Below are 72,089 nucleotides of genomic sequence, written 5' to 3' on the forward strand. Positions count from 1 at the left end.
CCAGTAATGCCACTTGGCAGCATGACCACCCATGCAGAGCACACAGCACTGCAGGCTGACAATGGCCTCTCCACCCTCTCTTCCCTTTTGCAGTGCTGGCCATGGTTACCTTCCTGTCGTGGCACTGAGGCCTCGCCGCAGTACTGCCAGCTTTCAATGGCCTGGAATCCGAAGGCACGTAAGGGCTGCCTGTCGTCCACTTAATTCCAAGCCCCCCCATTGAATCACTTTCAATTACAAGCAAATGTAATATAAGTATCTGTTCAAGAATTTAAATTACACCTTGTTGCATCAGGGCCTTGGAGCTTTCCCACCGTTGGCTAAATCCAGAACTGACATCACGATGCCGGATTTCCGGGTGGATGTGTTCGGCCTCCCATGCCTCCATTTGCATTCCAAACGGGATCATTAAATTCCACCCTATATGTGCAATTTATATTAATATATATTTTATTCCTTATGGTTATCTTTTTAAAACCTTGTAATAGTGGGGCAAAAGTAAAGTCTGATGTCTGTGTATCTGGGATTTTTTGTGTATCTGCAGGTTCCTTTAAACGTTCAGCTTCACATCATCCCAAAACAATCGACCCAAGTTAAAACTGAGAATCACACCTTGATATTCATGAGTTAATTTATTTTGTATTGTGTTCCTTCAGCCACTGCTCCATTGTTCCAAGCTCATTCTGATGATTGGGGCGAGGAGCTGTTTTTTTTTAATTTCCAAAATATACTTTATTCATAAAAATCTGTAAAAATTACATTGCCAAACAGTTTCCAAACAGCACCAAAAAATACAAACATTGCAAGGGAGATCAGTTTCCTTCAATACTGTCATGAGTTTCTTCACAACCCTTCCGTTTCACAATTATCATGTTAATTACAGTTTTACATTTACAGCAACTGAGAATATTAACGATACAGTTCAAGGGTTTTCCCATGGATCCAGCCCCTCAGTCCAGCTTGGTGGGGGAACCTTACACTGTGGTCTTTCCCCATTGAGCCTTTGCTGCGGCTGCCCCGAGCTTTAGTGCGTCCCTCAGCACGTAGTCCTGGACCTTGGAATGTGCCAGTCTGCAACATTCGGTGGTGGACAACTCTTTGCGCTGGAAGACCAGCAAGTTTCGGGCAGACCAAAGGGCGTCTTTCACCGAATTGATAGTCCTCCAGCAGCAGTTGATGTTTGTCTCGGTGTGCGTCCCTGGGAACAGCCCGTACAGCACAGACTCCTGTGTTACAGAGCTGCTTGGGATGAACCTTGACAAAAACCACTGCATCTCTTTCCACACCTGCTTTGCAAAGGCACATTCCAGGAGGAGGTGGGCGACCGTCTCTTCCCCACCACAGCCAACGCGGGGGCACTGTGCGGAGGGGGCGAGGCTTCGGGTGTGCATGAAGGATCTGACGGGGAGGGCCCTTCTCACCACCAGCCAAGCTACGTCTTGGTGCTTGTTTGAAAGTTCTGGTGATGAGGCATTCCGCCAAATGACTTTGACGGTCTGCTCGGGGAACCATCCGACAGGATCCACCGTTTCCTTTTCCCGTAGGGCCTTGAGGACATTCCGTGCAGACGACTGCCTGATGGACCGGTGGTCAAAGGTGTTTCCCCGCAGAAACTGCTCCACGAAGGATAGGTGGTACGGCACCGCCCAACTGCATGGAGCGTTCCGCGGCAATGTGACCAGGCCCATCCTTCGCAACACCGGGGACAGATAGAACCTCAGCACGTAGTGACACTTGGAGTTTGCGTACTGGGGATCTACACACGGCTTGATGCAGCCGCACACGAAGGTGGTCATCAGGATGAGGGCCACGTTGGGTACATTTTTCCTGCCCTTGTCCAGAGATTTGAACATCGTGTCCCTCCGGACCCGGTCCATTTTAGATCCCCAGACGAAGCGGAAAATGGCTCGGGTGACTGCCACGGCGCAGGAGTGGGGTATGGGCCAGACCTGCGCCACGTAGAGCAACAACGTGAGCGCCTCGCACCTGATGACCAGGTTCTTACCCACAATGGAGAGAGATCGCTGCCCCCACATGCCCAACTTTTGTCGTACCTTGGCTACTCGCTCCTCCCATGTTTTGGTGCACGCCCCGGCCCTTCCGAACCATATCCCCAGCACCTTCAGGTAATCTGACCTGACGGTGAAGGGGACAAAGGATCGGTCAGCCCAGTTGCCAAAGAACATGGCCTCGCTCTTGCCGTGGTTAACTTTGGCTCCCGAGGCCAGTTCGAACTGGTCGCAGATGCTCATCAGTCTGCGCACGGACAGCGGATCCGAGCAGAAAACGGCGACGTCATCCATGTACAGGGAGGTTTTAACCTGAGTGCCTCCGCTGCCTGGGATTGTCACCCCTCTTATGCTCGCATCCTTCCTAATAGACTCAGCAAAGGGTTCAATACAGCAAACAAACAAGACCGGGGACAGAGGACAGCCCTGTCTGACTCCAGATTTGATCGGGAAACTTTCCGATTCCCACCCGTTGATTGAGACTTCGCTACTGATGTTTGTGTAGAGCAGTTGGATCCAATTGCAGATTCCCTCCCCAAACCCCATTTTGGAAAGCACGTCCATCATGTAGGTGTGCGATATCCTGTCAAAAGCCTTCTCCTGGTCCAGGCTGATGAGGCAGGTGTCCACCCTCCTGTCCCGTACGTAGGCGATCGTATCCCTGAGTAGCGCGAAACTATCAGAGATCTTCCTGCCGGGTACAGTACAGGTCTGATCGGGGTGAATCACCAACTCCAGAGCAGACTTGACTCGACTGGCTATGTCTTTGGACAGAATCTTGTAATCAACATTAAGCAGTGAGATGGGCTGCCAATTTCTGATTTCTGCCCTCTCCCCCTTCTGCTTGTAAATGAGGGTGATGATGCCTTTCCTCATGGATTCTGACATGCTGCCGGCCAGGAGCATACTCTCGTATACTTCCAGCAGGTCCGGGCCGACCCAGTCCCACAGGGACGAGTACAACTCGACCGGTAAGCCGTCGCTCCCGGGAGTTTTACTCGTCTCGAAAGACTGGACGGCCTTTGTCAGCTCGTCCAGAGTTAGCGGCTTGACCAGTCCCTCCTGCTGTCATCTAAGACCTCTGTGATAGATGACAGGAAGGACTGGGAGGCTCTGCTGTCTGTGGGCTTCGCGTCATACAGCCCAGCATAAAAGGATTTGCTGATCTTTAGTATGTCGGACTGCGAAGACGTTACCGAGCCATCTTCTAGTGAACACAAAGAGGAGGGAGCAGGAGACACATCTTTCTGGGCAGCCCCTGAAAAGCGAACACAAAGAGAGTGAAGCCATTCATTCACACGGTGAATCTGTACTGGAGTATAGAAGCCTAACACACTTTTTAAAAATTCCATCAAAGGCCATTTGCCCACGTAAAACATAAAGAAACACCCATTCCATTTGGTTCAGAGCCTTTCTGCTTCTAAAGACAACATCTGGGCAGGAATGTTAATCATATTGTAGTGATGCACAATGTTTAATATGCATCTGATGCTGTTCCTGAGTGGTGACTCCATATGACGTCGATTTCTGTAGCGTAGAATAGATTGGGGTAACTGCATCTAGTTTAATGGCCAGATCTTGGCCAGAGTTTTGTTGTCAGTGTAATCAATTGTATAACAGCCTATAAAGCGAAGGGTTTTTCCAAACAGATAGAAAATAATGAGTATTTTGAACCTCTCAAGGTGTCGGAATGTATAACTTGTGAAATATGTTGTGTTTATTTAAGTAATTTGCTTGTCTAATGTGGGATTGTTCTTGTGTTCTGATGTATTACATGGAAATTCTCAAATGTCTGGGAAAACTAATTTAAAATAAAATTCAGAAGGCTCTGTTTTGTGTATTTATTTGGAAAGCTGCCATTTATGTCCGGGTTGGACAATAACAGATTGATTCTCTTGTGACATTTAGTGGTCTGTAAATGTATTGGGCTAAAAATTCGATAGCCTCTGAAAACAGGCGCAAGGATTTACGATGCACGATTAACTTGCGTCCATTCAAAGTAATGCAGGCAGCATGCAAACTTCATGCTGCTCACTAATTTAAATGATAGTAGCATGCATCCCAGCGCTAAACATGCTTTTGAGTGGTTGCACAGATCGGCAGGGGCCTAAGTTCGTGCGCGGCTAGCATCACTTAAAGCTAGCCTGCACTACCTAAACTCAGCTTGCATCTCTTAAAGGGGAGATGCATTCTGGCTGCAGCAGATACTGGAAGGTATTGTGGAAAAGTATCTGACCTACAGGAAGAGTGAAGATGTCACAACATGACAGAGAGTGAGCAGCACTGATGCAGCACTCAGAGCCCTTATGCAGGAGGTGGACAAGATGAGAGAGGTCCTCTTCCCACAGGGTGCCAAGAATCCCTCCAGACAAGCGCTTAGAAGGGAATAAGAGCAGATAACCACAGAGGTCAATGTGTGTCACCCCTAGGACTTGGATGCAGTGCCACAAGAATTTGAAGACCTCACACTAGTGGTCAACATCAGTGAATACATCTTCAAATGCCATATCCTTACAACTCAACCATTAGTTTCATACAATGCTCAATTCACCACACCCACTTCACTCACCGACCAACAATCTTGATTAATCGCTGAGCATACTTCACATTCATAGCTTCACCACAACTTCACACCTTAGAACTGCTGCATGCCTCACACCCACATCTCTGCATTTGCACACACTGCCAGCTATCATTCATGGCACTATATTACAAGTGAGAACCAGGCTGAATATAAGAAGTTCAGAGGGGAATTGAAAAAAGAAATAAGAGAAGCAAATAGGGAGTATGAGAAGAGATTGGCAGCCAACATAAAAGGGAATCTATAGGCATATAAATAGTAAAACGGTGGTAAAAGGAAAAAGGAAAAGTGGGGCCAGTTAGGTACCAAAAAGGGGGTTGTTGCATGGAGGCAGAGGGCATGCTTGAGATACTCAATGAGTACTTTGCATCTGCCTTTACCATGATGCCAAAGCAATAGTGAAAGAGGAGGTAGTTGAGATACTGGATGGGCTAAATATTGATAGAGGAGGTATTAGAAAGGCTGGCTGTACTTAAAATTAATGTCACCAGGACTGGATCCTATGCTGGGATTCTGAGGGAAGCAAGGGTGGAAATTGCAGAGGCACTGGCCATAATCTTTCAATCCTCCTTAGATACAGGGGTGGTGTCAGAGGACTGTAGAATTGCAAATGTTACACCCTTGTTCAAAAAAGGGTGTAAGGATATACCCAACAACTAGAGGCTAGTCAGTTTAATCTCAGTGGTGGGAAAGCTTTTAGAAATGATAATCCGGGACAAAATTAATGCAGTGGCTGAAAGATTGAGTGAACAGTGGACTGGTGCAGGAGGAAGACATTGTGACTGCTGCCAAGATAGTCAGAATTCACCAGTGTGATGTGCTGAGCATGGGTTGCACACCAACTGCACATTCAGGAAATGGTAACCTTTGTGGTTGCAGTGCATCTCAGTATTGAAGTGCAGCACCGGCAAAGCCACATTTGTGCAGTCGATGGCAACCTGCACCATGGGGAAGTCAGGTATCCTGACCGAGCATTGTGCACATTCCATCTGCTTCTCTCTGTTCAGAGCCAACACAATGCATATAATGAATTCCACTGCCATGGCATAAAGAACATCTGTCTGATGCAGCAGTGGACAGTGAACTGGGAGATGTTAGATATGTTGCCTGCTCCAGCCTGGAAAGGTCCCAACACAAATAAAATCAGGATCATCATCACCTTCATAGTCATTGGCATTGCTGTCCTCACCCTGCTCTAAGTCTGCAGGTCTAGTTGCAAGAGGTGGCAGAGTTCTGTGAGCATCTCCTTCTAAAGCACAGATGACACACCCACTGCTCCTAGTTGAGGTGGAGGTAAGAGATGTGCTCTTGGAAAACCCTAGGAGGATAAGCTCTTTTGCTGACAGCCTTTCTCCCCCACCTTCTCCTCTCTTGTGAGTAGCTTGTTGTCTTCGTTCATGCCTCTGCTCCCTCTCCCTCTCATGCTGCAGTCCAAGGGGAATTGTAGCTACAGCACACATAACTGGGTGCAAGTTGTGTGCCCAGAATCCTTGCAGTTGCAACCAACTCCTTCTCCATGTGCAGCAACACTCCCTGCAGAATTCACTAACGGTAAACAACTCTTCAAAACACCCAACACTTCCACAAACTCAAACAGAGCTGGTAGAAATCAATCAGCAACTTACCTGCAAGTTGTTGATCTCTTTAAATAGACTGGTGGGGGTGTTGGGTGTCCTTCCTGCTGTTGAACACATGTTCAGCTGTGTGAGGTTAAGAGAGGGTGTTAGCTAAAGCCGTGAGGTTAAAAATCAATGTTACATGTTGACATCATGATCTACCTATTCTGCATATTTCAGGCACATATCCATATTGCTGAACCTAATGCACTCACCAAGACAATGCTCGCCATGGGCTCTTCCAGAAATGTGTGTATATGGCGCAGATGCCTTTTGGTACCAAAATGGCACCCATTGTGCTAAAACTACTGAGCCCAATTTTGCAGCCCCAGAAGTTGGAGCTACTGTCTCGAGAAAGTGATTACTGTAAATCCTATTACATTTTAGATTTTTAAAAAAGTCACCAGATAAAATAGCATAAGAAGAAAAACACTAACCAATGGTCAAAATAAAAAATTATCAGGAATACGAGGAGCTGAGTGATTTTACAGACAATATGGGTTTGTATTTTGTGAATAGGGGTTGTAACTTGCAAAGTTTGGGGATGGATTTAATTGTTGATGGTATTTTTGTTGGTTTTTACATAGCTAAGAGTGCATTGAATTGGTTTTAAGTTATTTGTTTGAATATTTACATGTTTAAAGAATTAATAAATAGAATATAATGCAAAGTTATCAATAAAGTAACCAATGTGTAATATCAAATGCTGGAGATTTAACATTCTGATTCCTGACTGTGTTTTCCAGTGGCAGTGTGGTATTTATTTTCCTTTCTTGCGAAGCCTAAGCCTTTGATCTTTTGAGAACAATTTTTCAAGGAGGTTGGGCTCTGCATTATTTTAAAGAATTCAATTAAAACAGTTTCAAAGTCTTGAGTTACTTGATGTTGAGCTGTGCTGAGTCACAATGCATCTGGGACATATGAACATATAATGGCAACCTCCTGATGGGAGTGAGTCCACTATTTATTCACAATGAATCTTTCTGCAAGTGAAGGAAGAGTTTCTTTAATTATACACTTATGCAAAAATTGGTGCTGTTAAATTTTTAAAAACTGACTGTAAATGTTTCTATAGGTATGTGAAGAGAAAAAGATTAGTGAAGACAAATATAGGTCCCTTACAGTCAGAAACAGGGGAATTTATTATGGGGAACAAAGAAATGGCTGACCGACTAAAAGCATACTTTGGTTCTGTCTTCACAAAGGAGGACACAAATAACATACCAGAAATGTTGGGGAACACAGGGTTTAGTGAGAGAGAGGAACTGAAAGAAATCAGTATTAGTAGAGAAATGGTGTTGGGGAAATTGATGGGATTGAAGGCTGATAAATCCCCAGAGACTGATGGTCTGCATCCCAGAGTACTTAACGAAGTGGCCCTAGAAATAGTGGGTGCATTGGTGGTCATCTTCCAAGATTCTATAGACTCCGGAATAGTTCCTACAGATTGGAAGGTAGCTAATGTAACCCCACTATTTAAAAAGGGAGGTAGAGAGAAAGCAGGGAATTATAGACCAGTTAGCCTGACGTAGCTAGTGGGGAAAATTCTACAGTCCATTATCAAAGATTTTATAGCAGAGCACTTGGAGAACAGTGGTAGAATTGGGCAGAGTCAGCATGGATTTACGAAAGGGAAATCATGCTTGACAAATCTACTAGAATTCTTCGAGGATGTAACTAGTAGAGTTGATGAGGGGGAGCCAGTGGATGTGGTTTATTTGGACTTTCAGAAGGCTTTCGGCAAAGTCCCACTTAAGAGATTAGCATGTAAAATTAAAGTGCATGGGATTGGGGTAGTGTATTGTGATGGATAGAAAATTGGTTGGCAGACAGGAAACAAAGAGTAGGGATAAATGGGTCTTTTTCCAAATGGCAGGCAGTGACTAGTGGGGTACTGCAGGGATCGGTGCTGGGACCCCAGCTTTCACAATATATATTAATGATTTAGATGAGAGAATTAAATGCAACATCTCCAAATTTGCAGATGACACAAAACTGGGTGAGAGGGTGAATTGTGAGGAGGATGCAGAGAGGCTTCAGGGTGATTTGGACAAGTTGAGTGAGTGGGCTAATGCACGGCAGATGCAGTATAATGTGAATAAATGTGAGGTTATCCACTTTGGCAGCAAAAACAGAAAGGCAAATTATTATCTGAACGGCGATAAACGGAGAGAGGGGAATATGCAATGAGATCTGGGTGTTCTCGTACACCAGTTGCTGAAGGTAAGCATGCAGGTCCAACAGGCGGTTAAAAAGGCAAATGGCCTTCATAGCGAGAGGATTCGAGTACAGGAGCAGGGATGTCTTGCTGCAATTATACAGGGCCATGGTGAGGCCACACCTGGAATATTGTGTGCAGCTTTGGTCTCCTTATCTGAGGAAGGATGTTCTTGCTAAAGAGGGAGTGCAGCGAAGGTTTACCAGATTGATTCCTGGAATGGCGGGACTGATGTATGAGGAGAGATTGAGTCGGTTAGTATAATATTTGCTGGAGTTCAGAAGAGTGAGGGGGGATCTCGTAGAAACCTATAAAATTCTAACAGGACTTGACAGGGTAGATGCAGGAAGGATGTTCCCGATGGTGGGGGAGTCCAGAACCAGTGCTCATAGTCTAAGGATATGGGGTAAACCTTTCAGGACTGAGATGAGGAGAAATTTCTTCACCCAGAGAGTGGTGAGCCTGTGGAATTCGCTACCACAGAAAGCACTTGAGGCCAAAACATTGTATGTTTTCAAGAAGGAGTTAGATATAGCTCTTGGGTTTAAAGGGATCAAAGGATATGGGGTGAAAGCGGGAACAGGTTACTGAGTTGGATGATCAACCATTATCATAATGAATGGCGGAGCAGGCTCAAAGGGCCGAATGGCCTACTCCTGCTCCTATTTTCTATGTTTCTATTATTAATTTCACATCCACGGCATTAATAGAAACTAAAATTCTTTATTATCCTGACTGCGAGCATAAAAGAGAAGAAATATGTTTCAAAGTGTAACCAACATTGTTTTCCTGCAGAAAACTCTGCTTTAAACTTTGGCCACATCTCTGTTCCAGTACATTGCGTTTTTATTTTGTGGCAATTGTTCTTCAGTTACGGCATGTTCTCACACATTATACATACTCTTATGGTGTAGATCACACATAGTATAGTGTATATTACCTCTCTGTGTTTATTTGTTTTTCAATACGTACATCCCCTTTTTTCTGATCCCATTAGTATGCCTGCCCATCTCTTATCTTTCAGTTCTGAAGATGAGTATGCGCCATGCACCCCACATAGACTACCGCTTCTCTCCACAGATGTTGATTCACTCTCAGTGATTTCAGCCTTTCCCATTTTTATTTCAAATTCCCATCATGTGCAATACTTTTCTTTTTACAGAGAACATGATACAATGTGGCGTGAAGCATATCTTACTCATAACCCCGGAGGCTAGCTGTGGTGAATGGTAATTGTATCTGAATGTACTGCTGTGATCACCCACTGTTTCCATGTTTGACTGTACTGTCATATCGTTATGAGCAAGTCCCTGTTATGCGTGCTTGGAGCACTGGTTATTTGTTTGCATGATGGTCATTACACATTTGGTGCTGGATTTTGTGGAGGAGGTGGGGCTCCCAACACCGAGCCAAAAAGGCAGGGGGAACCCTGCCTGGGCCTTTTCATGCAGCTTCTCCCCTCCCCCTGCACGATCCTCCGTTGTTCTGGAGGTGATGTTTCCAGCACCGGGATATCCGCCTCTTTAAGGACGGGGATCCCGCCTCCAAGAGCTGCCGTCATCACAGGGCTGGCAGCTCAGCATATCGGCAGCGCCACTGGGAGCAGTGACCACTGCCGGTACTGCAGAGGCTTCGGACCCAGGCCCAGTGCTGGAACCCTGGATCTCAGGTAAGTGAGGCGGGGTCGCTTGGGCCAGGTCGGAAGGCCCCGACGAGGGTTGGGGGGGTGGTGGAGGGATGATTGTAAAGTCCATGAGGAATGGGGTCCTGGGAGGTTCATTGTTTCCCAGCCGGAGCCCTCCATGGGCCACAGATTGCCCATGGAGGAGAGACCTCCCACCCAAGCCCTCAGGAAGGGCACCTCATTTTACAAGGCACCCTCCCTGTGTGGCAGAGGCACCCCCTGCCGCTGGTAAAATCCCAGCAGTGCGGGAAAGAGACCCTTAAGTGGCCGTTAATAGGCCATGTAAGGGTCTCAATTGGTCTCTGGGCAGGAAGGCCGTCATCGGCCTATCCCGCCCCCAGGAAAATCACTTGGTGATGGGATAGCGACAGGCCCTCTGTCCCCCACCACCTGTAGCAATTCTATGGGTCACCCCCCCCCTCAGCGGTGCCCATAAAATCCAGCCCTTGGTGTAAGTTAAGAGTGAGGCATCATTTAAAAATTCACAATGATTATCAATTGATATACTTATTTTGGAATATCAATATTTGCATGCTACAAACAATAATATGTTTACACTACAAGTAGAGCATTTTGTATAAATTAAAACATTTACAATGCTTCGCAATAAGAAAAAAAGTTAGACCATCACAGCAATAAAGTTAAGATGAATGCCCACGTCAATATTAGACTTAACGTTGATGCAGTTATTGAGCATTAATAATTTTGGCATTTTCAATTTAATGCTTCATATATCTGTACCATTCATATAAAATTACTCATCTGATACCAGAATTTAATATCTACTAAAATTTCTTGTCTATCCAATCCACTTCACTAGAACAAGCCATCAGTGAATGTGAGCACACGGAATAAACGGGACAGTAGCAACATGGGTCCAGAATTGGCTGAGTGACAGAAAACGAAGAATAGTGGTTATGGATGGTTTTTGGGCTGGAGGAAGGTTTGTAGTGGACTTCCTCAGGTAGCAGTGTTAGGACCCTTGCTTTCCCTGACATATATTAGAGACCTAGACCTTGGTGTACAGGGCACAATTTCAAAGTTTACGTTTGATACAGAATTTGGAAGCATTGTGAACTGTGAGGAGGATAGTGTAGAACTACCATAGAACCATAGAAAAATTACGGCACAGAAGGAGGCCATTCAGCCCGTCATGTCCGTGCCGGGAAGAACTACAAAAGGACATAGACAAGTTGGTGGAATGGGCAGACTGGTGGCAGATGAAGTTCATTGCAGAGAAATGTGAATAATACATATTGGTAGGAAGAACATGGAGAGACAATATAAAATAAAGGGTACAATTCTAAAGAGTGTACAGGAACAGAGGGATCGGGGTGTATATGTGTATAAATCATTCGAGGTGGAAGGACAGGTTGAGAGACCAGTTAATAAAGCATACAGTATCCTGGACTTTATTAATAGGGGCATAGAATACAAGAGCAAGAAGGTTATGTTGAACTTGTATAAGACACTAGTTCGGCCTCAGCGGGAGTATTGTGTCCAGTTCTGGGCACCACATTTAAGGAAGGATGTGAAGGCATTGGAGAGAGTGTAGAAAAGATTCACAAGAATGATTCCTGGGATGAGGAATTTCAGTTATGAAGATAGATTGGCGAAGTTGGGACTATTTTCCTTGGAGGAGATGGCTGAGAGGTGATTTGATAGAGGTATTCAAAATCATGAGGGGTTTGGACAGAGTAGAGAGAGAGAAGCTGTTCCCACTCGTGAAAGGATCGAGAACAAGAGGGCACAGATTTAAAGTAATTGGTCAAAGAAGCAAAAGTGACCTGAGGAAAAACTTTTTCACACAGCGAGTGGTTAAGGTCTGGAATGCACTGCCTGAGAGTGTGGTGGAGGAAGGTTCAATTGAAGCATTCAAAAGGGAATTAGACAGTTACATGAAAAGAAAGGATGTGCAGGGTTACGGGCAGAAGGTGGTGAATGGCAGTATGTGAATTGCTCATTTGGAGAACCGGTGCAGACACAATGGGCCGAATGGCCTCCTTCTGTGCTGTAACAATTCTGTGATTCTGTGAGAAGCTTCTTCCAGAAATTATAGTATTAACCAGTGCATTTGAGAGGCTGCTGGTGTTAATGAATGGTGCATTCTTCCTGTCTGGAACTGTACCAGCAAAGTCAGACAAGTATATGCTTTGCTGAATAATTTACTGAATCAAACCAGAGCAAATAAAAGTCATTAGCTCTAAAAACTAGAGTGAAAATAATCATAGTAAAGAGGGGTGAGGTTCATATTGGCCAGTGTGAAATCAGTAAGTGGGGTACAATAGGACACATATCTGAACTTATTGGAATGAATTTTAATCCCCAAGGATGGGGGAGTTAGGGGTAGATGGGAAGGTAAAATGTTTTAAATTGTCAAACCTAACTCCAACATGCCTCCAAGCCGCCCACATGGTTTTAACGGAGCTCGGTCAGGAGGCAGTGACCAACCCGCTCTCAGGAGGCGGGCCAGTCACAGTAGTCTTTTAAGGAGGCTGCATGCCTCCATTTTAACTGCGTTTTTATTTTTAATTCATAGGCTAGAATTCCCGGGCCTCAGAAATCCCGACAGGTGAAAGGAAGGCAGACGGGCCGTATACATAAGAACATAAGGAAAAGGAGCAGGAGTAGGCCATTTGTTCCCCTCGAACCTGCTCCACCATTCAATAAGATCATAGCTGGCCTGAATGTGGCTTAACTCCACTTTCCTGCTTGCCCCCCATAACCCTGATTCCCTTGTAGATCAAAAATCTATCTAACTCGGCCTTGAATATATTCAATGACCCAGCCTCCACTGCTCTCTGAGGTAGAGAATTCCAAAGATTAATGGCCCTCTGAGAGAAGAAATTCCTCCTCATCTTAAAAGGGATACCCCTTATTTTGAAATTGTGCCCCTAATTCTAGATTCCCCGATGGCAGGAAACATCCTCTCAGCATCTACCCTGTCAAGCCCCCTCAGAATGTTACATATTTCAATAAGATTACCTCTCATTCTTCTAAATTCCAATGAGTATAGGGCCCAACCTGCTCAACCTACCCTCATAAGACAAGGCCCACATCCCAGGAATCAGTTAGTGAACCTTGTCTGAACTGCTTCCAATGCAAGGATATCCCTCTTTAAGAAAGAAGACCAAAACTGTGTGCAATACTCCAGGTGCGGTCTCGTCGATGCCCTGTACATTTGTAGCGAGACTTCCCTACTTTTATACTCAACCCCCCCTTGCAATAAAGGTCAACATTTCATTTGCCTTCCTAATCACTTCCATGAGGTGAGTTGTTGGCCAGAAGGAGCAGGAATGTTTCCTCCAGGCCCAACAAGCTTACACCACATGATCAGCCAACCTACCTACAATGTCCCAATCACCAATGCGATGTTTCCAATTTCTGATTGCACCCAGCCATGTTTGACCCTCCTTCGAGAGGTCCAACGTCCCTGCAACGTCCAACCCACCCCACCATGTGCAAGCACCCCCCACCATGATGCCCAACTTACGTGAGATCTGTTTCACGGCTGCTTTCCCTATCAATCTAACAGTTGAAAATATTGAAAAGGTACCCTGCATTTAGAAACATGCAATGATAGAACAGTACATCTCAGAAGGAGGCTATTCTGCCTATCAAGTCTATGCCAGCTCTTTTGAAGAGAAGTACAGTTAGTCCCACTTCCCCACTCTTTTCCCATATATCTGCAATTTTTCTCCTTTATTTATCTCATTCCCTGATCAGAGAACTCCTCTACGCTGATGATGCTGTGCTAGTTGCTCACACGGAAACTCAACTACAAAGACTCATGGTCTGTCTCTCCTATGCCTGTAACTTGTTGTCCTTGACTATAAGCATCAAGAAAATCGTGGTCATTGGACATCTCTGCCCGATCACAGTAAATAACACCACACTCTGCTACCCTGGGTTTACAGTGACAAACAATTTGTCCCTTGATGCAGAGTTCAATACACGCATAGGGAAAGCAGCTACCACCTTTGGCTGACTTGCAAAACACGCATGGGGTAACACCAAGCTGATCCTTAGGACCAAGCTAATGGTTTATATGGCCTGTGTTCTCAGCACCTTGCTGTATGGCTGTGAAACATGGGCAACTTACAGCTACCAGGAAAAGAAGCTCAATAATTTCGATCTTTGCAGTCTGCAGCGTATTATGGGTATATTCTGGCAGGACAAAATCACAAATGCTGCAGTCCTCACAAAGGCAGAGCTCCTAAGTGTGTTGGTATTAATCAAACAGAGGCGGCTTCGGTGGATCAGATACGTCCGCAGGATGGAAGATGGTTGCATAGTCAAGGACCTTCTGTATGGTAAGTTAGCCGGGGCCAGGTGACCAGTGGCGCGCCCTAAGCTCCGCTTCAAGGATGCTTGCAAGCGTGACATGAATGCCCTAAATGTTGACTATCACACCTGGGAGTCACTAGCTGGTGAAAGCAGGAAATTACACATCCTATGGACTGGTGTGCGCTACCACGACAACCAGTGGCTACAGCAGCTTGGCAACAGGCGCCAATGCCAAAAACAATAATTCACAGCGTCACTTGGCAGCTTCATGTGTAGCACTTGTGGCTGAACCTGCCTCTCGAGGCTTGGCCTTCACAGCCATCAGCAAAGGTGCACCAAGAGAAGACATCCCACCTAAACGGGTTGTTTATTGCATATCCATCATCTTTTATAGATGGAAGGATGACAACCAGTTTGCAGGGTACTATTGAATCTGTATCCACCACCCTATCAGGCAGTGCATTTCAAATATTAACCACTCATGGTGTAAAAAAGCTTTTCTTCAGGGTGCCTCTACTTCTTTTGCCAATCACCTTAAAGCTGTGCCCTATGCTTATCCAAACTTCAGCCATTGGAAAGAGTTTCTCTTTATTTCTCTGTATCTAAACGCTTCATGATTTTAAAGGCCTCTATCAAATCTCCTCTTAGCCTTCTCTGCCCTCAGGAGAACAACTTCAGCTTCTTCAGTCTATTCATGTAACTGTAATCCCTCATCACTGGAACCATTCTAGTAAATCTCTTCTGTACCCGCTCCAAAGCCTTCATGTCCTTTCTAAAGTGTGGTGTCCAGCATTGGCCGCAATATTGCAGCTGGGACCGAACTAATGTTTAACATAACTTGCTGGCTTTTTTACTTGATGCCTCTATTTATAAAGCCCAGATTCCAAATGCTTTATTAACTACTCTGTTAATCTGTCCTGCCTCTTTCAAAGATCCGTGCACAAATACCCACAGGTCACTCTCTTAAATGCCCTTTAAAATTGTCTCATTTAGCTTGTATTCTCTCTCCTCATTCTTCCTAACAAAACATAAAGTCCCAAAATGTTTAATTTCTGCAGGACTTCCAGAAAACTATTACTTCCGGGTTTCCCATCTGGAACTCCTCCTTTTTGCTTTCTCCCTGACCCTGAGTAAATATGGGACTACTGTGTCACTTCAAAGTGATTTCAGGATCACTGTGACACCTATATTGAAACTAACAGTTCCAAGAGTTCAGGATTTGGTTTTGGATGTTAGACCGCATTAAGGAAATATTCTTGAACTTCATGATTCTGCCACACCAGTTGCAGTAGAACTTCTGAAATGTCTTAATTCTCAAACAGCTCACAGACCTACTGTTACGGACAGAATTGAGAGAGAACTGAAACCCCAGTTCCCTTCTCCTTACTGTCCATGATCAGTGTATTTTTGACAAGGAAGATGTGTGTGTTTCTTAATCCCTGAGTGTGTGGCCAATTTGAATAACCAGCAGCACACTGGTTTAACCCAGCATGGGTTTAAATAAAGAAGATTATTTTTATTCACATGTTCATCCCGAAAGTCTAATGCTACATCACTCATCACTCACACATTCATACATGGAGAAAGAAAGCCATTAAAGAACAGTGTACTTTTACAAATTACAAGCAAAGAACTAGTTCGTAAATCACGTGATTTTGGCTCATCCTGGGAAAAAGGCATGTGTTGCAGTCTCCTGAAGTGTAGTTAGGTAGATTTGATAGTCGGAGTCGTATTTTGAAGTCATTGCAGGATTCTCCTGAAGAGGTGGATTTTCAGCAGGTCACGAAGTTAGTTGCTTGTAGTCTCATTACCAGGCAGTCAGTTTTCTGTACTGAAAAGGAACAGGCTTGGAGACCTTAGGATGTTGTAATCTCCAGTTTTAAGGCATAGGTGTTCCGCCTTTGTTGCTGTTTCTCCAGCTGTGGGTTGCAGACTGACAGGTTTCTCCCAGGTGCTCGGATTAATAAGATTCGTTATTTGTGATTAGTTTCGAGCAGGTGGCCACCTGATCAATACTTCCATTTTCCACCCAGAATAATTTGAAGGTCGAAGCCATTGTTATACAGTGGGGATGGATGGTGGCCATTCACTTCTACTTATGATTTAACTGTTTTCTTACAGCTCTCTTTGTTAAGTTTCGAGCTCGGAGACAGTGAGTCTGGAGTCCATAGACATTGAGTTTTGGTTCAGACCACAAACAATAGGAGGTGGTAATTCCACAAATTGTTTCGTCTTGGTATGTCTATTCAAGGCAGGCACTCCACCCATGGTCATTCAATTAGGAACTTTCCGGAGGCTTGAGATACTTCTGAGTCCGGGCCAAAATTGCAAAAGTCACCTGACCCTCAGCAGCCAATATATGTAGCCTTTTAATGTCCACTGTGGTTCATTTAAAAAAAGATATTCCGCTCCAGAAGATGCTATGCTGAATACAGTCCATGTTTAAAGTTATGAATAGGACATGTCTTTACAGGGCATGACATTACTGTTACATTTCTCTGGAATTTTCTTCCCTTCCTTCCTCTCCTTGCCTAAGGTTATTAATTCCTTCTTGAGATTTAGCTCCAGGCATGAAAGTTGCCCTCTGATGCTGTGTCTAAGTGTCAATTATTTGATATGCAAAACTTGACTGTGGATTATGTTGCTATTCTGTTTAAAGGTGGGGGTGGGGGGTGGAGGGGGCATCATAGATTAGGCTGAAACAAAAACAAGAAATGCTGGAATCACTCAGCAGGTCTGGCAGCATCTGTGGAAAGAGAAGCAGAGTTAACGTTTCGGGTCAGTGACCCTTCTTCGGATTAGGCTGATCTTGTCCTCACTTTACATCCGCCCCAGATTCATATGCCTTTCCACAGGTGCCATGACCAACCTGAACAGGAAGGAAGTCTATTTTGTTAATGCTTAGATGGAAGACAACCACCTGCAGAAGACCATGCATGTTAATGGAAGCTACTTGGGAAGTGTATACTGCAACAATCGTAGATGCACGATAACTTAAAGGTGAAAGGAAGCTTGTGGAAGATCTTGGATACCTGTTACAGTCCTGGTTAATGATTTCTGTACCCCAAAGGAAAAAAAGTTTGGTAAAGTACCACATAAAAGGCAGGTTAACAAAATTGAGGCTCATGGAATAGGAGGGTCAGTGTCCAATTGGATAAAAAAAATTGTCTCAAGGACCAAAAAGAGTGAATGGTGGTAAATGGTTGTTTTTCAGATTGAAGGATGGCAGACAGTGGTGTTCCCCAAGGGTCAGTGCTAGGACTACTGCTTATTTGCTATATATAAATGACTTGGATCTTGGAATACAGAGTAGAATTTCAGAATTTGCCGATGATACCAAAGTTGGAGGAGTGGCAAACAGTGAGGATGATATGAACTGCCTGCAACAGGACATAGATAGGCTAGCAGAATGGGCAGACAAGTGGCAGATGAAATTTAATATAGACAAGTGTAAGGTGATGCATTTTGGTAGAGGGGATAGGGTGAGGCAATGTAGACTTAATGGCGCAATTCTAAAGAGTGTGCTGGAACAGAGGGACCTGGAGGTGCATCTGCATCGATCTTTGAAAGTGGCAGGACATATTGAGAGAATGGTTGGCAAAACATATGGACCTTGAGCTTCATAAACAGAGGCATAGAGTACCAAAGCAGGGAAGTTATACTGAAACTTTATAAAGCTCTGGTTAGGCCCCAACTAGAGTATTGCATCCAGTTCTGGGCACCAAGCTTTAGGAAAGGTGTGAGGGTTCTCGAGATGGTGCAGAGTAGATTTACCAGAATGTTTCCAGGGATAGGGAAGTTTAGTTACAAGTTTAGTTTGGAAAAGCTGGAGGTTTTCCATCTGGAGTTGCTCCATCCCTGGAGCAAAGGAAATTGAGGGAAGATTTGATAGATTATGACAGGCTTAGATCAGTTAGACAAGGAAAAATTGTTCCCATTAACTGATGGTACAAGGACTAGGGGGCACAGATTGAAGGTTTTGGGCAAGAGATACGGGGGAATGTGAGGCAAAAGTTTTTTACACAGCGAGTGGTAATGACCTGAAACTCACTGCCCATGAGGGTGGTGGAAGCGGAGACAATCAATGATTTCATGAGGAAATTGGATGGGCACTTAAAGGAAATAAAATTGCAGGGCTATGGGGATCGAGCGGGGGAGTGGGACTGAGTGGATTGCTCTGCAGAGAGCTAGCATGGACTCGATGGGCCAAATGGCCTCCTTCTATGCTGTAAATTTACTCTATGACTCTAAGTATAATGAGACACAGACAGTTAACAAGAATTGAAAATGAGCAGACATTTGGGACTCTATTGCAATGGTTCAGATTGAATCATTCAAGGAGAACCATACAGTATGAACCAGGTTGGCTGTTGACACAGTTGATGAATATGCCTCAACCTGGGAGAAGTTGAGGATTAGCATGAAACTGGAGAGGCAACTGGATGATGTATCGGAAGCAACAGCAGTTAAACAACCAGTGAAGGGTCGAAGACAGCAGTGCCAAGTTCTAATTGTCACCTTCAATTGCAATATATTCCCCACCACAATACAAATTGCATCAACAACATTAAGATTTCCATCACAACAAGACCCCCACAAAACACATCGGTCACAGCATTGAAGATTCTTCAGAACAATCTAAATTTCATATAAACATTAGCAGAGCCTATTTTCTTCATCATACTTCTGTTGCCCATTCTTCGGTCCATTCAGCCCTTCCATTCCTAGTACTATTGCCTGCCTTCCTGTTAAGTACAATAGAAGGAGTCACTTAAATTATCAAGGAAATCAAGTATCCAACATATGGCCCGTGGACCAGGATCCGCTCACCAAAGTTTTCCAACTGGCCCGCGGATGTATTTCAGAGATAAGAAATTTCCCAGTGGCTTCTTCTTTCAGACCAGCTTTTTAAAAAAATCACAAGGCAGTTTCACAGCTGGCAGGTGCTCGGAACGGGAGCAGTGGTTTCCGAACTTTGGACAGATTTGGGGTTTTCTGGCGGACTTTAAAATAAAAAGTCAGAATCCGCCGGAAAACCCCGACTCTGTCCGAAGTTCAGAAACCGCTATTCCGGATGTCAGCACCTGTCAGCTGTGAAACTGACGTGTGATTTTTTAAAATAAAACTGACCAACCACAAAGCTGCTCTGCTGAGCATTCCCTCACTCTGCAACTGTCAGAGAGCGAGAGGGGGAACAGAGACAGATGGGGGATATAGAGATAGGGACAGAGAGAGAGAGAGAGAGACAGGGCTAGAGGGAGAGAAGGAGAGAGAGACAGAGAGGGGGAATGGAGAGGGGGAGGGGATGGGGGGACAGAGAGAAGGGGGGCAGAGAGAAGGAGAAAGAGAGAGATGAGAAGAAAGGGGGAGAGAGAGACAGAGAGGAGAGAACAGAGAAAGAGGGGCGGCATAGAGAGAGAGAGAGACAGGGAGAGGGAGAGAGACAGAGAGAGGGGAACAGAGAGAGGTAGGGGACAGAGAGAGAGGGGGGTAGAGAGAGAGAGAGGGGGCAGAGAGAGGCAGAGAAAGAGAGACAGAGAGAGAAGGGGAGAGAGACAGGGGGAACAGAGAGAGAGGACAGAGAGAGAGGGGAGACACAGAGAGAGGGAGGACAGAGAGACAAAGTGGGGGGACAAAGGGTGTGAACAGAAAGCGAGAACGACATGGGGGGGGAACACAAAGAGGGGAGACATGGGGAGAGAGAGAGAGATAGAGAGAGAGAGAAAGATGGAGAGAGTGATCATGATCACTTTTGACAAATGGACATCTAACTGGAATACTCTGCATTGCTACAAGTGCGGGCAAACATTGACTACTCGTGCAAGCAGAAAAATGCCAAGTATCTCCCTAAATCAGTGTCCAACATAGTGATGAGAAAGTAAGTCAATAAATTAATCTTCTCATTTAAAGTTTCTTCACAAAAATGCACATTTGTTGTTGTTTTGATTTATAGTAAGATACATTTTTAATGCTTTTATCTTTCCAAAATTGTCTCATCAGCCCCCTATGTAAGACAAAAATTGTAATCTGGCCCCCGAAAAGGCTGGACAACCCTGTAATAGAGTATGCAATCATTGTGCCTTATGTAATGTATCACAGTGCTGGCTCCTCATACCTCATGTATTTGTACTGAGTGACCTATCTTGTGAACTAATCTTACCTGAATTCTTCATGGATTTGGAACTGCCACTAATCAAGCACATCCTACATCTATGGCAGCAATGCCTTGTTTACTTCCAGTAGTTTAGGTCTGGGAGAGGGGGGTATCCACTGTCACTTGTGCAGAGGTCTAGATTAGCATTGGCTTGGAAGCCAACTGTTTGTACCTAAGAGACTAAATCCATGCCACTGCTCTCAAGACCAACTCCTCTGTGAGGCCATTGATCTGTATGAGCCACAGACCACTTGACTTCCATGAGGTCTTGAAAACCATTTCTCATGCCTCTAAGTATTCCTAGAGAATCTGGAAAATAACCTGGACAGTCGTAGCCAGAGATTACCTACAATGGCTTCTGTCCTGCTTCCTCACCATTACATCTGGTGTCCCCCAAGTATCTATCCTTGGCCGCCTCCTATTTGTCATCTACATTGCTGTCCCTCAGCAACACCATCTGAAAACATAGCTTCAGTATCCACTTATACACTGATGCCACCCAGCTGTACCTCACCATCACCTACACTCTCTCCCCACCCCCCAACTATCTCTAAATTGCCAGATTGCTTATCCCGACATCCAGTACTGAATGAGGAGAAATTTCCTCCAACTAAGTATTGGGAAGACTGATGCCATTTTTTTCAGTCCCCCCCCACCACCCCCCCACAAACTCCATTCCCTAGCCACTGACTCCATCCCTCTGCCTGGCAACTGTGGCTGAACCAGGCTGTTTGCAACCTTGATGTTACAGCTAACCCTGAGGTGAGTTTCAGTCCACATATCCACACCATCATTAAGACCACCTAATTCTACCTCTGTAACATTGCACGACACTTTCCCTGCCACAGCTCATCTGCTGCTGAAACCTTCATCCATGCCTTTGTTATCTCTAGAACTGACGATTTCAATGCACTCCTGCCCAGTCTTCCACAATCTAGCCTTTGTAAACTTGGGGCTGAATTTTCATATTGGGTGTGGTAAATGGAAATCTGGACTGTTTCCAGGTCCCAAACCCGCCTGCAGGGAGAAGTAGATAAAACTCATGATTTTCATGGGGGGCAACCCCTTAAATGGATTTCTTGGCGTCAGGTTAGGGGGCCAATGGAGGCCATGGGGGCAGGAGCAGAGGCAGACCAGATGAAGTGCGGGGCCAATTTAAACTCCTCATGGCAGCCATTACTGTGTTTTTTTTGTGAGTCATGGGAAAGCAGCAGAAGAGTTCTTGTGAGCCTTGGTCAGGACTGCAGTGTGCAATGATGTTGATTGATAGCCAGAAGCCTGGCACCTGGGGCAGGGCAGCCCCTTGGTTCTCAAACAATGACCTACAGTTGATGCTTGAGGCCTTGAGGGAGAGCAGGTAGGTCCTCTTCCCAGGGGGTGGCAGGAGGAGGCCACCCATCCTGACTAAATAGGCCACTTTCAGCTGCAGAAGTGTAATCTGAAGAACCTGGATTCAGTGCCATAAAAGGTTCAATGACCTCATATGCTCTGGCAATGTGAAGGCAACTCCCAATGCTCAGGACAGGCCTCTGGGCTTGCACCCTCCAGCAGACACATCACATGAGGAGCCTCAGGGCTCATGCTGCTCCTGAATATGGGAGGGGTGTGTGCCCAGGTCACTCACCCTTCAGAATAGCACAGTGCCATAGTGCTGCTGAGGACCTGTCACCACTGAAACATGCTGCTTCTAATGGATAGGGGAAGATGCCATTGGCCATAGAGAAGAGCAGTGCCTTATCTTGCTCTCTTTTGTCTTTTCAGGAGAAATGGGCACATAATGTCCAGCAAAGAGTACAAACAGGCAATAGGGTACCATACTTCCAAAGAATAAGCCATGAACTTATTGAACGGTGGAGCAGGCTAGAGGGGACGAATGGCCTTCTTCTGCTCCTAATTCGTATGTTCGTATGTAATAACACCAATGAAAGAACAAGCAATGGAGATAGCCAGGATCCCAGATGAGGAGGCAGTCAGACCTGGAAAGATGGGAACCCATGGTGCAGATGGTGATTACAGAGGGCAAAGTGCTCATTAGTGGGGTGCAGTGTACGCCACCCCATTTGGTAGTATGCCAAGCACTGAGTTACATTCCGTATCCTCAGCACTGCAGTGGCTTCTGTTCTCCTTGGCTTGTTCTTATGATCTCTTCTTGTGTCTGCTACAGGTACAGGCATCCATCTGACACCATCTTGTTTCTCCCATCCTCTCTCTCCACGGTCCCAGAACAAGATCATGAATCCAAGAAAGCGCCATCACACCTGACAAGTGTACCGCCCACCAGCACAGATACTCTCACCTCAGTGGGTTCTGGTGTGCAGTCAGATAGGGTGGCACTGAGTGAGGCGCAAGGCACATGTGTGCACGAGGAGGTGCCAGAGGCAGAGGCAGCTGTGGGCAGTACACCTCGCAGGAGAGAGTACAGACACAGCTCTGCTCAGCTGGGTACAGATGCAGGACCTCAGGAGTTACATGAAAGAAGACTCTACCTAGAACATCAGCAGGAGATGTGTTCCTACATGTCAGAATTCCCTGATGCAATGCAGGGTTATGGGGTGAGGATGGAGGAGTTCATCCAGCTCATGTGTGCCACCATGACTCAGGGTTTTGAGTGCATGAGCTCCTCCATAGAGAGAATGGCCAACCTCATGGTGAGCCATATGCAGCATCATTCTAGTGGATGCAGGAGCAGTGTATAAGCACAGGGTTCATGTCACACTGTGTAGCCTGGAGCAGTCAGTAGCACTGATGGCACAGTTTGGAGTAGATTGTTTTTATTCGTTCTGGGGATGTGGGCATCGCTGGCTATTGCCCATCCCTAATTGTCCTTGAGATGGTGGTGGTGAGCTGCCTTCTTGAACTGCTGCAGCCCTTGAGGTGTTGGTAAACCAACAGTGCTGACAGTAAGGGAATTACAGGATTTTGACCCAGCAACAGTGAAGGAACGGCAATATAGTTCTAAGTCAGGATGGTGTGTGACTTGGGGGGAACTTACAGGTGGTGGTATTCCCATGCATCTGCTGCCCTTGTCCATCTGGGTGGTAGAGGCTGCGGGTCTGGAAGGTGCTGTTGAAGGATCCTTCGTGAGTTGCTGCAGTGCATCTTGTAGATGGTACACACTGCTACCACTGTGCATCGGTGGTGGAGAGAATGAATGTTGAAGGTGGTGGATGGGGTGCCAATCAAGCGGGCTGCTTTGCCTTGGATGGTATCAAGCTTCTTGAGTGTTGTTGGAGCTGCACCCATCCTGGCAAGTGGAGAGTATTCCATCACACTCCTGACATGTGCCTTGTAGATGGTGGTCAGGCATTGAGGAGTCAGGAGGTGAGTTACACGCTGCAGAATTCCCAGTCTCTGACCTGATCTTGTAGCAGGTCCAATTCAGTTTCTGGTCCCCAGGATGTTACTAGTCGTGGATTCAGCGAGTGTAATGCCATTGAACATCAAGGGGAGATGGTTAGATTCTGTCTTGTTTGAGATGGCACTTGTACGGCGCAAATGTTACTTGCCACTTATCAGCCCAAGCCTTGATATTGTCCAGGTATGGCTGCAGATGGACACAGGCTTCTTCAGTATCTGAGGAATCATGAATGGTGCTGAACATTGTGAAATCATCAGCGAACATCCCCACTTCTGACCTTATGATGGAGGGACGGTCATTGATGAAGCAGCTGAAGATGGTTGGGTCTAGGACACGACCCTGAGGAACTCCTGCAGTAATGTCCTGGGACTGAAGTGATTTACCTCCAATAATCACAACCATCTTCCTTTGTGCTAGGTATGACTCCAAGCAGCAGAGAGTCTCCCCCCTGATTCCCATTGACTCCAGTTTTGCTCGGGCTCCTTGATGCCATACTTGGTCAATTGCTGCCTTGATGTCAAGGGTAGTCACTCTCACTTCACCTCTGGAGTTCAGCTCTTTTTTCCATGTTTGGACCAAGGCTGTAATGAGTGGCTCTGGCGGAACTGAGCAGGCTATTGCCAAGTAAGTGATATTTGATAGCACTGTCGATGCACCTATCCATCACTTTGCTGATGATCGAGAGTAGACTGACAGGGCGGTCATTGGCTGGGTTGCATTTGTCCTGCTTTTTGTGTACAGGACAGACTTTGGCAATTTGCCAGATAGATGCCAGTGTTGTAGCTGTACTGGAACAGCTTTACTAGGGGCGCGGCTAGTTCTGGAGCACAAGTCTTCAGTACTATTGCCGGAATGTTGTCAGGGCCCATAGCCTTTGCAGTATCCAGTGCCTTCAGCCGCTTCTTGATATCACATGGAGTGAATCGGATTGGCTGAAGACTGGCAACTGTGATGCTGGGGACCTATGGAGGAGGCCCAGATGGATCATCCATTCGGCACTTCTGGCTGAAGATGGATGCAAATGCTTCAACCTTGTCTTTTTCGCTGGTGTGTTGGTCTCCCCCATCATTGAGGTTGGGGATATTTGTGGAGCCACCTCCTCTTGTCAGTTGTTTAATTGTCCACCACCATTCATGACTGGATGTGGCAGGACTGCAGAGCTTAGATCTGATCCATTGGTTGTGGAATCACTTAGCCCTGTTTATTACATGCTGATTCTGCTGTTTGGCTTGCAAGTAGTCCTGTGTTGTAGCTTCACCAGGCTGACACTTCATTTTTAAGTATGTCTGGTGCTGCTCCTGGCATGCCCTCCTGCACTCTTTATTGAACCATGGTTGGACCCATGGCTTGATGGTAATGGTAGAGTGGGGGATACGCTGGGCCATGAGGTTAAAGAATGTGGTTGAATACAATTCTGCTGCTGCTGATGGCCCACAGTACCTCATGGATGCCCAGTTTTGAGTTGCTCGCAAACTATCCCATTTAGCATGGTGGTAGTGCCACACAGCACGATGGTGGTTACCTTCAGTGTGAAGACAGGACTTCGTCTCCACAAGGACTGTACGGTGGTCACTTCTACCAATACTGTCATGGACAGATGCATCTGCGGCAGGCAGATTGGTGAGGTTTTCCCTATAGTTGGTTCCCTCAACACCTGCCGCATACCCAGTCTAGCAGCTATGTCCTTTAAGACTCGGCCAGCTCGGTCAGCAGTGGTGTTACCGAGCCACACTTGGTGATGGACATTGAAGTCCCCCACCCAGAGTACATTTTGTGCCCTTGCCACCCTCAGGGCTTCCTCCAATTGGTGTTCAACGTGGAGAAGCACTGATTCATCAGCCAAGGGGGGATGGTCGGTGGTAATCAGCAGATTTCCTTGCCCATGTCGAACCTGTTGCCATGAGACTTAATGGGATCCAGAGTCAATGTTGAGGACACCCAGGGCAACTCCCTCCCAACTATATACCACTATGCCGCCACTCTGGTCGGTTTGTCCTGCCGGTGGGACAGGACATACCCAGGGATGGTGATGGTGGTGTCTGGGACATTGTCTGCAAGGTATGATTCCGTGAGTATGACTATGTCAGGCTGTTGCTTGACTAGTCTGTGGGACAGCTCTCCCAATTTTGGAACAAGCCCACAGATGTTAGTAAGGAGGACTTTGCAGGGTCGACAGGGCTGGGTTTGTCGTTTCCGGTGCCTAGGTCGATGCCCGATGGTCTGTCAGGTTTCATTCCTTTTGTCATGCAGGCCCCCACCTGCCAAGAATGAGGTACATTGGTTTAGTCATGAACATTGATTTTTAACTGTTGTAGGAGCGAGGAAATGACTTGTTAAACAGATCAGCTGTGGCTGAAAAAATACATTTACATACTAACAGATATCAAAGGTGAGGAAGCGCATTCCAGGAGGATCCTCCTGCGAAGGAGGATACAATCCACAAGGGCCTGGACTGGTTAGACCAGCTGGTCACATGACTAACTGGCTGTTCCTGGGTTTTCTTTTGAACTGGCCACAGAGAGTTTGAACTCAGAAAGACTTTTTTGCTCCTGGACCGAGAAGATCTCTCTCCTGTCTGCTTCCATCTCTTTCTCACAAGCCTCTGAATCCATTGAAGACACATGAACCCAAGAGAGAAAAGAGGGGTGGTACAGTGGTGCAGTGGTTAGCACCGCAGCCCCACAGCTCCGGGGTCCTGGGTTCGATTCTGGGTACTGCCTGTGCGGTGTTTGCAAGTTCTCCCTTTGACTGTGTGGGTTTTTGCCGGGTGCTCTGGTTTCCTCCTATAGCCAAAGACTTGCAGGTTGATCGGTAAATTGCCCCTTTTGTAGGTAGGTGGTAAGGAATATGGGATTACTGCAGGGTTAGTATAAATGGGTGGTTGTTGGTCAGCACAGACTCAGTGGGCCGAAGGGCCTGTTTCAGTGCTGTATCTCTAAAATAAAATAAATTTTAAAAAGTCTCCTACAGTGAACAAGGTTTAAGAAGAATACTGGGCCACAACAAAAAGCAAGATCTACCTACAATCAAGGACTCTACAGTGAGCTCAAAGAACCGTAACAACAACTACTCAGATATCACCTGAAACTTTTCCACTTTACTTCTTCTCTTTTCTGTCTCTGTTTGCATACGTACATCGCGTATGTATGCTAGTGTGGGCACGTCTTGTATCCGTAGGCATCAACGGAATTAGAGTTTAATAAATTTCAACTTTTCTGCTTTAGACCTAAGAAAGCCTGTTTGTGCTGGTTTATTTGCCTTATAATTGGAAAGCGGTGAACAAGGATTCAAAAAGGGAGAGCTAAAAATAGTGTGTTTAAAATTAAACCCTGTTACAGTAAGACCAGGGAAAGGCTGAGAGGGAACCCTAGGCACCTTTTCAGGTCGTAACACTTTTCTTAGACTTTGCAGCGGTTTAATACAACTGAGTGGCTTGGTAGGCCATTTCAGAGGGCATTTTAAGAGTCAACCATGTTCCTGTGGGTTTGGAGTCACATGTAGGCCAGACTAGGTAAGGACAGCAGATTTGTTTCCCTAAAGGACATTAGTGAAGCAGATGGGTTTTTACAGCGATTGACAATGATCACCAGTAGACTAGCTGTTTAATTCCCGATTTATTAACTGAATTCAAATTCCACCATCTGCCATGGTGAGATTCAAACCCATGTCCCCAGAACATTAGCCTGGTGCTCTGGGTTACTAGTCTAGTGACATTACGCCACTGCCAGCCCTACTACGTCATCACCTCCCCTGGACGCTGGTTGCACCCCGGCCCCATCCAGCCATGCACAGCATCAGATAAGAGCTGAGGATGTCACGGAGAATGATTAGGGTGCCACCCCTCACGAGGGCACCTTCACCATCCTCGGCCTTCTTGGTTCTTTTGACTGTGGGAACCTCTGCGCAGCAGGGCCAAGTGACAGAGGCTGACCCTGCAATAATGCAGTTTCAGCAGCCTCTGGAAATTCCCCCATGGCATCTCCATGACGAGAACGACCACCACATGCATCTCAGCCACAGGCTCAGACAAGTGAGCAGGCAAATCCAGATATCCAGAACCACATCTTCAGAAGACCAATGGCCTGCTTGATTGTTGTCCTAGTGAGCAGATGGCTTCGGTTTTATCACCACTACTGTGCCTCTGTCTCGGGCTTTCATAGAGAGGTGAGTAGCCATCTTGTCAAGGGATATGTCCAGTCCACTAGGTCCCATTCACATAGTTTGGGGGTTGAAGTGAAGATCTGAGGCAGCCTGGACTGCTGGAGGATGAAGGAGTCATGGCTGCCATCAAGGTCCACAGCTGACCCTTAGAAGGAGCTAGAGGCAAAGAAGTTCAAGGCCACAGTGACTTTGACGGTTACTGGCAGGGTATGGCCAGCACTGCTGCAAGATACAAGGGCCAGAATTTTACGTCAGGGTAGAGGCCCCACCCACCGGCCAAAAAGTCGGTGGTGAGCCTGCCTCCACCAGACCTGCAAGCCATGCAGTGAGTTTGCGTGGCCCAGGCCCTTAATTGGCCTCATGTGGGACTTCCACCCCTCTGGCAGGTAGTCCCACCTCCAAGAGTGGCTGGCCAAGCAGTGGGCCAGCAGCTCTCAGTCGCAGTAGCGTCACCGGGAGCGTTGGCTACTGCTGGGACTGCACCCAGTGAGAGGAGCAGCAATGGACCAGGCCCCGGAATTAAGGTAAGCGTACAGGGCCTTGCTGGAGACGATGGGCTGGGCGTCGGCAAGGCGGGGGTGGGAGGGAGGAATGTGCTCCAATGGGGGTGGCATGTGCCGTGAGGGGGCCCTCCTTGGGGCACAGGGTGCCCAATCAGGAGGGCCCCCTCTCAGCCCGCAAGGAGGCCGCCAGATTTTACTGGGCGGCCTCCTGAGGTGCTGAGCCACCCATCCGCAGCTGTTAATATACCAGCGGCAGTGGGAGGAGGCCCTTGTGGCAATTAATTGGCCCCTTAAGGCCTTAATTGGTCTGGGGTGGGTGGGTTGTTTGTCACCTCCCCCACCACTCGTAAAATTGTAACGGGGGTGAGAAGGCGATGGGAATGACACCCCCTGCCTCCCATTCAATTTTATGCACACCTCCGGCTGCCAGCTCACTCCTGTGGGGGCATAACATTCCAGCCAAGGACTTCAGCAATAAGGTCACAGATGTCTTTGACCATCTGTCGAGTGGCCTACTCCTGCTCCTAATTCTTATGTACATATGTACATATGCTCCTCATCGCCACTGGGCGCAAAATCCGAGAGTCATGCCTCCATTGCCAGCAGCTGCCTTCCTTATGCTCAGCTGGTTGCCAGTTGTCCAGCAGTGACCAGTTAAACAACTCCTCAATTTTAAAATTCTCATCCTTGTTATCAAATGCCTCTATGGCCTCACCCATCCTTATCTCTGTAATCGCCTCCAGCCCTACAACCCTCCAAGATATCTGCACTCCTCCAGTTCTGGCCTCTTGAGCATCCCCGATTTTAATTGTTCTACCATTGGCAGCCATGTCTTCAGCTGTCAAGGCCCTAAGCTCTGGAATTCCTCTATTAACCTCTTCGCCTTTCTACCTCTATCCTCCTTTAAGCCATTCATTCAAACCTATCTCTTTGATCAAGCTTTTGGTCATCTGCCCAATATCTCCTTATGTGATTTGGTCTCAAATATTGTTTGATAACACACCTGTGAAGCAGCTTCGGACATTTCACTGTGTTAAAGGTGCTATATAAACTCAAGTTGTTGTTTTTGTTCCCAGAATTTGGGCCCACGGTCTCCATATAAACTGTGTAATCATACATGTTAGTGTTGCTCATACACTGTGAATGGCATGGATTAATGGGATCTTTGCTGCAGATAGCATCTATATTGTCCCAAGCTCCATGGTCTATTGCTGGGGGATAACTATTCCTTTATGTCTGAGCAAATGAGTGTGGTGGATTCAATTAAACAGCCCCTAAAAAGATTCTTTCCATGGAGATAAACTGTTGTAAAACTCTGCTGCCAATGCATCATGGTAATGGGAATCCTGAGACAGTGCAGCAGTCAATTGCCATACTGAACCTCTGCTCCACAATTATTTGATGCTTTTAGCCAACAACACTACTTGCCCATTTTAATTCATATTCTGTGCCTTGCCCTGTGTTCCCTTTGTATCTCTGAGGTTTGACCTTCTGGTGTGTGTATATCTCTCAACTGGAACTTCTTGAAGTGGTGTTGACACAGTGTTGTGCTGTGGGAGCTTGCTTGGAAGGGGATTGGCTCAAGCTGAAAAAGAAATATGTGACATTTTGAGTATGTGGGCTTAGCAGTGGCAACTGTAGTCACAGGACATGTTGTACTCTGGTATGAATGCCTATGTCCTGCATAATGTTTCAATTATTGGCAATGTTGCACAATGTGGGCATTCTAATGCTAACCTTGACTTGGAACATTTTCCACTTCGCCATTCTCCATGTCTTCTAAGGTCTCTAGGCTATGATATCCATTGTAGCCAACTCATACTCTGTACCTTGGCTAGTCCTTCTGTTTGTCTGCCTGTACTGATAAAAACTGAGTGCCAGAAGAATGTTATGAATTTTGCACTTGTAGCAAAAGTATTTTGACATCATGCACGGTGAAGGTAGGTGAACATTATAACGCACTTCCAAGATATAACAGAAGACAACATTGCTAGTTCTTGCCTTGCCCAAATTTCAGAATCAAATCTGGAGTCAGCTATGTATTTTTGAGTTCTCCTTATATGGGATTTGGTGTGACATCACTTAATCTGCATTGTAGAATTCCCTTCTGCTTTCATAGAAATACTTCACTTATTCCCTCCTGCAAAAGGTCAGCCTCCCAAAATGCTCGACAAATTGATTGGATAATGTTAAGAGTAAATGGAAAGAAGGGAGAGAAATTTCTGAAATGTGGATGCATTGGTGGTTATCTTTCAAAATTCTATAGATTCTGGAAAGGTTCCTGTAGATTGGAAAGTAGCAATAGTAACCCTACTATTTAAGAAGGGAGCAAGAGGGAGAATGGAGAACTACAGACCTGTTAGTTTGACATCAATAGTAGAGAAAATGTTAGAATCTATTATAAAGGATGTGGTAACTGGACACTGAGAAAATAATGGTAAAATTGAGCAGTGTCAACATGCATTTATGAAAGGGAAATCATGTTTGACAAACCTGTTGGAGTTTTTATTGAGGATGTTACTTGTAGCATGGAGAAAGCAGAACCAATGGATGTGGTGTATTTGGATATTCAGAAGGCTTTTGATAAGGCCCCACACAGCAAGTTAGTATACAAAATTAGAGCACATGGGATTGTGGGTAATATACTGCTATGGATTGAGAATTGGTTAACAGACAGAAAGCAGAGAGTAGGAATAAATGGGTCATTCTCAGGTTGGCAGGCTGTTACTAGTGGGGTAGAAACACAGAAAATAGGAGCAGTAGGCCATTCGGCCCTTCGAGCCTGCTCCGCCATTCATTATGATCATGGCTGATCATCCAACTCAGTAGCCTGTTCCCGCTTTCGCCCCATACCCTTTGATCCCTTTAGACCGATGAGCTATATCTAACTCCTTCTTGAAAACATACAATGTTTTGGCCTCAAGTGCTTTCTGTGGTAGCGAATTCCACAGGCTCACCACTCTCTGGGTGAAGAAATTTCTCCTCATCTCAGTCCTGAAAGGTTTACCCCGTATCATTAAACTATGACCCATGGTTCTGGACTCCCCCACCATCGGGAACAACCTTCCTGCATCTACCCTGTCAAGTCCTGTTAGAATTTTATAGGTTTCTATGAGATCCCCCCTCACTCTTCTGAACTCCAGCGAATATGATCCTAACTGACTCAATCTCTCCTCAGTCCCGCCATCCTAGGAATCAGTCTGGTAAACCTTCGCTGCACTCCCTCTACAGCAAGAACATCCTTCCTCAGATAAGGAGACCAAAACTGCACACAATATTCCAGCTGTGGCCTCACCAAGGCCCTCTATAATTGCAGCAAGACATCCCTGCTCCTTACTTGAATCCTCTCGCTATGAAGGCCAACATACCATTTGCCTTTTTTACCGCCTGTTGCACCTGCATACATACCTTCAACGACTGGTGTACGAGAACACCCAGGTCTCGCTGCATATTCCCCTCTCTCAGTTTACAGCCATTCAGATAATAAACTGCCTTCCTGTTGTTGCTACCAAAGTGGATAACCTCACATTTATCCACATTATACTGCATCTGCCATGCATTAGCCCATTCACTCAACTTGTCCAAATCACCCTGAAGCCTCTCTGCATCCTCCTCACAACTCACCCTCCCACCCGGTTTTGTGTCATCTGGAAATTTGGAGATATTACATTTAGTTCTCTCATCTAAATCATTAATATATATTGTGAATAGCTGGGGTCCTAGCACCGATCCCTGCGGTACCCCACTAGCCACTGCCTGCCATTCGGAAAAAGACCCATTTATCCCTACTCTTTGTTTCCAGTCCGCCAACCAATTTTCTATCCATCGCAATACACTACCCCCAATCCCATGCGCTTTAATTTTACATGCTAATCTCTTATATGGGACTTTGTCAAAAGCCTTCTGAAAGTCCAAATAAACCACATTCACTGGCTCCCCCTCATCAACTCTACTAGTTACATCCTTGAAGAATTCTAGTAGATTTGTCAAGCATGATTTCCCTTTCATAAGTACATGCTGACTCTGCCCAATTCTACCACTGTTCTCTAAGTGCTCTGCTATAAAATCTTTGATAATGGACCCTAGAATTTTCCCCACTACCGACGTTAGGCTGACTGGTCTATAATTCCCTGCTTTCTCTCTACCTTCCTTTTTAAATAGTGGGGTTACATTAGCTATCCTCCAATCTGTAGGAACTGTTCCAGAGTCTATAGAATCTTGGAAGATGACCACCAATGCATCCACTATTTCTAGGGCCACTTCCTTAAGTACTCTGGGATACATACCATCAGGCCCTGGGGATTTATTGGCCTTCATTCCCATCAATTTACCCAACACCATTTCTCTACTAATACTGATTTCTTTCAGTTCCTCTCTCTCACTAAACCCTGTGTTCCCCAACATTTCTGCTATGTTATTTGTGCCCTTTTACAGTCAGTTTTTATGTTCCCCGCAAGCTTGCTCTCGTACTCTATTTTCCCCTTCTTAATCAATCCCTTGGTCCTCCTTTGCTGAATTCTAAACTGCTCCCAATCCTCAGGTCTGTTGTTTTTCCTGGCAAATTTATATGACTCTTCCTTGGATCTAATGCTATCCCTAATTTCCCTTGTAAGCCATAGTTTGGCTACCTTTCCCGTTTTACTTTTGCACCAAGGATTAGTGCTTGGGCCACAGCTGTTCACCAAATGTAATATTTCCAAATTTGCTGATGACAAAACTGGGTGGGAATGTAAGTTGTGAGGAGGATGTAAGGAGGCTTCAGGGGGACTTGTTCTGGCTAAGTGAATGGGCAAGCACATGGCAGATGGAATATAATGTGAATAAGTGTGAAGTTATCCACATTGGTTGAAAAAAAAGAAATACAGAATACTTCTTAAATGGTGAGAGGTTGGGAAGTGTCCGAAAAGACCTGCGTGTCCTTGTTCATGAGTCACTAAAAGTTAGCATGCAGATGCAGCAAGCAATTAGGAAGGCAAATGGTATGTTGGCCTTCATCGCAAGGAGTTTTGAGTACGGAAATAAAGATGTCCTGCTGAAATTTTATCGAGCCTTGGTGAGACTGCACCTGTGTGCAGTTTTGGTCTCCTTATCTAAGGAAGGATATACTTGCCATAGAGGGAGTGCAACGGAGGTTCACCAAACTAATCCCTGAGATGGCAGGATTGTCTTATGAGGAGAGATTGAGGAAACAGATTCTCCAGAGTTTCGAAGAATGAGAGGTGATCTCATTGAAACTTAACAAAATCCTTACAGGGCATGACAGGGTGAATGTAGATAGGATGTTTCCCCTGGTTGATGAGTCTAGAACCAAGGGTGATAATCTCAGAATAAGGGGTAGGCCATTTAAGACTGAGCTGAGGAGGAATTTCTTCACTCAGAGGGTGGTGAATCTTTGGAATTCTCTACTCCAGAGGGCTGTGAAAGCTCAATCATTGAGTATGTTCAAGACAGAAATCAATTTCTGGAGACTAATGACATCAAGGGATATGGAGATAGCACAGGAAAGTGGCGTTGGTGTATATGATCAGCCATGATTTAACTGAATGGCAGAGAACGCTTGATGGGCTGAATGGCCTACTCCTGTTCCTATGTGTTCAGGCGAACTTCCTTGACCAGTATGTTCTTAGTACAACTGGGAAGGAAGCATTACTGGATCTGGCATCAGAGAATGAGGTGAGCCAAGTAGACCAAGTGTCTGTGGAGGAACCTTGGGTAAGAGTGATCATCGTGTCATAAGGTTGAGATTAGTAATGGAGAAGAGTAAGGAACAATCTAAAGTAGAAATTCTAAATTGGAAAAGGAATAACTTCAATGAGATGAGAGGGGAATCTAGCCAAGGTAAAATAGAACCAAAGATGGACAAGAAAAACTATAATGGAACAATCGGTGATCTTTAAGGAGGAGATGTTTCAGGTACAGGCTTGGCATATTTCTACAAGGATAAAAGATAGAGGAACCAAAGCCAGGGCTCCTAGGGTGATGAGGGAGATAGAGAATATGATGAAACAAAAATGTTGGGTGAATTCTTCAAGCAAGAACCAGGTAAAATAATATACGTTGAGAGGGGAAGTGAAGAGGAAAATAAAACTGGGAGAGACTATGAGAATAGAATGGCAGTTAACATAAAAGAGAACGCCAAATCTTCTACTGGCATGTAAATAGTAAGTGGGTAGTAAGAGGCAGAGGGGGCTGATTAGGGACAAAGAAATGATATATGCTTAGACGCGCAGAGCACGGCTAGAATACTTACTGAGTACTTTGAATTGATATTTACTAAGGAAGAGGATGCTGGCAAAATATTGGTAGAAGTGGAGATGGTAGAGGTAATGGATGGGGTGAAATTTGATAGGCAGAATGTACTGGAAAGGCTGGCTGTGCTTAGAGTGGATAAGCCGCCTGGTCCGGATGGTTTGCATCCCGGGTTGCTAAGGGAAGTGGGGTGGAGTTAGAGGAAGGGCTTGCCATAATCTTCATATCTTCCCTAGATACAGGGGAGTTGACAGAGGATTGGAAAGTGGCAAATGTGACACCCTTGTACAATTCAGCCCATTGAGTATAAAAGCAGGGAAGTTGTTCTGATCCTTTATAAAGTTCTGATTATGCCAAACAAGAGTATTGCATCCAGTTCTGTTCACCACATTTTAGGAAGGATATGAAGGTCCTTGAAATGGTGCAGAGGAGATTTGCCAGAATGGTTCCAGGGACAAGGGATTTTAACTACAAGGCTAAGTCATGCACGGAAGGAGCCGTGATGAAATAATCAATGAAATGGAAGAATTATGAATTTAAAAAGTCAACTGTTAAACAAAACCACAAGAACATGGACACTTGCACCACAATCAAAATGAAGTAGCAGTCATGTGACCCCTCCTGTACTGGAAATCAACAAACCTATGTACAAGAATGGAACTCGTTAACCTCATCTGAAATAGCTCTGGGGAGAACCTCTTTGAAATTGAAAAGAGCACTCTTGCATATTAATGACTCTTATCAACATGAATGAAGTAACAAAGGATTCTGGAGACAGATGAACTCACAGCTCAAACTAAAATTGAACAGGTGTGAAATAGTGCAGTGTTAACAGAATGATCCATATACAGACATTAAATGATAGCCATGGTCTCCACATCCTGGTCCATTGTGTGGTCATACCATGTGTCTCCTAACAGAAACTCTAATGTGATGAATTTTTACATAAAAAGGGTAACCCTATGGACAGAAAGAGACAGAGAGAGATATCAAGACAACACCTTCAGAAAGCAGTCCAGTCAGAGGCTGTTAAAGAGATCCAGCCAAGCAAGGAGGAAGCCCTGTTGCTAATTCTATACTTCAACTTGCTGCAGCAGAGAATGTAAAGTGACCACCACCTCCAGTCTGAAGTGTTAATCACCAGAAAATCTACAATACTTCAACAAGTTCAAGGCTACAAACACCCAGGCCTGCACCTTTAAAAGAGATTGTCCTCCTGAAAAGATTCAACAGGTTTACCGTAAACCATGAAAACCTACCTCAGTTTGAACTTTAAACCACATACCCTTTTTCTCTCTATCTATCTGTATGTGTGCGTGTGAGTGAATGTGTGCATGGGTGAGGTTGCAACCATTTCAGGAATTGTGTAAAAATAAGAGTTTTTTCAACCTAAGAGAAAATCTGTCCTTTGTCTGCTTACTTGACCCACAAACACTCAGGGACTGACTCACCATTTTTAGCAAAACACTATTGCAGTCAGTCGGGAGGTGAACAGTGGGAACCACCCACACCCCTTTCTACTTGTCCGTAACAGTTAGGTTGGAGAAGCTGGGGTTGTTCTCCTTGGAACAAAGGAGATTGAAAGGGAGATTTGATAGAGGTGTACAAGATTATGACAGGTTTAGATAAGGTAGATGGGGAAAAACTGTTCCCATTAGCTGATAGTACAAGGACTAAGGGAAAACAGATTTAAGAATTTGGGCAAGAGATACAGGAGAGTTTTTTTTACTCAGTGAATAGTAATGACCTGGAACTTGTTCCCTACAAGGATGGTGGAGGCAGAGACGATCAATGATTTCAAAAGGAAATTGGATGGGAGGGAAATAAACTTGCAGGGCAACAGGAATAGAGTGGGGGAATGGGACTGACTGGATTGCTCTACAGAGAGCCGAATGGACCTGATGGGCCAAATGGTCTCCTTCTGTGCCAATAATGACACTGACTCTGAAATGTTTATGTCAGTTATATTGATATTCATTCTTCGCCTTTATGATTTCTTTCAGGCCCGATACATGTTTTCAGACTTCACCCCATATTTACTGAGTGTGTACTGCTTCTTAGACCATTCTCAGCTATTGTATTTCTTCCAATCCTTGCTTTATTTGCTAGGATTTGGGATGGGTGGGTAGGGCATTGCCTATCCATCATTTCCTGCCATTGCATGATAGCCTTAATAAGAAATTTGAATTGTATTCAACATGTCTCAGAAATCTGAAAATTCATCAGCTGGGTTTGAAGCTCATGTGTTAAGTAATGGGGTATGTGGCTGCTTATCTCATTAAGGAGAGCCTGTGCATTATTGAAAATGTGATACAATTGTTCTGTTGTGTGCCAGTTATAGTGCATTTAAAAAACATACGTTTTAAAAAAGCAAAATAGGGGAGTATGGTGTCTAAGTTAGAATTTAGAGAGATGAAAATTAAGCCATTGTTTACTCCTATTGGACACACAAGGAGAAATTTATAGGTATATCACCAATGCCACCTATTGTTAAGCCAGCCTTTCAACACATGTCCTCTATTTCGCATTTACCTCAAGAAAAATCAGCTATTTTCACTGGGATTGGAGGTTGTCACTGCCAACCAATCAGATCATTTAGACAACAGGCTCAAGGGCTATAAGAACCAATCAAATTTGTTGGGAGTACTGGAATCAATCAACCAGATTTTATTTTCAGTCATTGCTTGCTGCACGAAAACGTGAAGCAGAACATTTCTAAATTAAATTTGGTTTCATTTAGCCCTGTTAAAGCTAAGTAGCAGCAGTTTGGCCTTTTGGTAACACATCTGAGTTGGAAGATTCTGGCCACCAGCCTTATGACAGATTTTAAACACATAGGCTAGGCTGACACTTCAATGTAGTACCAAGGGTGTTTTGGGAACGACCTTGGCTTCCTCAGATTTAAGATTCACACCCTTGTGTTTAATATCCAGGATGGCTTTGCCCCTCCCTATATATGTAACCTCCCTCAGAACTCTACATTCCTCTAACTCTGGCCTTTTGTGCATACTTCCTCTCTGTGTCGCATCACTGGGGCCGTACCTCCAACCATCTAATACTCCACACTCAGGAATTCTCTCCCTAAACTCCTCCACCTCTTGATCTCCCACTCCTCCTTTAAGACCTTAACTTTACTTCTTCGTCCCCACACTCTTGGTTACCCTTCTTAATATCTACTTCTTTTACTCAGTATCCATTTTTTTCTCTAGGTCTCTGTGAAGTGCTTTGAAGTGTTTTTCCAGGTTAAAGATGCTCTATAAATACAAGTTTTTGCCATAATGTTCTCCTGATGAGATTTTAAACGAGGTCCCACTTACCTGTTTAGGCGGACATAAAAGATCTCATAACACAATTTGAAAAACAGCTGAAAGCTCTCACGGTGTTCTGTTCAACATTCCTACCTCAGACAACAGCTCAAAAATTTAACAGGCCATTCATCACAGTTGGTGTTTGTGGGACCTTGCTGTATGCATATTGGCTGATGCATTTGTCTGCGTAACAAGAGTGTCTGCATTTCAGAAGTAATTGAATGGCTGTAAAACACTTAATGAAGAAATTAATGGAACTTAAAGTCAACAAATCCCATCAACCTGATGGCCTGCATTCTAGGGTTCTAAAAGAGGTAGCTATCGAGATAGTTAATGCATCAGTTTTGATCTTCCAGAGTTTCCTAGATTTTAGAATGGTCCCCATGAATTGGAAGGTAGTAAACATAACTCTGCTATTAGAGAAAGAAGGGAAAGAGAAAACAGGGAACTATAGGTCAGTTAGCCTGACATCACTAGTCGGGGAAATTCTAGAATTTATTATTGGGGACGTTGTAACAGGGCACTTAGAGAATTATAATATGACTAGACAGAGTCAACAAGGATTAATAAAAGGCCAAATGGCCAACTCCTGCTCCTATATCTTATGTCTTTATCTCCTGAAGATGTGATAAAGTGCTATATAAATGCAAGTTCTTTCTTTCTCATTTTCTTCTTGAATAAACCACAATTTTGCTTTTCTATTTTTTTAAGGAACTATTGTAGGTTTGACTCCCTGATTCCACATGCAATTGGATGCACGCAGGAGACAATTCTGCAGCAGGATGATGCCACTCTGGTACATTCTTTTATGTCTGATTATAGAACAGTATTGCCATTTGCCTGGGAGCAGTTTGCCAGCCACTCACATTGTTGGGCAATGGCATGTGGTGTGAGAGAAGCCTAACTAAGCAGAAAAATAGAGCATGTACAATAAATACGTGCAGGAGATTTTATATCCCACTAGTCAATCTCATGAGGTATTGCATATGGGGAGTTAAGATTATGTGGATTCTTCAGAACAGGGGTGGAGGATGGGGAGAGAATTGAGCTGCAGCCCAGCCAGAACTGCAATGCAGGAGGCCAAGAGAATTTATGGAGTAAGACAGACAAATCTGGGGGGCGTGCTGAGAGAAGATTGAGTAAGTCACAGGAGGGGTTTGAGGCTGAGGATGGAAGATACTTCAGAACTGCAATATTGGATGCCAGAAGTTAAGTATAGTGAATTTGGAGGAGAGGGTAGAGTGGCAGAAGGGGAAGAGGAAAGGGAGGGTAGAGTTGCAGGAGGAAGAAGATAGATCAAATATAGAGGCCTAAATTTAATAATACATCTGTAAACCCAATCCCTGCAGGAATGGAGGGAAGCCTGTGAAAACAAAGAACAATTAAAGAACAAAGATAATTACAGCACAGGAACAGGCCCTTCGGCCCTCCAAGCCTGCGCCGATCCAGATCCTCTCTCTAAACATGTCGCCTATTTTCTAAGGTTCTGTATCTCTTTTCTTCCTGCCCATTCATGTATCTGTCTAGATACATCTTAAAAGACTCCATCGTGCCCGCATCTACCACCTCCGCTGGCAATGCGTTCCAGGTGCCCACCACCCTCTGCGTAAAGAACTTTCCACGCATATCCCCCCTAAACTTTTCCCCTTTCACTTTGAACTCGTGTCCTCTAGTAATTGAAACCCCCACTCTGGGAAAAAGCCTCTTGCTATCCACCCTGTCTATACCTCTCATGATTTTGTACACCTCAATCAGGTCCCCCCTCAACCTCCGTCTTTCTAATGAAAATAATCCTAATCTGCTCAACCTCTCTTCATAGCTAGCGCCCTCCATACCAGGCAACATCCTGGTGAACCTCCTCTGCACCCTCTCCAAAGCATCCACATCCTTTTGATAATGTGGCGACCAGAACTGTACGCAGTATTCCAAATGTGGCCGAACCAAAGTCCTATACAACTGTAACATGACCTGCCAACTCTTGTACTCAATGCCCCGTCCGATGAAGGAAAGCATGCCGTATGCCTTCTTGACCACTCTATTTACCTGCGTTGCCACCTTCAGGGAACAGTGGACCTGAACACCCAAATCTCTCTGGACATCAATTTTCCCCAGGACTTTTCCATTTACTGTATAGTTCACTCTTGAATTGGATCTTCCAAAATGCATCACCTCGCATTTGCCCTGATTGAACTCCATCTGCCATTTCTCTGCCCAACTCTCCAATCTATCTATATTCTGCTGTATTCTCTGACAGTCCCCTTCACTATCTGCTACTCCACCAATCTTAGTGTCGTCTGCAAATTTGCTAATCAGTCCACCTATACTTTCCTCCAAATCATTAATGTATATCACAAACAACAGTGGTCCCAGCACGGATCCCTGTGGAACACCACTGGTCACACGTCTCCATTTTGAGAAACTCCCTTCCACTGCTACTCTCTGTCTCCTGTTGCCCAGCCAGTTCTTTATCCATCTAGCTAGTACACCTTGGACCCCAAGCGCCTTCACTTTCTCCATCAGCCTGCCATGGGGAACCTTATCAAACGCCTTACTGAAGTCCATGTATATGACATCGACAGCCCTTCCCTCATCAATCAACTTTGTCACTTCCTCAAAGAATTCTATTAAGTTGGTAAGACATGACCTTCCCTGCACAAAACCATGTTGCCTATCACTGATGAGCCCATTTTCTTCCAAATGGGAATAGATCCTATCCCTCAGTATCTTCTCCAGCAGCTTCCCTACCACTGACGTCAGGCTCACCGGTCTATAATTACCTGGATTATCCCTGCTACCCTTCTTAAACAAGGGGACAACATTAGCAATTCTCCAGTCCTCCGGGACCTCACCCGTGTTTAAGGATGCTGCAAAGATATCTGTTAAGGCCCCAGCTATTTCCTCTCTCGCTTCCCTCAGTAACCTGGGATAGATCCCATCCGGACCTGGGGACTTGTCCACCTTAATGCCCTTTAGAATACCCAACACTTCCTCCCTCCTTATGCCGACTTGACCTAGAGTAATCAAACATCTGTTCCTAACCTCAACATCCTTCATGTCCCTCTCCTCGGTGAATACCGATGCAAAGTACTCGCTTAGAATCTCACCCATTTTCTCTGAGTCCAAGCATAACATTCCTCCTTTGTCCTTTAGTGGGCCAATCCTTTCTCTAGTTACCCTCTTTCTCCTTATATATGAATAAAAGGCTTTGGGATTTTCCTTAACCCTGTTTGCTAAAGATATTTCATGACCCCTTTTAGCCCTCTTAATTCCTCGTTTCAGATTGGTCCTACATTCCCGATATTCTTTCAAAGCTTCGTCTTTCATCAGCCGCCTACACCTTATGTATGCTTCCTTTTTCCTCTTAGCTAGTCTCACAATTTCACCTGTCATCCATGGTTCCCTAATCTTGCCATTTCTATCCCTCATTTTCACAGGAACATGTCTCTCCTGCACGCTAATCAACCTCTCTTTAAAAGCCTCCCACATATCACATATGGATTTACCTTCAAACAGCTGCTCCCAATCTACATTTCCCAGCTCCTGCCGAATTTTGGTGTAGTTGGCCTTCCCCCAATTTAGCACTCTCCCTTTTGGACCACTCTCTTCTTTGTCCATGAGTATTTTAAAGCTTACGGAATTGTGATCACTATTCCCAAAGTAGTCCCCTACTGAAACTTCAACAACCTGGCCGGGCTCATTCCCCAACACCAGGTCCAGTATGGCCCCTTCCCGAGTTGGACGAGAGGAACTCACTCTGCTACCCACTCACCCAAAACCTATCTGGAGTTAAAATCAGTGTAAGTGAATTTAAGACATCACGGTTAGCTAACTGAACATTGCGGTGATACAAAAGGAGGCTTAGTATCAGCACCGAGTGTTTGACTGAGATTTAGCACCATGTTTGTGAACAGCGATAGGGGCAGTCAAACGTCTGCAACTTTCGGTAAAAATCAGCAGTGCCCTCACATTTTAATTCCCTTCCATGCATCCACTGGGGACATCTCAGTTTTCAGACACTTGTCTGTTTTTGTATAACTGACATGTTTTTTTTCTTTTAACAGAATAACAATCTGCAAGATATAGAGGTCGTTGTTCAATTTGTCACTGGCAGTCGTTATAGAAAAGGCCCAATTTTCATTTCCATTCATCTATGACGCAAGTGTCATTTGTTTAGAGCGATGTGATGGTATTCAACCTCCCATGACAGTGTATCACTGTTGTTCTCATGTGCACAATGACAGATTGCAGTGCAGACAACCATTTTTCCATGGCAGTGCATATCTTTGTGTTGGACCCTTCCACATGACCAAATCATTATCCGCTAGCCTGCAGCAGAACAAGTGACACCGCTGTTTGGAACTGATTCCGTAGCAACCTCTAAGTGAAACTAGACCACAGGTCTGCATCCACATCGCAACTCGTGAGAAGCGCACAGCATCCTATGCTGCCATGCTGCACCAGCTGGCCTATCATCAATTGGTATCAATTCATCACCGATACTCAACCTGCGCTTCCATGTCAACATCAGCATCAAAATCTCCTGTGACTGATTTAAGTTGGGGTCATGATAGTTGGTGCTCTGGAGAATGATAGTCTTCAGGCTTAGCTTGTAGGTATTGGGGTTTTCTTGCTCTGTGAAGACAGCAGGTTATAAATTCTTTTGGGTATTGCATTTTCATTGAATGCATGGTTATGTGATTTTGCATAATTGTGTATGGAAAAACTGGTGCAATACACCATGTGCATCACAGAAATATCTAAATAATATGGTACATTTCATGAGTTCTATACTCTGTTCTAATCTCCAAATGCTCCATGCCTTGCCGGTTCCCCCTCAAACAACTTAATAATAGCTTGCTCAGAAGGAGTAAGTTGTTTACTACCTGTGGCTCACCATTTTGTCTATAGCAACCACCCATTATATACTAGTTTAGCCTCTAATCATAAGAGCAATGTGAACACATGGAAAGTTTTTCCTGCTGCATATTCTCTTTACCATCATTACATATATACTGTACTATATCCCTATTTTATGACTACACCTCAAAAGTACTCAGTTGGCTGTGATGCACTTAGGGATGTCTTGAGGATGTGAAAGGCACTATTTCAATGCAAGTTCTTTCTATTTTTCAATGTTATTTCCATTTTCTCATTTGCCACATCGTTAAAAACATTTCTATCTGTTTTTTGCCTATATCTTTTACAACTGCTACCTTCTTTCATGTTTATATATTGCAACAAGAATTAGGCATTGTTGTCAGTGTTAGTTTATTAATTGGTTTCTTTATTGTACAGTGAAGATTGATTTCTGTTGACAATGTATTGTGTGTGTTTATGTGTGTGTATATCAATCTCCAATGGCATCGCACAAGGAGATTAAGACCAGATGAAGTGGTGGACTTAGAGGACAGATATTTGGACAAACATGCACAGACATTAATCAATACCCATTTTGAAGCCATACATTATGTCCTTATTTTTATATTTTTATGATAATTTCATTTTCCCACATTTAGAATAGCCCTAATGGTGGTGCTGTAGTAGCTCCTCTGGCAGTAATGTGTAATTACGGAGTGACAGGTTTCCAACAACAGTTTCTATTATAATTAAGTCATGGGAACTTAGAACTGAAACGTTGTCATTAAGTGCATGCAGATTTAGGATTTTAATATACCACTGGTTAATCTCCCGCCTCGTGGGGAGACTGTCCAGTAAAACCTGGCCGCTTCCCTATGGCTGGGGGTGGGGGTGGGGGTGGGCCCTCCTGATTAGGCACTCTGTGCACCATGGAAGGGCCCCCTCAGCAGTGGCATGGGCCACCCCGGCAGAAACCACACCCACCCTCACCAATGAACCCCTCCCCTCCGCCCCCCACTTGCTGGGGCTTGTCTGATTGGCCCTGGATCCCCGAACCCACTTACTTTATGGGGAGGTCGGATGCAGTCCCAGCAGTGGCCATCACTCCCAGTAGTGCAGTTGAGACTGAAGAGCTGTCAGCCCTCCGATTGGCCAGCAGCTCTTGGAGGCGGGCTCCCATCTTTTAAAGGATGGGAGACCTGGTGCCAGGCAGTTAATTGCCTGAGCACCAAAAAATGCCGTCGGGAGTTCCCTAAATGGCCGAGGCGGGGTTGCCCCCGGCTTTCCGGCCTGGCATCGGAACCCCGCTGCGGCGACAAAATTCTACAGTTTCTAATTCAATAAGATAATAGGAATTTATAAGAGAAAAAGTTCTCAGGAAGAGTTTGCAGATATATACACACATATACACTCATCTCTACACATATATACACATATACACACATATATACACATATACACACATATACACACATATATACACATAGACACACATATATACACATATACACACATATATACACATATACACACATATATACACATAGACACACACCTATCAACATTTGACACCATACATGTTTCCATTAGAGAAGGAAATTAGCACATTGACCTGGAAGGAGAGTGTTATAAATTTAAAAAATTCCTAGCAAACTTCCTTTGCCAACAGCAATTAAACTGGATTTGCAGCAATTAAATGTTGCAGCCTTAAAAAGGCAGTCTAGGTTAAACATAGATCATCACAGCTGCAGAACACTCCACTGTGCTTATATAGTATAAAACAGAATATCATCTGACTTCTGATGAAAGGTCACAGACCTGAAACGTTAACTGTTTCTCTCTCCACAGATACTGCCGGACCTGCTGACTAATTCCAGCACTTTCTGTTTTTATATCATCTGATGTACTGTGAGCAACACCACAGGAGGTATGTTGAAGAGTTTTGAATAATACAAATTGTTGCACATCAAACCTTCACTTATCTATGTGGCAATTTTATCAACTGCATAGAATTTTTGTTCAAAGGCAAATACATCAATAATCTACCATCTGTTCACCACACATCAGAAAAGGAGCAAAAACCTCATCTGTTCTCCAGTTGTTCCTTTTCTTAAAGAAAAAAGAAGTAAATTCCTGAGTACTAAGAATGCTTGATATACAAAAGTTGTCAGAGCACCATTTGCAAAGCCAGAAGACAGACCATTGTTGATTCTCATCCAGTATTCCTGTCTTGGCTAGGCCAGAACAAGTGAATCTGGAACAAATTACACACTTCTCTGGCACACACTGTCAGGAACCACTAACCAGTATGAGCAAGCATGAATTTCTGCCTGCAATCGTTTTATGGATTTGGGAGACGATAAAGTAAGAAACCTTATAAAGACAATTATAATTACGCAATCCATCAGTCAGATCAATAATAGAGGGCATTTTTTTCCACCTAAAGGTACACTGACATTTGAACAGAATATATGGACTTCCTTCCAGTATTTTTATCTTGTGTTTGCAGCATAAAAAAACAGGAATTTTTTCCTAGTTCACACAGGCTGCCAATACTCACTGTCTGAACTGACATTGTAAAGAATGACTGCTTTGGTGAATAGCATAGGGTGGAAGATGGCTGCGGCACTGTAACGTAGTATGACTCAATGCCTTCAGGAAACATAGGGTTATATTTGGAAAGCATTTTGGAAAAAAATCCCATGACTTGCATTATGTACTAAAGTTGTGTAAAATTATCTTCTGCAATGACATTCCCACATTGCTACCATTTTAATAACATTTTGAACTCCTTTCAATCCTCCCACATTTGAACAAAAAGTTTTTAAATTTCAGGAAATACTGCTTTATATTACAAATGTCCTGCTAACTTGATGGTTCAGCAGGCTGGTGTACTGAGAGGTAAGACATTGACCAGAGTTCCATTTTAAAAACACTGGGCCCAAAATTCTGGGGTGGAGGGGTGGGCAGGGAGGTTGTAGAGCAGTCAGATCACCGGTGGGAGCGAGGGTTCAATTTGAGGTGTAATCCAGATCTGCCAAGTTTCTGTTCCATGTAATAAGTGGCATGTAGTAAATGGGTAGGGGTGGGGGAAGGGAGGGGAAAGTGGGTGTCACATCCACCCACCCTCCCCAGATCTGCTGACAGCTTTGGAGGTATGTCCGGGGGATTTCCTGAGTACTGCTGGGAATTCTGCTCAAAGCCCTGCAGGACCTGTGCCAACTGGGAGGTTAGCAAATGTAATCAATCCCAGAATAGATCAAATAGCTTGAAGTGCCTAGCCATTTTTCCCTCAATATTTTGACTTTTGCCTTTATCTGCTAACGGCCTCAGACTTCACCATTAGACAGCAAGGGTGCTGCTACGATTTTTCTTAACCTTAGTGCACCTCTGTTGCACTCATGCATGTGTGGGTTGCCTGCCCCTGTATATTTTAACAAGTCTGTGTCTGTTCTGGAAATTTGGCATTAGGTCTACAGTGGTGGATGTTAGTGCCAAGAGTCCTGCTCTGCCAAACTTTCAAAGGGCCCTGGAATTTCAGAGCCACTGAATTTCCATTAGCAGCCAGCCAATCTGAGACAGGCAAGAACAATGACAGAAGTTAATTCAGAGGCCAAGTCAATCTCTCACATCTCCTGGTGGCTAGCTAAAAATGTGACATTAACAATAGTTTATCTGCCTGACCTCTCTGTGGAAAAAGGTGCCTCATTTAGGAATGACTTAAGTAGGCCAGAAATAAAATTGAAACATAAAAGCATTTTGGAAGATTAAGATTAGATGCCTAGTGCAGTCCTTTGGTAGGTAAGCACACTGTGCTGTGTGGCATATACCGACTGCAAAGATCCCAGGTTCAATTCCTGATCTGTTCTGAATTGATTAGTCTCATTGGTGTGACAGAAATGGCCTCGTTTTCCCTGGGAGCTCATGCCCTTTTTGCACCAGGCTTTGCTATGAGCTGTCCCCACCGTTGAAAGAGCTAACAAATAAAGAAAAGGCAGTTGGGTAAAGTATGGCAGGGTTACCAGTTCCTATGACATTATACTTCATCAGAAGGATTAAGGGTTCAGGGGAGAAAAATCTGTCATGACAAAGCATGTGTTAGAACTGATCATTTTCCCTAACTGAATAACAGAAATGGGCATCTTCGGGCCCTGCCATTCACTTTCATTTGACTTCATTTATATTTCTGGATGATAATAAGCATTTAATGCTTGCTGCCTGTAGTTTACAACACTTCATTGGACACAGTGATTTTGAATTTCTTCCGAGGAAAGATATGTCAACCTCAACTCTAGACCTCTCACAAGACTGAGATCACAACTCAACTCAGGAAAGTATTGCCTAAGGAGATATAGGACCCCATTTTATTTATTTTACACAAATCCATTTTCCAGTGGCTTTAAATTTCCTATCTTTTCTGACCTAAATCAATGGATTTCAACCCTGGGGGTCTGTAGAGACTTTCCGAGGATCTGAGAAATAATGTGAAAGCGCATACTGAGCAGGGACTGCCTTATTGGGTGGGTAATATGGGTCACCATCAAGGGTGCTGTGGACAGGAGGTTGTTGTGGTCTAGAGTAAGCGAATGAGTGGCGGCCGGAAGCGGGCTTGGTGCGAGCTAGGAGGGGGGAGCAGTGTGCGGCCGCCACATATGCAGAGCAGAGTGGGCTGTCTGTCTCACCTAGGAGGGGAGCGTGCATGGAGGAGTGTTGAAAGCAGCACAAAGATCGTAAAGTAGACCCACAGTAACAAAGGCTGCTGGTGGATGCCAGGTGAGTTCAGCCTTGTTCAAGAAAGAGGAGTTTAAAAAAAATATATATTTAAGTACCTAAACTCAACAGCAGCAGAATACAAGTTTGTGGAGGTCCCTTCTGGAAATTTTTTTTATTCATTCATGGGATGTGGGCATCGCTGGCCAAGCCAGCATTTGTTGCCCATCCCTAATTGCCCTTGAGAAGGTGGCGGTGAGCTGCCTTCTTAAACCGCTGAAGTCCATGTGGGTTAGGTACACCCACAATCCTGTTAGCAAGGGAGTTCCAGGATTTTGACCCAGCAACAGTGAAGGAACGACAATATAGTTCCAAGTCAGGATGGTGTGTGACCTGGAGGGGAACTTGCAGGTGGTGGTGTTCCCATGTATTTGCTGCCCTTGTCCTTCTAGTTGGTAGAGGTTGCGGGTTTGGAAGGTGCTGTCTAAGGAGCCTTGGTGCGTTGGTGCAGTGCATCTTGTAGATGGTACACACTGCTGCCACTGTGCATCGGTGGTGAAGGGAGTGAATGTTTGTGGATGGGGTACCAATCAAACGGGCTGCTTTGTCCTGGATGGTGTCGAGCTTCCTGAGTGTTGTTGGAGCTGCACCCATCCAGGCAAGTGGAGAGTATTCCATCAGACTCCTGACTTGTGCCTTGTAGATAGTGGACAGGCTTTGGGGAGTCAGGAGGTGAGTTACTCGCTGCAGGATTCCTAGCCTCTGACCTGCTCTTGTAGCCATGGTATTTATATGGCTACTGCAGTTCAGTTTCTGGTCAATGGTAGCCCCTAGGATGTTGATAGTGGGGGATTCAGCGATGGTAATGCCATTGAATGTCAAGGGGGATGGTTAGATTCTCTCTTGTTGGAGATGGTCATTGCCTGGCACTTGTGTGGCGTGAATGTTACTTGCCACTTATCAGCCCAAGCCTGAATATTGTCCAAGTCTTGCTGCATTTCTACACGGACTGCTTCAGTATCTAAGGAGTCACGAATGGTGCTGAACATTGTGCAATCATCATCGAATAACCCCACTTCCGACCTTATGATTGAAGTAAGGTCATTGATGAAGCAGCTGAAGATGGTTGGGCCTAGGAAACTACCCTGAGGAACTCCTGCAGTGATGTCCTGGAGCTGAGATGATTGACCTCCAACAACCACAACCATCTTCCTTTGTGCTAGGTATGACTCCAGCCAGCGGAGGGGTTTCCCCCTGATTTCCATTGACCTTAGTTTTGCTAGGGCTCCTTGATGCCATACTCGGTCAAATGCCGCCTTGATGTCAAGGGCAGTCACTTTCACCTCACCTCTTGTGTTCAGCTCTTTTGTCCATGTTTGAACCAAGGCTGTAATGAGGTCATGAACCCAAACTGAGTGTCACTGAGCAGGTTATTGCTAAGCAAGTGCCGCTTGATGGCACTGTTGATGACACCTTCCATCACTTTACTGATGATTGAGAATAGGCTGATGGGGCGGTAATTGGTCGGGTTGGACTTGTCCTGCTTTTTGTGTACAGGACATACCTGGGCAATTTTCCACATTGCCGGGCAGATGCCAGTGTTGTAGCTGTACTGGAACAACTTGGCTAGGGGCACGGCAAGTTCTGGAGCACAGGTCTTCAGTACTATTGCCGGAATATTGCCAGGGCCTTTGCAGTATCCAGTGCCTTCAGTCGTTTCCTGATATCACGCGGAGTGAATCGAATTGGCTGAAGTCTGGCATCTGTGATGCTGGGGACTTCAGGAGGAGGCTGAGATGGATCATCAACCCGGCATTTCTGGCTGAAGATTGTTGCAAATGCTTCAGACTTATCTTTCGCACTGATGTACTGGGCTCCCCCATCATTGAGGATGGGGATATTTGTGGAGTCACCTCCTCCAGTTAGTTGTTTAATTGTCCACCAACATTCACGGCTGGATGTGGCAGATCTGCAGAGTTTAGATCTGATCCGTTGGTTATGGGATCGCTTAGCTCTGTCTATCGCATGTTGCTTACGCAATTTGGCATGCAAGTTGTCCTCTGTTGTAGCTTTACCATCATGACACCTCATTTTGAGGTATGCCTGGTGCTGCTCCTGGCATGCCCTCCTGCACTCTTCATTGAACCAGGGTTGGTCTCCTGGCTTGATGGTAATGGTAGAGTGGGGGATACACCGGGCCATGAGGTTACAGATTGTGGTTGAGTACAATTTTGCTGCTGCTGATGGCCCACAGCGCCTCATGGATGCCCAGTTTTGCATTACTAGATCTATTCGAAATCTATCCCATTTAGCACGGTTGTAGTGCCACACAACACGAAGGAGTGTATCCTCAATGTGAAGGCGGGACTTCGTCTCCACAACGACTGTGCGGTGGTCACTCCTACCAATACTGTCATGGACAGATGCATCTGCGGCAGGCAGATTGGTGAGGATGAGGTCAAGTATGTTTTCCCCTCTTGTTGGTTCCCTCACCACCTGCCGCATACCCAGTCTAGCAGCTATGTCCTTTAGGACTCGGCCAGCTCGGTCAGTAGTGGTGCTACCGAGCAATTCTTGGTGATGGACATTGAAGTTCCCCACCCAGAGTACATTCTGTGCCCTTGCCACCCTCAGTGCTTCCTCCAAGTGGTGTTCAACATGGAGGAGTACTGACTCATCAGCTGAGGGAGGGCGGTAGGTGGTAATCAGCAGGAAGTTTCCTTGTCCATGTTTGACCTGATGCCATGAGGCTTCATGGGGTCTAGAGTCTATGTTGAGGACTCCCAGGGCAACTCCCTCCCTCCTGTATACCACTGTGCCACCACCTCTGCTGGGTCTGTCTTGCCGGTGGGACAGGACATACCCAGGGATGGTGATGGCAGTGTCTGGGACATTGTCTGTCAGGTATGATTCCGTGAGTATGACTATGTCAGGCTGTTGCTTGACTAGTCTGTGGGACAGCTGTCCTAACTTTGGCACAAGCCCCCAGATGTTAGTAAGGAGGACTTTGCAGGGTTGACAGGGCTGGGTTTGCCGTTGTCGTTTCCGGTGCCTAGGTCGATGCCGGGTGGTCCGTCCGGTTTCATTCCTTTTTATTGACTTTGTAGCGGTTAGATACAACTGAGTGGCTTGCTAGGCCATTTCAGAGGGCATGTAAGAGTCAACCACATTGCTGTGGGTCAGGAGTCACATGTAGGCCAGACCAGGTAAGGACAGCAGATTTCCTTCCCTAAGGGACATTAGTGATCAAGTGGAAAATGATTTATGAGCGTCAGTGCCAAACATCATACCAAGGATAGATAGACTCGGCAATGAGAAGCAGGCACATTCATCTTACTGACATCTGTAAGTAAATACCTGTTTCCTTAAAAGCATTATTAAAACACTCTTCACATGCAGCAATTTCATAGTACGAGTGTTATGTAATAGTATAATTCAGATGGGGTGCCCATGGTTACTAATCCATTTGAAAAGGGGCCCTTCAACTCAAAAAGTTTGAGATCCACTGCTCTGAATGACAGTGCAATGTCATACAACTCCTTCAGTACATCCAGTCTAGCTACTGCATGCTTTTAGAAGTGTCAGCATTTTTTAAAATGCTGAATTCCAGAAATATTCCACAAGCAAGTCAGCAAACGAAGCAAAAAAAAGGAATAAAAATGTCATTGTTCTGAAGACATGGTACTTTTTTGCTCATGAAATATGTAATTATGATAATGCTGAAAGGTAGTTTTCCAGGGTGTGGCAGCACAACAAAATGTGGCTGTATGGCTACAATTCCTTACCCACTAAGTTCTCCGATTTTCTGTCTGGAGTTAGGTAGTGAGCAGAGGCCAAATAGTTGCCTTCAAGGAGGAAGGTCCATTCACTTCGAGCTGCCTTTTCCAGTTTTTCCCGTCGGCAATCAGCATATCAGAATCTAGAAAAACATATTATCCAGCAAAAGAACATGAAATCATGCTTAATTTTCATGATTAATTCTGATGTGTACCACTGAATTTCATATTTGTTATAAGCGGTGCATTGGTGCATCAACCTACTATGCCAGTGCGTGGTAGAATGACGGTTTATTCCTGACTTTAAAAATTTCAATTCTCATGTCAGCTGTACTACCAAGTAGGTCAAAAAATGGTGCATTGGTGGCTACAGAATGATATCAGAGCCTTAAGAACAAGTTGTCTCTCCAATGACTTAGTCAATAATGAATAGTGCAGGGGCTGTCAGAAGAGAGGTAATAAGAAATACATAACGTTCCAACATGAAGGATGGCAAGATAACACGTGATTGGCTTCCATCTTGAAAATTAAGAGTTGATCTATAGCTGCCTACCACCTACTGTTGGTTGAGGTTTTGTAGTTTTAAGGCAGTCCAGTGCCAGAATGTAAAACAAAAACAGAAAATTCTGAAAAACATTCGGCAACTCAGACTGCATCTGTGGAAAGAAAAAAAGTTAACTTTTTAAATGCGGTCAAAACTTTTTCCAGCATTTTCTGTTTTTGTTTCAGATTTCCAGCACGGACAATTGGAATGCTTGTTGTTTCCAATGTCAGGATCATGTTGAGTACTCATATACTCCGGAGTGGCAGGAGGTGGGTTTATGCAACTGTTCTTTTTTTAAACATGATTCTAATCTCAGTTCAAGTGTCTAGAAGAGATTGTGACTGAAGGGCATCTGAAGGATAGAAACTAGCTTGACAGATTGAGTTTTCTAAACTGTATCGTGTCTTTTTAAAAGCCATCTTAATCATTATATATATATTTATATATAGCCTGGGAACAAATCACTTACCTGCTTGTTCAGGTAAGGACTGGTGTGTGGTTTAGGCAAGCCTAAAGAGGGAGAAGAAAGTAGTTTTTAAAATGGGGGAAAAAAACTTGGATATAAAAAGTGGGAAGTTTTTTTACGCTAGTATTTTTTTGCTCATCCCTAATTGTCCTCGAGAAGGTGGTGATTTATTTTGAAAAACATGAAAAATATAGTGGAAAAATCTTTCCTCCCTATTTCTAGGGAAATGGGAACGACATTTAAAATAAAGATTTTTTAGGACTTACTAGAAATCGTGACCAGAGGAAATCTACCTATTTGCTCCGTGCTACCAACACTTGGAGTGACCAGACAGAAAACCTCGTTTGCTTCTCTCATTTGCTTTGTGAACTGGGGAAATGTAACTGTTGCAGACACAACGCCCTCCAGCCGTCAGCTGCGGCCCGCCAATCTCACAGCACCACTCACTGGATAAGGTGGTTCAGGGAATTGAGGAAAAAAAGGAGTTTGCAAAAGAAATGCGTGACCCCTGCTAATCTGACACGCTGGTGTAGAAGCAGGGGGTAAATGCGCATAATTTATCCGACTGGATTTAGTCCAAATAATCTATCCGTTTTATCCCTGCCCCCCTTTTGCTTTCGTGTACCATACAGTGCGGTGGGTGGCTAAGAGGACGACTTGGAATGAAATGTCACGCATTAACTTTTATATATATATATTTATTTGATAAATAAAACACTTTTATGACGTTCGCTTCCTTGCGATATTGTTACCTTACGTATCATGGAGGTTCAAAGGCACTTTATTATTCTCCAAGGCGGTTCTACTCGAGCAGTCAAGGTTGAGTTAAGATCGTTGGACCCCGATAGTCAGAAATGAAATGTCACCGTTCTGCTCTTGTGCAGTCCGGATGGAAGCAGAGCTGGGATGTGTCAGAGGGGCTGAATATGGTTAGGCTGTTTCAGAGTCTGAGACAATGTTTGTTACAACCCGAACTGTGCAGACATACTGAGGGGATTGCAAATATCCACAAATTTGTTTTTCCTTGAACAACCCGTGCGTGCTTATTTTAACACTGCACTTTCCTTAAAAAAACATCAAGGGGGAGCGTTCCTGGAAATCATTAGCCGGATTTGTGTTTTCATACGCCACGCAATACACTGGCTTTAATTTATACACATACTTTATATTCTTTAAAAATAAAAAAAATGTATGAGGTCCATGGTTGTTTAATTTTGCTGAGGCTGGGCTTTGGATCATCAGACTGCTGGTTGGAAACTCAGGCTGACCACAGGAGCCCCCGGTCACACTGCACTGATGTAAAATGAAATCAGCAGGGTTGAGGGTGGAGAAGACCTAAATAAGGAAGGGCAGGCCAATGCACAGAGGAAAGGGGAAACCGTGAATGAGAGCAGCTTTAAGATTTGGCAGCAAATCAAAGAGGAGGAAGTCGAGGAGGCAGTGTTTCACAGTTGTTTCACCAATGGCTTCTGAGACCAGTTACGTATTCAGCACAAACCCTGCAAGCAGCAATTCCCAGAACAGTAGTGTAGCATTATTAACTATTACTGTCTACATTATTAACCTCCCTAAAGGTCATAATTGCCCTCACTGAACACTAAAAATGTTACTCTTCTGAAGTTCATTTTTCTATCAAACTACAAATTATGACACATTACGGAGTTTCGCAATATGTTACACCTTAAAAAAAACCCAGTGCGAATACAGAAGTGACCCAACTTCAGCTGTTATTTTTATTTTTCCATCAATGTTCAGACATGAATTGCAGTATTCTTACAACGTACTTGGAATCTAGTCGGGAGTGTTGTCTGCACATTGTAAGGCAGCAGACGCCTGCTGTTTGTACGGATTCAGCTCTGAAAATTCAGCTGACAACATTACCTTCAGAACAACTTCCCTGTTGCTCTGCTCAAGGTCATGTCAGCAACATTTACAGCTGATTGCTTGCCTTGCCAAATGATATTTTCCTCGCGGGCTGCATTGCATTTCTACTCTCCGAAATGAAATGTTTGCCTTCAGCTCTGTCATTGAAGAAACTTTTAAATAAGGAAATATACTTCAGATATGTTTTGATGTTCTCAATGTTTGTTCTATTTAAATTGATCATTGTGGTGGATTTGATATTCCTGTCAATTAAAAATGCAACAGCTGACAATATTACATTAGGTATATTTCACAAAATATTATCAATAAACCTATTGTCTTTCATAAGAGCATCATTGAATTATGGAGCATATTTAAAGAACTATGAAATATAAAAAAGTATCCTTCATTATTATTTGACTTTCATTTTTTAGAACTTATAAAATGGCTTTTGTACTGATCTAATGTCAACAGTCCAGGACAAACTAATCAACACACAGGGGTGCTTTATTTTAAAAATATTACTGCTAGACTATTTTTTAGGAGTTAAAACAAGTTAAAATAATATCTGCATGACTGTGGCTTATGTTGATTTGTTTGTTGGTGGTATTTTTATAGCCATGTGTACACAAGATCATTATTAATTCATTCTTGGAATATGGGCATGGCTGGTAAGATCAGCATTTATTATCCATCCCAAGTTGCCTTTAAGAAATTGATGATAAGCCATCCTCTTGAAACGCTGCAGTCCGTCTGGTGAAGCTGCTTTCACAATACTGTTAGATAGGGAGTTACAGGACTTTGACCCTATCCAAGGCAGGATGGGTGTGACTCAGGTGTTTGTGTTCCCATGCAACTACTGCCCTTGTCCTTCTTGGTGGAAATTGCAGGTTTGGGAGATCCTTCCAAACAAGCATTGATGTCTTGCTGTCATGCATCCGGTAGACAGTACACACTACAGCCATAGCATGCCAGTGGTGGAGGAAATGGATGGTGTCGAGCTTCTTGAGCGTTGTTGCAGCTGTACCCATTGAGGCAAGTGGAGAGCATTTCACTCCTGACAGTGTGCCTTGTAGGTGGTGGAAAGGCTTTGGGTAGTCAGGAGGTGAGCCACTTGCTGCAGCCTTTGACCTGCTCTAGTATCCATGGCATTTATGTGATCCAGTTGAGCTTCTGGCATGTTGCTGGTGGAGATTCAATGATGGTAGTGCCATTCAGTGTCAAGGAGGGATGGCTAGGCTCTCTCATGTTGGAGATGGCCACTATCTGGCATTTTTGTGTCACAGGCATTACTTGACACTTAACAACCCAAGCCTGAATGTTGTCTAGGTCTTGCTACATGCAGGCCTGGACTGCTTCATTATCTAAGGAAATGCAAATATAGTTGAACACTATGCAATCAATCATCAGCAAACAGCTTGACTTTTGACCTTATGATGGAGGAAGATCATTGTTGAGTAACATAAGCTGGTTGGGCCTAGGATGCTGCACTGAAAAACTCCTGCAGCAATGTCTGGGGCTGAGATGATCAGCCTCCAACAACCATTAGATTCTTGGATCACTGGGTCTGTTTCTGGCGAAGGTGGGATCTGTATAAGATGGATGGGTTGCACCTGAACCAGAACGGGAGGTTTGATAGTGCTGTTGGGGTGGGGGGGGTGGGGGGGGGGCGGTGGCGGGGTGGTGGTTTAAACTAATTTGGCAGGGGGATGGGATACAGAGTGGAAGCACAGCAGGGGGTGTTGTACAATCAAATATAAATGTGAAACTAAGTCAGTCCGGAGGACAGAGTAAATATAGACCTGTTAAGGCTCAGGCAAATAATACAAGGCTGGATTGTATCTATTTTAATGCAAGGAGTCTTGCTAGTAAGGCATATGAATTGAGGGCATTGATTAACACATGGGAATATATTATTGCTATTACTGAGACATGGTTGAGGGAAGGGCAGGACTGGCAGCTCAATATCCCAGGGTATAGAATCTTCAGGCGTGATGGGGGGAGGGGGTGGGGGTAAAAGAGGAGGTGGCATTGCACTGTTGATTAAAGAGACAATTAGTGCAGTAAGGAAGGATGATATTCTAGAAGGTTCCTCTAATGAGGACATATGGGTAGAACTTAAAAACAAAAAGGGGGCAATCACTTGGCTGGGAGTGTACTACAGGCCTCCAAACAGTCAGGCAGTGGTAGAGGAGTAGATATGTAGGCAAATCCCAGAGATGTGCAAAAATAATAGGGTAATAATAGTAGGGAATTTCAACTTCCCCAATATCAACTGGGATAGTCTTAGTGCAAAAGGCTTAAAGGGAACGGAGTTCTTCAAGTGCATTCAGGAGAGCTTTTTGAGCCAACACTACAAGAGGAGGAGCGGTACTGGACTTAATCCTAGGGAATGAAACCGGACAAATGGTAGAATTGGCAGTGGGAGAGCATTTCGGGGATTGTGACCATAACTTAGTAAGATTTAAGGTTGTTATGGAAAAGGACAAAGAGGGACCGGAAATAAGAGTACTGAATTGGGGGAAGGCAGATTTCAATATGATAAAACAGGATCTGGCCAAAGTGAACTGGGAGCAGCTTCTTATAGGAAAGTCTACATCAGACCAGTGGGAGTCATTTAGAAGGGAAATTGTGAGGGCTGAGGTACAGCATGTTCCTGTAAATGTGAAGGGTAGGACCAATAGATCAAGGGAACCCTGGATGTCAAGGGATATAGAGGATTGGATAAGGGAAAAAAAGGAGGCGTATGGCAGATTCAGAGTGCTGAAAACAGTGGAGGCCTTACAGGAGTATAGAAAGTGTAGGGGAGTACTTAAAAAAGTAATTAGGAGAGCGAAGAGGGGACATGAAAAATCACTGGCAGACAAGATAAAGGAAAATCCCAAGGCGTTTTATAAGTGTGTTAGGGGCAAGAGGATAACCAGGGAAAAGGTGGGGCCCATTAGGGATCATAGAGGAAATCTGTGTGTGGAGCCGGAGGACATAGGGGAGGTTTTGAACGATTATTTTTCATCTGTGTTCACTACGGAGAGGGACAATGTAGGTGTAGTGATCAGGGAGGGGGATTGTGATATACTTGATCAAATTAGCATTGTAAAGGAGGAAGTATTGGCTGTATTAGTGAGCTTAAAAGTGGATAAATCCCCAGGCCCAGATGAGATGTATCCCAGGCTGTTATGTGAGGTAAGGGAGAAGATAGCAGGGGCTCTGACACAAATTTTCAGATCCTCTCTGGCCACAGGAGAGGTACCAGATGATTGGAGGACAGCGAATGTGGTACCATTATTCAAGAAGGGTAGCAGGGACAAACCAGGTAATTACAGGCCGGTGAGTCTAACATCAGTGGTAGGGAAATTATTGGAAAAAATTCTGAGGGACAGGATTAATCTCCACTTGGAGAGGCAGGGATTAATCAGGGATAGTCAGCATGGCTTTGTCAGAGGGAGATCATGTCTAACGAATTTGATTGAATTTTTCGAGGAGGTAACTAGATGTGTAGATGAGGGTAAAGCAGTTGATGTAGTCTATATGGACTTCAGTAAGGCTTTTGATAAGGTCCCGCATGGGAGATTGGTTAAGAAAGCCCATGGGATCCAGGGAAATTTGGCAAATTGGATTCAAAATTAGCCTAGTGGAAGGAGGCAGAGGGTGATAGTAGAGGGTTGTTTTTGTGAATGGAGGCCTGTGACCAGTGGGGTACTGCAGGGATCAGTGCTGGGACCCTTACTGTTTGTTGTGTACATTAATAATTTAGATGTGAATATAGGAGGTATAATCAGTAAGTTCGCAGATGACACGAAAATTGGTGGTGTTGTAAATAGTGAGGAGGAAAGCCTTAGACTGCAGGACGATATAGATGGGCTGGTAAGATGGGCAGAGCTGTGGCAAATGGAGTTTAATCCTGAGAAGTGTGAGGTGATGCACTTTGGGAGGTCTAACAAGGCAATGGAATATACAATGGATGGTAGGACCCTAGGGAGTACAGAGGGTCAGAGGGACCTTGGGGTGCTTGTCCATAGATCACTGAAGGCAGCAGCACAGGTGGATAAGGTGGTTAGGAAGGCATACGGGATACTTGCCTTTATTAGACGAGGCATAGAATATAAGAGCAGGGAGGTTATGATGGAACTGTATAAAACGCTGGTTAGGCCACAGCTGGAGTATTGTGTACAGTTCTGATCACCACATTATAGGAAGGATGTGATTGCAATGGAGAGGGCGCAGAGGAGATTCACCAGGATGTTGCCTGGGCTGGAGCATTTCAGTTATGAAGACAGACTGGATGGGCTGGTGTTGCTTTCCTTGGAGCGGAGAAGGCTGAGGGGGACCTGATTGAGGTATACAAAATTATGAGGCGCATTGATAGGATAGATAGGAAGAAACTGTTTCCCTTAGCGGAGAGGTCAATAACCAGTGGGCATAGATTTAAGGTAAGGGGCATAAGGTTTAGAAGGGATTTGAGGAGAAATTTTTTCACCCAGAGGGTGGTTGGAATCTGGAACACACTGCCTGAAGAGGTGGTAGAAGCAGGAACACTCACGACATTCAAGAAGTATTTAGATGAACACTTGAAATGCCTTAATATACAAGGCTACGGGCCAAGTGTCGGGAAATGGGATTAGTTAGGACGGCTGCTTGATGGTTGGCGCAGGCGCATTGGGTCGAAGGGCCTGTTTCTGTGCTGTAAAACTCTATGACTCTATAGTCACAATCATGTTCCTTTGTGCTAAGTATGATTCCAATCAATGGAGAGTTTCTCTCCTGATCCCCATTGACTTCAGTTTTACTAGGGCTCTTGATGACACTTAGTCAAATGCTGCATTGATGTCAAGGGCAGTCACTCTCATCTCACCTCTAGAATTCAGAACTTGTTTCCATGTTTGGACCAAAGATGTTATGAGGCCTGGAGCTGATTGCCCCTTTTGTTCATAAAAAGAATGGAGGCAATCCTGGCAAGGCCAGCATTTAATGCCGATCCCTAATTGCCCTTGAGAATTTGGTGATGCGTTGTTTTCTTGAATTGCTGCAGTCCATGTAGTGTAGCTACACCCACAGTGTTGTTGGGAGGGATTTCTAGGATTTTGACCCAGCGATAGTGAAGGAATAGCAATATAATTCCAAGTCAGTATGGTGGGTGACTTGTAGGGGAACTTGCAGTTTATGGTGTTTCCATTGTTCTGCTGCCTTTGTTCTTTTAGATGGTAGAGATCGTAGGTTTGAGTGGTGCTGTCAAAGGAGCCTTGGCGAATTGCTGCAGTGCATCTTGTAGATGGTGCACACTGCTACCACTGTGTGCCGGTGGTGGAGGAGTGCATGTTTAAGGTGGTGCATGGGTGCCAAACAAATGGATTGCTTTGTTTTGGATAGTGTCAAGCTTCTTTAGTTTTGTCAGAGCTGCACTCATCCAGACAAGTAGGGGGTATTCCATTATTCTCCTTACTTGTGCCCTGTCAATGGTGGAGCAGCTTTGGGGAGTCAGGAAGTGAGTTACTCGCCACAGAATTCCCAGCCTCTGACCTGCTCTTGCAGCCACAGTTTATATGTGCCTGGACCAGTTCTGTTTCTGGTAAATGGGGACCTCCAGATTGTTGATGATGGGTGATTCAGCGATGGTAATGCCGTTGAATGTCAAAAGGAAATGGTTAGACTCTCTCTTGTCAGTGATGGTCATTGCCTGGAACTTGTGTGGCGCGAATGCTACATCCTACTTATCAACCTAAGCCTAAATGTTGTCCAGGTCTTGGGGCAGGAGGGCACAGAGTGCTTCAGTATCTGAGGAGTTGTGAATGCAAATGAACATTGTGCAACATTAAGCAATCATCAGTAATCATCCCCACTTCTGACTTTATGATGCAGGGAAGGTCTTTCATAAAACAGCTGAGGATGATAGGGTCGAGGACACTGCCCGAGGAGCCCAACAGTGATGTCCTGTGACTGACATGATTGACCTCCAATCTACAACTATCTTCCTTTGTGCTAGGTATGACTCCAACCAGTGGAGAATTTCCCCCCTGATTCCCATTGACTCCAATCTGGCGGAATTCAAACTGAGAAGGTTATTGGTGAGTAAGTGCTGCTTCATAGCACTGTTGCTGCCTTCTTCTATCACTTTGCTGATGAATCCATTTGAAGTTTGTCTTCTGGTACTGGTTTCATTAGCTGCATTTAGTGGTATATACCACAGAATATTCATTGGGCAGCTCCTGTGTTGTGATCAGGAAGCAACTAGATCATGCAGCATTGAGTTGATAGACCATTGCACTGGTATAATAGGTGATGTTAACTCCTCCTTCTTTAATTGAAAAACCACATATAACACTTTTTAGCTTATAAGACAACAATCTCAGACTCAAAGTAGTTGAGAAGCTACACATCAGACAACTACTGGATATAAAATATATTTAATGGAGAACATAGAATCATAGATTGATACAGCACTGAAGCTGGACATTCAGCCCAGCCTACCTGTGCTAGCACTTAAAAAGAATTATCCAATTATTTCCACTCCTCTGCTCTTTGCCCATAGCCCAGCAAATTTTTCTCTTTCAAGTATTTATTCAACTCCTTTTCGAAATTTATTATTGAACCTGATTCCACCACCCTTTCAGGCAGTGCATTCCAGATCATAACAACTTGCTGCATGAAAAGTATTGATCAAATTATTTGGCCATTACACATTTTAACATTGGGTCTGCCTGTTAGGTAAATATTCACTGACTGCTCATGATACCATCTCTTTATGGCATGAGCATTAAAAGAAGTTAACAAGCATTAAATAATAAATGGTGGATTTACTAGTGGAATAACTTGAACCATAAAGAAATTGGAACTTGCCTTTCTGGGAAGAACAAAAGAGGTAATTATTCCCAATGCTGAACCTGCAGGCCCTGTGATCGTAAAAAGACTGTGCTAATGTATTGTCTCAAGTTCAGAAATCTTTTAAGTTGCTGGTTTATTTTGTTTGCCAAATGTAATGTAACTTATCCACGAGGCCTTAATGTTTTATCAATGTCTTCATTTTTAATGACATACATGTCTATAAAACAGGTCTTTTCACAAATGGATCACTGCTTTGCTCGTTCTTTGTAAAAGTACTGGTGCAAAGGCAAGAAAATGTTAACAGTACAGAGGATGCTAATCTACTATAACATAGTTCCATTAATATCTTACAGCATAGATATGTTATCAAGTCCAATTTCAAGTCAAATAAGTCAGTGATGCCCCATTGTAACCTCCAATTGCTTCTTAATTGAGTCCATGGTTTCTGCCTCCACAACGTTTATGTTTATTTCACATGTTGAACACTCCATGAAGAAGAAATTCCTGATCTTAGTCCTAAAATTATTGTTCAATAGTTTGAACTTGTGCTCCATAGTTCAACTCCCACAGCTTAATTAAAAGCAAAATTCTGGTTAATTTTCTCCAAACCTTTAAAATTCTATATATTGCTATAAGATCACCTATCAGACACCTTCTTTCCAGACTAAAAAGTATAAGTTTATTCATTTTCTTCTCATAACTCTGACACTTTTTAACCTTTAAGGACCATTGGCTTGGCTGCCAAGCACCAGAAGAAACTGACTGCAGCATGCATGGCGCATACTGCGGTGATACACAAGCAGTTTTGCAAAGGGAGCTTCAAACAGGCATCAGGGTCCATATTTGCATATGCAAAGTGTCTAACACCTGTTTCAGGCCCGCAGCCTGCACGCCGATGGAGGAGCCTCTACTAACATGGTGGGCAGTTCACTTCTGGCTTGGAGTGAGCATGCACATGCCACCTGCAATATTGGATCTTTAGGTGCCTGTTTTATGCCAGTAAAACATGTGCTGTGCAATCCAATTTCTAGGCCTTAGCTCCTAGTACCACAGTATGGGTTGGGCTTCAAAGCTGGGGGCTGAACTTTTCATATTCCTGATCTTTTTTTCTTTTGGGCCTCCTTATCTCGAGAGACAATGGATACGCGCCTGGAGGTGGTCAGTGGTTTGTGAAGCAGCGCCTGGAGTGGCTATAAAGGCCAATTCTGGAGTGACAGGCTCTTCCACAGGTGCTGCAGAGAAATTTGTTTGTTGGGGCTGTTGCACAGTTGGCTCTCCCCTTGCACCTCTGTCTTTTTTCCTGCCAACTACTAAGTCTCTTCGACTCGCCACAATTTAGCCCTGTCTTTATGGCTGCCCGCCAGCTCTGGCGAATGCTGGCAACTGACTCCCACGACTTGTGATCAATGTCACACGATTTCATGTCGCGTTTGCAGACGTCTTTATAACGGAGACATGGACGGCCGGTGGGTCTGATACCAGTGACGAGCTCGCTGTACAATGTGTCTTTGGGGATCCTGCCATCTTCCATGCGGCTCACATGGCCAAGCCATCTCAAGCGCCGCTGACTCAGTAGTGTGTATAAGCTGGGGATGTTGGCCGCTTCAAGGACTTCTGTGTTGGAGATATAGTCCTGCCACCTGATGCCAAGTATTCTCCGAAGGCAGCGAAGATGGAATGAATTGAGACGTCGCTCTTGGCTGGCATACGTTGTCCAGGCCTCGCTGCCGTAGAGCAAGGTACTGAGGACACAGGCCTGATACACTCGGACTTTTGTGTTCCGTGTCAGTGCGCCATTTTCCCACACTCTCTTGGCCAGTCTGAACATAGCAGTGGAAGCCTTACCCATGCGCTTGTTGATTTCTGCATCTAGAGACAGGTTACTGGTGATAGTTGAGCCTAGGTAGGTGAACTCTTGAACCACTTCCAGAGCGTGGTCGCCAATATTGATGGATGGAGCATTTCTGACATCCTGCCCCATGATGTTCGTTTTCTTGAGGCTGATGGTTAGGCCAAATTCATTGCAGGCAGACGCAAACCTGTCGATGAGACTCTGCAGGCATTCTTCAGTGTGAGATGTTAAAGCAGCATCGTCAGCAAAGAGGAGTTCTCTGATGAGGACTTTCCGTACTTTGGACTTCGCTCTTAGATGGGCAAGGTTGAACAACCTGCCCCCTGATCTTGTGTGGAGGAAAATTCCTTCTTCAGAGGATTTGAACGCATGTGAAAGCAGCAGGGAGAAGAAAATCCCAAAAAGTGTGGGTGCGAGAACACAGCCCTGTTTCACACCACACAGGATAGGAAAGGGCTCTGATGAGGAGCCACCATGTTGAATTGTGCCTTTCATATTGTCATGGAATGAGGTGATGATACTTAGTAGCTTTGGTGATCAATTCAGCATTAAGCAGTGAATTTATCAACTAAATATCAGAGATTAGTAAGATCACTTGTTACTGATTTCTGTTGGCAATTTTGCAAATCAAGGTCTGACTTTTACATTTGCAATGCAGTACTGGCAAAGCAATAAGCATAAAATAATTGGAGACATGAAGATGTCATTGGTAGAATACATCGAGTAATTTGGGATGGGACAAACAGCTTAAAAAACCTTGAACTTAAACTGGAGTCTACACTATTTTTCTAAAAAGGATTTGATCCTATGGAGTTAATATTAAACCACAATATCTGTCAGTTCATCCGGAAGCCAAAGAAGGTTGTTTATAGATGGAAAATGGTCGAACTCATTTAGGTTTAATCTTATTGAAGTTGATATGAAACAGAGTGTAAACATATAAAATCTCAACTATTCTTAGTGTCATGGCATGTATCATGATACTGTTACTATCAGGTGAGGAGGGATCCCCTCTTGTTCCTCTCCTTGTTTGACCACAACCGGGTTTATTCCTTTTAAACAGTGGATGTGCTTACCAATTCAGTGAGTGTTTAACCCCTTATGTGCTATGATCATTAAAGAACCAATTGGACAGGTTTTCTTGAGTTTAAACAAGGAAGCGGTTAGTGTCAACTCCACTCACTTCCTTCAAGTAAAAGGTGTTGCTATGGGTACCCGCATGGGTCCTAGTTATGCCTTTCTTTTTGTGGGATATGTCGAACATTCCTTGTTCCAGTCCTACTCAGGCCCCTTCCCCCAACTCTTTTTCCAGTACATTGATGACTGTATCGGTGCCGTTTCCTGCTCCCGCCCCGAACTGGAAAACTTTATCAACTTTGCTTCCAATTTCAACCCTTCTCTCACCTTTACATGGTTCATCTCCGACACTTCCCTTCCCTCCCTCGACTTCTCTGTCTCCATCTCTGGGGATAGGCTGTCTACTAATGTTCATTATAAGACCACGGACTCCCACAGCTACCTCGACTACACTTCTTCACACCCTACCTCCTGTAAGGACTCCATTCCATTCTCCCAGTTTCTCCGTCTCTGACGCATCTGCTCTGATGATGCAACCTTCCACAACAACACTTCTGATACGTCTTCCTTTTTCCTCAGCCGAGGATTCCTCCCCACTGTGGTTGACAGGGCCCTCAACCGTGTCCGGCCCATTTCCCGCACCTCTACCCTCACCCCTTCTCTTCCCTCCCAGAACCGTGACAGGGTTCACCTTGTCCTCATTTTCTACCCCACCAGCCTCCACATCCAAAGGATTGTCCTCCGCCATTTCCGCCACGTCCAGCGTGATGCCACTATCAAATGCATCTTCCTCTCCCCTCCCCTCCCCTGTGCTATCAGCATTCCGAAGGGATCATTCCCTCCACGACACCCTGGCCCAATCCTCCATTACCCCCAATACCATGTCCCCTTCCTCCGGCACTTCCCATGCAATCGCAGGAGATGAAATACCTGCCCTTTTACTTCCTCTCTCCTCAATATTCCAGGCCCCAAACATTCCTTTCAGGTGAAGCAGTGATTTACTTGCACTTCTTTTAATTTAGTATACTGTATTCACTGCTCACAATGTGATCTCCTCTACACTGGGGAAGCCTCCACTCAGTCCGAAAGCATGACCCCGAGCTTCCGATTGCTTGCCATTTCAACACCCCCCCTCCCCCTTGCTCTCATGCCCGCATATCTGTCCTGGGATTGCTGCAGTGTTCCAGTGAACATCAACGCAAGCTCGAGGAACAGCATCTCATTTACCGATTAGACACGCTACAGCCTACTGAACTGAATATTGAGTTCAATAATTTCAGAGCATGACGGGCCCCCTTTCTATTTTTAGTTATTTTTTCTTTTTTCTTTTTAATTTTTCTTTTTTTTTAGTTTGTTTCATCATTCATTTTTTTACTATGTGCCTGCCCACTGTTTTTTTTAATATTTGTGCTTTCGGCCGGGACTGTTCATTGTTTTGTCAATTAATACCCTTTCTGCACTAGTGCTTTGTCTTTCAGCACACTATTCACATACAGTTTGCCTTTGCTGCATGACCTTCTTGCCCCACCCCCACTTTATTTGCTTAAAACTTGTTACATTTCTAACCTTTGCCAGGTCTGATGAAAGGTCACTGATCTGAAACATTAACTCTGTTTCTCTCTCCACAGTTGCTGCCAGACCTGCTGAGTATTTCCAGCATTTCTTGTTTTTATTATAAGAGGTTAGTTGATTGTACTTAAAATCAAATCCCAATCTAAGTAAATAATAAACTACGTTCAAACTTTCACACTTACACACACATGAGAATCACATACACACAAATAGGTTACAGAGTAATGAAGAATACTTTTGGGTTGGATTAGAATCCAGAACAAGTAAAAATTAATATACAGTCTGTGGGGTCTGGTAATTCAATTGTCTTTCGGCTAAATCTGTCTTTCCGAAGTCTCTGACTGGTAGAAGTGTACGTATTTCTGGTCCACCTGATTTAGGGTTTTCTTGGAGACAGTGATGTAGGTGGCTTTCTCCCCCTGTCTGTAGCAATGGTAGACTTGGATGTTCTGCAGTCACAGACAGATTTTGAACTTGCGATGTTATCTGGAGAGAGAGAGAGACAGCCCCACCGGGGTCTTGCACGGGTTAGCTCCCAAAGCCTGTCTACGGTGTGTAAAAAAACACTCCAAGTTTACACAGACTGGTGGCGGGATGGGGGGGCGGGATGGGTGGTGGAAGTGGGGTGGGTGGTGGACGGAACTGTCACATGCTTCTATCAATGTCTTTTTTTTAATGAGGTCCAAAGTCATAGAGTTATACAGGGCCTTAGGCCCACTATGTCTGAGACCCAAATCTCTCTCAGCATGGTTTGTATTAATGTTTACCCCCAAGAGGTACATCTCAATTGGTGAATGCTCCAAGATGGCTTTGAATGTCCTGCTAGTGAGGATGATGCCAAATAATTTACTCAACTGTTTAAGCCATTGTCTTGGGTGGGAGGTTTTTAGACATGCATCTCCACTTTGATGTCCTGGAATGTGAGGTATTTCAATGCAAACTGGTGGCCATCTTGGCTGCCAGCTTTTTAAAAGTTAAATGCCGGATTCCAGCTTTTCCTTTTAAAAGATTCATGTAGGTTTCCACCGATAAATTAAAAATCCATGTTTTCTTGACAATATCTACTTGTTTGTAAAGATGGATTTTGTTTGCATTTGCTGAATGTCCCTTTCCATTTTAGAGATGTTTGCCATATTTATAATTTAAGTTGACTACATACTATAAATGAAAGTTTTGATATTATATTGGTACAATTGTATGTCCAGTTTATAATGTACAGGAATAGAAGTAGTTCTGTTTGTGTTGGCTGCCTGTACTGTGCAATCCAATTGTTTTTGTTGATGGATGCAATTAAGATCACCGACTTCAACACTAAAATATTGGTAGGTTCTTACGTTTGTACTTGTGGAATTGTTTATAAGTCGCTATCTTTCAATTACCTGCTCGGAATGCTGGGAAATGCCCTTACAAGGCAACAGTATTAAAATAACATTGTTGGTCTCTACAGGTGGCTGAGCACTCAACCTACTCCAGGTAACCAACTGCATTTGGTGCTACTGTTGCCTTTAGTGAAATGGGAAAACCCACCTCTGCAGGTGGTGTTGTGGTGCCACCTGTGTGCACTAGTGATAGGCACCACACTTATAACACAACACTGCTGCCAAAATGTGGGACTGTTAATGGTGGTAATTGTACAATGTAATTATATTTTAGTAGTTAATAATCCTTCTGGTATACAATGCTGGAAATGCCTAGCAAGCATTCAGTTCAAGGGCAATGAGGGATGGGCATTAAATGCTTGCCTAGCCAGCAACACCCACATTCCATGAACAAATAAAAAAAACAAGCATGCCAGGCAGCATCTGTGGAGAGAGAAACAGAGTTAATGTTTCACGACAGTGACCTTTCATTTGAACTGGAAAATATTACAGATGTAACAGGATTTTAGCAAGTACAGGGGTAGGGGAGGGAAGATTAAAAGCGAAGGTCTATGATAGAGTGGACGGCAGGAGATAATAAATGACAAAACAGCTGATGATGCAAGGCAACAGGGGGGGAGTGTGGTAATTGTTGCATTTTGTTGTATTGGTAGTGTTGCACGGCATTCTAGAGAAAGTCTCAGGCTCAGGTAAAGGCTAACTCAGAACTGTTTATTATTTACGTTACAATATATACACACTGCTCAAGTGACCTAAGCTAGCATGCTCTGTGCTGCTCCTTCTGCTTCTCCAGCCTATCTCATGTGACTGTTACGTCATCCTTCTTACAGTGGGAGGGGTCTCTCTCACTGTCTTCTGTATTAACCCTTTACCTCCTCATGTTACAGTAATAGGACAAGTGATAAAACAAAAGACGCGTCTAAAGGAACTGTGAATGACAATAGCAGAATCATTACCAGCAGCTGCTGTCGGAAAGAAATGGGGCTATGATCTGAAATTGTTCAATTCGGTTTTGAGTCCGAGTCGAAAGATGCGATGTTGTTGCCCAAGCTTCCGTTGAGCTTCATTGGAACAGTGTCGGAGGCTGAGGACAAAAAATGTTCTATAGCCAGGATCCATACAGTTTGCCACAGCAACACCCTTTTAAAAATATTTTTTAGGTATCAAAACTTGTTATTGAATTGGAAATGTTGGAAAATTAAGACAAAGAAAATAAATACAAGTCACTCGAAAACATCAGTGACGCTTTGTAGGAGGAGTCGAGGGGGGCAGCATCGGTAGCTGGGGGAAGAAAGCAGCTTGAGAATTTGGATTCATCAAGCTGGAAATTACACTGAACATATTCTTCCCCATTTTTCCCATTGTAGGTTAATCCAAACAGAAGATGCTTTTTTAAATTGAAGTAATCTTTTGCTTGGATCAACTGCATTTGGAACCCAATAGTTCAGCCTCTTCCGCAATATTTAAAAAGGAAGATGGCCACATGGCCTAGGTAGTAATAGATGAAGTGTTTTGTTTCATGAGTTACATTGTTGCCAAAGTGCAACACTTTTATTTGGAGGAAGTGAGAGAAGTTGAAGGAGATGTTATTCAAGGAACGGAGGCCCAACCAGTCCCTATTGACCACCACGCCCCTTCATCTGGCTGAACTTGCTCTTACACTGAACAATCTCTTGTTTCTTTACTTATCCGATTACCTCCCCACTTTTTCCTTACATTGATGACTGTATCAACAGTCACTGCTGCCTTCCACCCTATCGCACAGCTTCCTTTTTGTTCTTTCCTCCCCTCCTGCCTCCTTGGAGTGCCTCTGTATATTCTTAAAACATGCTGCATCAGGAACATTTTTCAATTCTGAAGAGAAGTCACCAGCTGAAATATTAACTCTGTTTCTCTCTCCACAGATGCTACCTCACCTGCTGAGTATTTCCTGTATTTTCTGTTTATATTTCAGGTTTCCAGCATCCACAGTATTTTGCCATTGCATTAAACCTCTGGTCATTTTAACAACACTTCAAATCTCACATAAACACTGCTTCTGTTTCTGGACTATGAATAATGCTGAATCATATTGACAATATAAATCCCCATGCTGACGTGCTCCAGTAATGGGAGGGAGTAAAGGCATCTTGAGGTAGTCCTCTCTATTGCCGAGAGCAGTAATATTATCTTAATTTGGGTCATGGGTGCTATCACAATCCAATGAGATGGTGATTTCAGCCAAGTTCTGCACTTCCAAAGTGGGGTGCCCTGGCAAATAATTTTTCTCAGCCTTGGAGCTTTAAGACCAGTTATAGTGACCTATCTGAGAACAACTGAGTCAGCACAGACCAGAAAACACATCTGGGATATTAATAACTTGTGCCGCTCAATAACACCACACAGTGCATATATCCACTGAGGCTGCTAGTCCCCCTTGTATTTCTTACCGGTTTTGTATTTCTTCTGGTTTTCATTTGCATTACTAGCCTTAACTTTATCAAATGTTTGTTTCAATATTTTTAACCCAGTCTTCTTATTCATCCATGGTACTCTTGGGGATAACATTATTTTCCCAGTTCGGCATAATATTTGGTTGTATTCTGCCTTTTTAGTGCATAAATATTTTCCATTTTTCCTCTGCTAATCTATCTGCCAATTTTTCCATCCAATTAATTTTTGCACAGTCCCTTTTAATCTTTCTGAAATTTGCTAATTCCGGACCAACACCTTTAGTTTTTGACTCCTTTTTTTCTTTATTCTTATTTTAAAAGCCTTTGTTATGATCACTGGCACCTAAATGTTCAATCTTCAGATTGCTACATTTCATTCCTCCACTTCAATATCAATCTTTCCTTATTGAACTTGTAACATTCTGATTTAATCAACAGTCCTGAATGCAATCTGTGAACTCCTCCCCTTTTGATCCCTTTCATTATATTTTCCCAGGCAACCTCTGGATTGTTTAAAGTCCTCCATCGTTAAAACCTGATTATTTATACAAATCTCTTCCTCTATTTGTTTTCACTATTTAATAGTTTATAATGGTCTAAAGCAGTGTTGCAAAATCTTTGTTATTTCCCAATTCAATTCAGAGACACTCAGTCTGAACACCAGCATTTTGATAATGTAATTTCTTTTGGATGTTATAATTGCATCCTTAGTTAGTAATTCCATTCTTCCCCCCTTTTTGCTCACTCTGTCTCTATTGAAAATTTCACAACCAGCAATACTTGATTCTAAGTTTTGCCCTGTTGGAAGCCAAGGGGTTGTTAAAGATGTAACATTGTAACTTCCAATCTATGAACATCGGAAACATCAGAGGAATGTATGACGGCATTAAGAGAGCTTTTGGGCCAACCATCAGGAAGATCGCCCCCATCAAGTCTAAATCAGGGGACACAATCACTGACCAATGCAAGCAAATGGACCGCTGGGTGGAGCACTACCTGGAACTGTACTCCAGGGAAAATGTTGTCACTGAGACTGCCCTCAATGCAGCCCAGCCTCTACCAGTCATGGATGAGCTGGACATACAGCCAACAAAATCGGAACTCAGTGATGCCATTGATTCTCTAGCCAGTGGAAAAGCCCCTTGGAAGGATGGCATTACCCCGAAATAATCAAGAATGCCAAGCCTGCTATACTTTCAGCACTCCACGAACTGCTTTGCCTGTGCTGGGATGAGGGAGCAGTACCACAGGACATGCGCGATGCCAATATCATCACCCTCTGGAAGAACCAGAGTGACCACGGTGACTGCAACAATTACCGTGGAATCTCCCTGCTCAACATAGTGGGGAAAGTCTTCGCTTCTGTCGTTTTAAACAGACTCCAGAAGCTGGCTGAGCATGTCTACCCTGAGGCACAGTGTGGCTTTCGAGCAGAGAGATCCACCATTGACATGCTGTTCTCCCTTCGCCAGCTACAGGAGAAATGCCATGAACAACAGATGCCCCTCTACGTTGCTTTCATTGATTTCACCAAAGCCTTTGACCTCGTCAGCAGACGTGGTCTGTTCAGACGACTAGAAAAGATCGGATGTCCACCAAAGCTACTAAGTATCATCACCTCATTCCATGACAATATGAAAGGCATAATTCAGCACAGCAGTGCTTCATCAGACCTCTTTCCTCTCCTGAGTGGTGTGAAACAGGGCTGTGTTCTCGCACCTACACTGTTTGGGATCTTCTTCTCCCTGCTGCTCTCACATGCGTTCAAGTCTTCAGAAGAAGGAATTTTCCTCCACACAAGATCAGATGGCAGGTTGTTCAACCTTGCCCATCTAAGAGCGAAGACCAAAGTACGGAAAGTCTTCATCAGGGACCTCCTCTTTGCTGACGATGCTGCACACTGGGGATGTTGGCCAGACTGAAGAGTGTCTGCAGAGACTCATCGACAGGATTGCGGCTGCCTGAAATGAATTTGGCCTAACCATCAGCCTCAAGAAAACGAACATCATGAGACAGGACGTCAGAAATGCTCCATCCATCAATATCGGTGACCACGCTCTGGAAGTGGTTCAAGAGTTCACCTACCTAGGCTCAACTAGCACCAGTAACCCGTCTCTTGATGCAGAAATCAACAAGCGCATGGGAAAGACTTCCACTGCTATGTCCAGACTGGCCAAGAGAGTGTGGGAAAATGGTGCACTGACATGGAACACAAAAGTCCGAGTGCATCAAGCCTGTGTCCTCAGTACCTTGCTCTATGGCAGCAAAGCCTGGACAACGTATGTCAGCCAAGAGCGACGTCTCAATTCATTCCATCTTCGCTGCCTCCGGAGAATCCTTGGCATCAGGTGGCAGGACTGTATCTCCATTGCAGAGTCCTCAAGGCGGCCAACATCCTCAGCATATGCACCCTACTGAGCCAACGGCGCTTGAGATGGCTTGGCCATGTGAGCCGCATGGAAGATGGCAGGATCCCCAAGGACACATTGTACAGCGAGCTCGTCACTGGGTTCAGACCCACCGGCCATCCATGTCTCCGCTTTAAAGACATCTGCAAACGCGACATGAAGTCCTGTGACATTGATCACAAGTCGTGGGAGTCAGTTGCCAGCGA

At 44.5% G+C, this 72,089-nt stretch overlaps 1 long non-coding RNA gene across 2 annotated transcripts; it reads right to left on the minus strand.

The window, feature by feature from the left end:
* Positions 1–14,399: 14,399 nt before the first annotated feature.
* Positions 14,400–53,582, minus strand: LOC137374506 (uncharacterized). 2 transcript variants are annotated; one of them, XR_010975835.1, is made up of 5 exons: positions 53,234–53,582; positions 52,485–52,525; positions 51,481–51,614; positions 42,634–42,760; positions 14,400–17,091 (listed from the first exon to the last, which is right to left on the minus strand). It is a non-coding gene; the product is annotated as an uncharacterized lncRNA (long non-coding RNA). The 2 variants fall into 2 exon arrangements; XR_010975834.1 differs by having other exon boundaries at positions 14,400–19,140.
* Positions 53,583–72,089: the final 18,507 nt, after the last annotated feature.

This window comes from Heterodontus francisci, chromosome 10, assembly GCF_036365525.1.
Source record: "Heterodontus francisci isolate sHetFra1 chromosome 10, sHetFra1.hap1, whole genome shotgun sequence".
Lineage (NCBI taxonomy): Eukaryota > Metazoa > Chordata > Chondrichthyes > Heterodontiformes > Heterodontidae > Heterodontus > Heterodontus francisci.